The 72089-nt window shown below is 42.7% G+C and overlaps 1 protein-coding gene across 1 annotated transcript; it reads right to left on the bottom strand.

Annotated features, from left to right (window-relative positions):
• Positions 1–30848: 30848 nt before the first annotated feature.
• Positions 30849–59061, bottom strand: LOC130863567 (carboxylesterase 1D-like). The gene is made up of 14 exons (XM_057753678.1): positions 59010–59061; positions 56005–56209; positions 53861–54005; positions 51424–51557; positions 49368–49521; positions 47261–47365; positions 46054–46158; positions 42903–42941; positions 40120–40260; positions 39236–39316; positions 37964–38111; positions 32239–32370; positions 31839–31911; positions 30849–31032 (listed from the first exon to the last, which is right to left on the bottom strand). Exons 1-14 carry the CDS (start codon positions 59059–59061, stop codon positions 30849–30851), a joined length of 1698 nt encoding a protein of 565 aa, XP_057609661.1.
• Between the last annotated feature and the right edge of the window lie 13028 nt (positions 59062–72089).

Here is a 72089-nt window from a genome sequence, read left to right as displayed (position 1 = left end):
GTTGTCTAAGTTCTCTGGGATTGTGGTTTGTAGGCTGGCTTTCTTTGTTTTATGTTTAAAAGCCACCTTTGAGTGAGTACATATGATAATTGTCTTTCTGTGTCTGGGTTACCTCACTCAAAATAATGTTTTCTAGCTCCATCCATTTTCCTGCAAAATTCAAGATATTATTTTTTTCTGCTGTGTAGTAATCCATTGTGTAAATGTACCACATTTTCCTTATCCATTCTTCAGTCGAGGGGCATTTAGGTTGTTTCCAGGTTCTGGCTATGACAAACAAAGCTGCTATGATCATAGTTGAGCACATGTCCTTGTGGCACGATTGAGCATCCTTTGGATATCTACCCAAAAGTGGTATTACTGGGTCTTGAGGAAGATTGTTTCCTCATTTTCTGAGGTATAGCCACCCTGACATCCAATGGGGCTGTACCAGCTTGCATTCACGCCAGCAATGTCTATCACAGTGTTAAATGGAAATTTGGTCAGAGAAAAGGTGGTATTTGTGAACCATTTTTTTTTTTTATAAATTCCATTGAGCAGTAAGTCCTTGCAGGTGGCATGGCCCAATAAGAGCACGAGCTGGAAACACAGGGAGTGGAAGATTGAGTGCATCTCATATCATAGAAGGGGCCTGGTGCTTGATCAAGGATGGTTTGCAGAAGAAGTAAATATATATTAGACTGATTTTAAAATGACTGTGGTAATGCACCTGAATACATTTGAAAGGGTCCAGTTATTGCAGTGGTCCAGGCATCACCCAGGTGCCTTTTCCTTCAGCATAATTGCAGGAAGATTTTCTCTTCCCTGGGAAATTCCTATTTCAGGATCACATAAAAGAGCATCACCTCTGTTTGTCTCTTTGCTTCTGTGTTTACACTAGCAAATTTTGCTATTTGTAATCTGTTCAACTAAGTTTTCATTGTGAAGAGATTATAGTGTGTTCTCTTTGATTCCACTAGGAGGATATGGAAAACTCTCTCTCCAGTTACACAGTAAGTATTTTTCCCCAATTAGCCAACAGTTGTTGACATTAAGATTTAATTACCATTTAGTAACACTTTGATTTCTGTATATTTGTTCTGTATTTGACAATAATATACACTCTGATTCTTTGTGACATGTTCACACATTTACAATATTTTAGGGTTGTAATTAGATATTAATCTATTCATAGTAAAGCGACCTCATCACCATGAGCTGCTGGAGGTTAGGAAACCTGTTTGTAGCCCGGAGCCCTAGAGTAAGAGTTGGTGTGAATCAGAAGTTGAATATTATTGACTTTTGAATGTGACTCAGTGGACAAATGGGTTTCTATAAAGCAGTTCCACAGATCCTATGATATGGAGGACACTAGTAATCTAGAGTTTATTTATAAATGGAAAATAATATGCATTTTGCCTCCCAACCACAGAAGAGAAACACTGATGATGGGGGCCTATAAAATTAATAATCATTTTATATATAAGGTTTAGAAATTTTAAAATACAGCGAGTTCAGTTTAGTCTCAGTCACAGAGAAAGGCCAAATTTTTCAGTTCATGAGTTTCTCAATCTAGATAGCAAAAATATTTTTTACTTCTTGATGATATCATAGTGATTTGTAAATAGATAAGCTCATTAGAAGATATTTCACTTTTAAGTAATAGTTTCTACTTTTCATGTTTCAACACTCTGTGCCTGGTAAGTAATAAAGTAGTTTTGAAATTGTGCACCCCAAAACAAAAGAGTTCATTTCATAATCAAACCAGAAAAGTTAATCCTCTGTCTTTTCATTGCCTTCTTTTGTGTGTTTATTTATTTTACTTCTTTTTCTTTTATTTTTTAAGGCAATCTTTTTAAAATTTTACATACCAATCTCAGTTCCTTCTCTCTCCCTTCCTCCTGCTCCCCCTTCCTTCCCCCATCCCTTCCTCAGAGAGAATGAGGTCTCCTATGGGGAGTCAACAAAGTCTGTCATATCCCTTGAGGCAGGACCAAGGCCATCCTCCATGTATCTAGGCTCCCTCCACAGGGAATGGGCTCCAAACAGCCAGTTCACACACTAGGGATGAATAAATCCTGATCCCACTGCCAGTGGCCCCACAAAGCTGCCCAAGCCACACAACTGTCACCCACATTCAGAGGGCCTAGTTTGGTCCTCCACAGGTTTCCCAGTTGTCAGTGAAGAGTCAGTGAGCTCCCACCACCTTGGGTCAGGTATTTCTGTTTTCTAAAATCAACCAACATATTCGGTGACAAAGCAAATCTCAACAGATAAAAAAACTGAAATAATCCCGTGCCTTGTCGGATCACTTATGGGTTAAAGTTAGAATTCAACAACACCAATTGCAGAAATCCCACAAACTCATGGAAACTGAACAGTTCTCAACAGAAATAAAGGAAGACTTCCTAGAATTCAATGAAAATGAAGGCACAACAGACCCAACCTTTTGTGATACTTTGGAAGCGGTTCTAACAGGAAAGTTCATAGCACTAAGTGCCTACATAAAGAACCTGGAGAAATCTCACACTAGCGTCTGAACAGCACACTTGAAAGCTCTAGAAAAAAAAATGCAAACTCACCAAGGAGGAGTAGATGGCAGGAAATAGTCAAACTGAGGGATTAAATCAATAAAATAGAAAAAAAAAAACAAAAAAAACAAAAAACAAAGAGTCAATGGGACAAAGAGTTGCATTTTTTTTTTTGAGAATATCAACAACACAGAAAAACCATTATTCAAAGTACCCCAAAGAAAGAGAGAGAATATCCAAGTTAACAAAAGCAGAAATGAGAAGGGGCATACCATCAGACACTGAGGAAATCCAGACAGTCATCAGGTCATTCTTTCAGACCTTACTTACACCAATTGCCAGTCTCCATTACAAACGGCTAACAGCTAGCCAATTACCTTAAACATCTCAGTTCAACACTAGGAGAGACAGGGGCAAATTTGACATAATTATTACACCTAATGAAACCATTGGTAACTGTAATTATTGTCAGAACCAAACTCAAATGTTCTTTTAAGTCTAATCTAATTTGGTTTCTAAATTAATATTAGCTATTATATATGATCAAATTGAGTAATTGGACAAGGGAGGGTCTAGTAGGGAGATAGATCTCAAGAGATTTTAATAAGCAGGCATTCACTTGCCAGACGTCTTCCAAGATTTCAGTGAAAATAATTAGCATATAAATGAAAATGATTGATACAGATATAATTTCTAGACTAAAGTAGAGTTTTTAGGCAGATACAGAAAGTAAGTGGTGATGTGATGAGTGTGGTGACCATGGGTGTTCCCCTTGGCACGAAGGGACCAACATCTTGGATATGCAAAGGATTAGGATATAAAACACAGTATCACTAACAGAAATGAGATATTAGCAAATTCTTGAGGCAAATAAAGCAAAAGGCAGTGGTTTCTATCTTTCAAAGATGTGACTGAAATAAAACGAGAGATTACCTTTTTTGATGTTAGATTTGCATAAAACCGTATTAACACTTGAGTTTTCCAGAATCCATTATCTGGTAATTGTATAAAATCACCAACCTGAGCTAGATAATGTCAGTTCCCCATGCTAACAGAATATTAAATAGAAGTCTTCATGAAGAGGTACAGCCAGACATGCTGAGAAATGACACAGGCCCCAAAGGCACAAAGATGATGGTTAGCTTAGGAGAAAGAAAAGGCTCACATTGCAACGACTTTTCTCCATTTTCCTTCAGAACTGCTAAAAACCAATCTCTACCTCTATCTCTGTCTCTCTTCTCTCACTCTCACACACATCTTCTCATTGAAAAGCTAGAACACACACTCACACACAGACACACAGACACACAGACACACAGGCAAGCAGGTCAGAGCATTTACCTTGCAATCCTAATGACCTGAGTTCCATCCCAGACAACACAACAAGCAGCAAGTGTGTCACATACGTAATCCCATCATCCCTAAATCCAGATTGGAGGCTGAGAGTAGAACAGCCCTGAAACCTACAAACCAGCCAGACGAACACACAGAGCTGCAGAAATAGTGAGAGACCCTGTCTCACCCAGTGGAAGTAGAGAGCCACCTCCTGAAGGTTATCCTCTGCGACACACAGACATACACACACAGAGACACACACACAGTGCGCACACACACAGACACACACAGACACACAAACACATACACACAGTGCACACACACACTAGCATAGCACAAACAAGCATAGAAATGCAAGCACATAAGCACACACACCCCAATAATACTATTTAAAATGATACGATGCTCCTGTTATGTGACTAACAGTCCAGGAAAATATCTTTGGGGTATTCTCACTTGTCTTCGGTGTTTTTATTTTCTATGTGGCATGTGTCCTGGAAAACTATATTTGTCCCATGTGTACCTTTTATTCCCATTTTATAAGTGGCTTAAGCATACATAGTAAATGAAGAAATTAGTGAAACATACGGCATGTGAAAATGTGTCTAAGGTTCACAATATCTTGTGCTTTGATGTGTTCAAATTTGTCATTCTCAAGGAAGCCAGTGAACTGACCATTTTCACATGATGCGCTTGAGCAGTCTGGACACATATATACGATGTCTACTTCCCCATCTTTTTCCTTTGACAAACAATGCTTCTTAAGCTCTTTTGTTTAATCATCTCCATGTTACATTGTTTGCTGATGTTGGGTAAGCTTTGGAATGTTTGAGTTTTTCACATAAGCAGCACAAAGTCTCCTCAAACCTGGTACAGAAAGGTAAACCTAGACTGCTAAGTTAGGAGGCTCCCTGAGATGTCATGAATGACAACAACCTAGAGTCATTATTTGTAACTGGAATAAAAGTTGATGAGGCTCCCTTCCTGACAAGCAGCATCAAATGCATTTTCAAAACTGACACTTCCTAAATGTATCTCATTAAATCAGTTGGTGTTCTATGTAACCTTTCTAAGCAAACATTATAGAATTGTCTCAACTCTTTTGGCATAATCCACTATTGAACACCCTTTTAGCACATCAAGTGAAGCCTTCAGGCTTTGTCCATGTTACTCAGAGTGTGATTGGATGATGGTTATATTATTTTCTATTGCTGTAATAAAACACCATTCCCAAGTCAACTTCTAGAAGGAAGGGTTTGTTTGGAGTGGGGCCTGTGGTTCCAATGGATACACACAATTCCATCACCACCATGGTTCAGGCAGCAGTCATGGTGCCCAGCTGAGAGCTACATTTAATTCATACAAGAAACCGAGCGCTCACTGGAAATGGTACCAGTCTTCTGAAACCCAAGGCCACACAACTCCTCCAACAAGGCCACACCTCCTAACCCTCCCCAAGTAGTTCCACTACCTGGAGACCAAGCATTCAAATACATGAGCCCATGAGTCTGCTCTCATTTAAGCTGCCACAGAGATGCTGGAACAGGTGATTAGCAAACATCCGTCAGCCACAGAGAAGCTGGAACAGACCATTACATCCATCAGCCATGATTAAGAACAGTCATGGCTAGGGAGTAAGAATTTAGAAGGCATCTCCCAGAATCCCTACTTCAGCTCCACTGATCCCCTCAACTGTGGGTAGTGGCACACTTTATTCATGCATTTCAAAAGTCACCCTCACTGTTCTGTTATCCCAGGAACCTAATGGGCAATTGTGAAAGCCATGGGAAAGCATTAGTGGGGTGCAGAAGAGAGAGGTTCTTTTGTTCCCAAAGCCCCTGATTGTTGCATTCAACTAATCTGTCTGGAATGTAAAATCCAGGTCATAAAGACAGGAGAGGACACATTGTATCCTTTTCTTTTTACATCTTCCCATTATAGAGAGGATGACAATGTCAGGTAGCAAAGAGCAGTCGAAAAGAAGGCATAGGGCTGAGCAGGTCCCCTTTTAAGATTCTCAAACTCAGGGCTTTGACTCAAACAGAAAGGAAGCAGAAGTTACAGGATATCAGTGGTCAGAGTGACAAAATTACCCAGAGCAAATACACATCTGGAGACTATAAATCACGAGCCTGACATTAACATATAAGTTCTAAAATGAATAAAAATCAGCGAAATTTTTAATGAAAACTAACATGTCAATTTTTTTTAAAGGTTGAAGAAAAGAAGGCAGAAGGTTTTCTTCATGCACCTGATAAGCATGACATTGTGCCCCAGCTTACTGCCCACACTGACTTGACGACATCATGTTCACATGCAAGTGACAGAGGTGACACTCTTCGGGCATCTGAGAAAATGACAAATCACAACACCACTCTGGATCACACATGTTCTTTAGGTACTTACACTGGACATGCAAGGGGGAGACCACATGCTGACCCTGAGCCTGCTTGTGGTAACCACACTGGTGACACCATGGACCCTTTGCAAAATGCTGACCCTGTTCTTAAAACTTGCTTAGAAGAGAACACAAGTGTGGTAGATTCACTGCTGATCAGGAATCTGCTCTTGTTTGTGTCCCAGGTGACGCTTTGGACCCTCCTGAGAATGCTAATGTGCGTGTTCATGCTGCAAATCCAGCTTACTACACCTGCTATACAATGAATACTAACTCCAAGTTTCTTCCACTTTGGGCAGCAACTATGTCAATGTTACTGCTAAAATCTTCAATATGGTTTCTGAAATTCTTGTCATTGGTGATGGCATGGGTATTTAATGTAATTTGGCAAGTGCTGTGCAGTTAAAGATACCATGAGCTTAATTAAGAAGGTAAGTTAGACAGTAGCAATGGTTTAAAATAGATGAAGATTTTTGTACTAGAAATACAGTTCTCTTTGGTACTAATATGTATGATAGATAAACTATGTGCTGTGTATAGGACCCTTTAGGCATTATATAAAACTAGAAAAAATGCTCATGTTTTCCAATCATATTGAAAATACATCACATAAAAGTAACAAAATCAGTTTAGTCCAACCAAACCGATCAAGTAATGTTGGTAGGCTGACAGTTGTCTCCTATGCTGGAATGGGGGAATAATTTTCACTCCTAATGTGAAAATTGTGTCTTCTAAATGACTAAGCAGAGAAATGTAATTGTTAGGCATTAGTTTTTATTTTTCTGTGTCCATACACTGTGACTTATGTGGATAGCATCATTTTAGAACAAAACACCCCCAAAGAAGCAACATCTGAAAATAAAACCAATGAACTAAGACTCCACATTCTCAGCACTTCTCAAAGACAGAGATATTCATTGTGACATGACACTACATAAGATTCTACTGATGATGCCTCTGTTACTGCTCATCCTGACGATGCCAACAAGGATGTCTGGATACTACTGATAATTCTTGCTTTTCTTTTTGGTTGCTGCTGAAGCACCTATGATGAGATACTGACATCAAGTGACAATCTGTCAAGAATATTTTACAAAATATAGAAAATTTAATGTTAAATATTTCTCTGAAAATTGACACAGTATATATTGAATTCTGTATATAAGTTTATAATAGTTTTCCATTAAAATGTGCTATGAAAATATTTTAAACTGTTTCTTGGTATTGTGCAAACTGAAGACATGATCTTTTGGTGATGTGGTTAAAGAGCAAGATTCTATTATAGCTATCAGAGATAGAAAGATAGAGACACATCAAATCACCAGAGTAGAAAGAGATGTTGACTGAACATAGCCAACTGCTCCTGACTATGAAAGAAGCAGAAACAGAACAGAGAGGCAGAGGGAGAGACAGAGGAGAAGACACACAGAGAGGGAGAGGAACATAGAGACAGGAGGAGACAGAGAGCTCAGTTTAGAAAGAGAATGAGAACCTGGGGGAGGGATGCTTCTGAACTAAAGGGAGTTTAGGGTAGGAGAGGAGGGTAGAAGACCTAGAACACCAGCATGGACGTTGACAGGTACAGTATGTACTTGTGCTGCTGAAGAGGTCTAGAGGCGAGTCTAGTCTGTACCTTATTATGGTAAAGCTCAATAGCAAGCACCAATGAATTTTAGTGGAATTTCCAAGTCACAAACCAGCCATGTTGAGATTTTCATACAAACAAACTGCTCTCACATGAGTAAAAACACCACCCAAACTGCCCTATTGGCCTCAACATCCACAGAGTTAAAGTGTGCCTGCCTACCTGCATTTCCTTTTCCTTTCATTTTTATGACGTCCCATGCCCCAGCACACATTAACTGGACAAAGTCCCTCACTGAGGGTGGGGCCTTCTGAGCCCCTTCCTGTGTATGATGATCACTGTGTCCTGGACACCACTTCACAGAAACCATCTACAATCTCCGCCTCTCTCCTCCAGAGTAGTCCCTGAGCCTTGGAGGGTGCTGTGGTTCAGATGTCCTGCTGTGGTCTGAGAACTGCACAGTTATGCATTCTCTAATCTTTGGCCAGGTGTGAGTCTGTGCATTCACCAGAGCCCACTGCCTAAAGAAGCCTCTCTCATTAGGGATCACAGTCGCTTGAATGTATAGGTGTCAGCATGATTACGTAGAAGGCAGTTTTAACAAGACAATAACAGAGGGTCTATTGTGTGCATTCAACAATCAGTGATTAACATAGAGTCACCAATGCTGCATCAGTGTGGCATTAAGGAAAGAAATAAAAGCACTTCCATTGGAAGTCATTTCCAGGTTTGAATTTTCTACATGTTTTCTGTCTTCGCTTCTCTGTCTGTTGCATGAATATAAATCCATGCCTTTCTGAAAAAGTCTGTCCTTGTGTCTGTTTTTGTGTCGGAGTCTGTGTCTGTCCCTATGTCTGTCTGTCTCTACATCTGTCCCTATGTGTGAATTCCTGCCCCTTTTGGTGCTCTCTCTTTTATTGAATTTCTCCATAAGAATCACGTGGAGATGGGAGTGGGATACTTTATAGAAATCATTTATGGAGTCTTACAAGGGATTAAGGTAATGACTGCAACTGACCCCAACTCACCCAGACAACAAAAATATTACAAACACCATGTTTGCCCAGTAACGCTTCTGTGTTCAACTGCTTTGGCGGATATTCATTTAAGAGTGTTTTCAAGCTCTCTATGTTTGCTATTTTATACAAATGATACACATTTCTTCTGGATCAGGGGACACAGAAGAGAACGTAATTTAAGATTACTGTTAAGTATTAGTTCAGTTTGTAGAAGGAGGCTATGTAGGAAGACCAAGGAAAGTAGTGAGAATTGCTACAATGTTCTCTTAAAAGTGAGCTAAACAATCAGTTTGAGTACACAGTAGGACAGCAGCCTTATGTCTTAGTGACCTCAATGTATGTTATAAACTCTGGCTGTGATGTCCAGCAAAGTTTTTAGTCTCTAGAATCAGAGAAATTTCCATATTACATCACCCTGGCCTCAGTCACTGGGCTCTGAACCAGGTTTACAGAACCAGCCAAGAGTTTCCTACTGTGTGGTAGACCTAAAATCAAATCCCAGAGTTCATTGTTCCTATAATAGTCAACACACTATCACATGGAGAATATCTTGCCAGGCAAGTTGTAACATGCAGGGTCTAAGATGGGTAAAATCATTGCCAACTTTCCTCATCCAGTAGCTTGCATAGAAGCTTCTAGGACTGCGAAAGCTAGCTAGCATGGATACAACAGGGCTTCTAAATGTGCTATCTGCCAAGTGTATAGTGTGTTCAGAATAGTTCTACAATCTAATTCTCATGTGTAAATGAGGACATTGGCAGCAGCCTGTAATGTTTGACAGGAGCCCCCCTTGCTTCACAGCTCAGAGGGAACTATCTCACAGCATTGAGACCTTTGTTTAGTCAATTTAGCCTTCTGGGAGGAACGTTTTCCGTGCATGCAGGGCTCCTTCATTCAGTTGCTTTACTTAGGCTTCCAAGGTTGCAACTTCATTCATTAGGTTTGGTGGCAAACCACGGTCCATGTGTGGAGGTCAGAGCATCATTTTCTGGATCATTTTCTTACCTTCCACTATGTGGTTTCCCAACATCAAACTCAACATCATATGGTTGGCATCAAGCACCTTTACATGCCAAACCATTTAACCAGCCCCTCAAATGGTTTTAAATGACTTAAAATGTAATATTTTTTTCCAAAAGGATTTTTCCCTCCATGCTTAGTTTTGGTTAACCCTTTCCCCACCACCGCACTTCTCCTGTACAAGATTAAACCTTTCCATTTGTATTTCCTTACCCCTTCCACAGTGCATTTCTTCTGCCTTCCCACTTCCCTCCATGCCTGTTCTCCTCTTCTCCTCTAATGATCCATTTCATGCTTTCTGGCTTTTACAGGCACTCTAAACTAAAAACATTAATCTGAAAATTCAAAGCTTGGAACCACGTGTAAGACAGAAGGGGCACAGAAACATTCAGTCCATTAAAGAACCAGTTTTTCTTCTGACTCCCAGGCCTTAGCTCATTGGTCCTCCAGGAAGAGCTGCTCATAGTTCCTAGAAAGGAACAGAGGGTCTGATGCTCCAGAGTCTTTGCTGCTGAATAGAGGTTTTATTTTCTTATTATTTATTTATTTTTTTAAAGATTTATTTTGTATGTATACAACATTTGGCCTCCATATATACCTGTAGGCCAGAAGAGGGCACCAGATATCATTACAGATGGTTATGAACCACCATGTGGTTGCTGGGAATTGAACTCAGGACCTCTGGAAGAACAGTCAGTGCTCTTAACCTCTGAGCCATCTCTCCAGCCCTGAATAGAGGTTTTAAACAGAGTTTTTCCTGCTGTGTCCCTCATTGTTTCTTCCTTTTATTATTTTGAGACAAGGTCTACTGATGCCCATGCTGGCCTCAAATTCCCCATGGAGCCAAGGAGAGACCTTGAGCTCTGGATCTTTGTGCCTCCCACTCCTCTAATTCTGGGATGACTGGAATGGACCACCAGTTTAATTTCAAGTCTGTGAACCACAATCTCTCTTCATAATTCTCATGAAAATCCTCCCTCAAGGGAGACAGAACCATCCATATCATGGTCCTGATGGAGCCAAGTACTCACATTAATGACCAAATGAAATGACATACCTAAATATAAAGAATTGTTTGATTGCACCTGGACTTATCTTCAATCATTTTCCCCATGATAGACTCTGTTCAATATAAACCATGAAATCAAACACAAGGCTTCCTAACCTGGCTGCTAAGTGATAAATATGAAAGGCTCGGTTGCTTCTTGACCACTAAGAAGATGGGGCCAATCTTCAAGTGTGTTTGAGCCACACCCTCTACTTATCCTCTCCGAGATACAGTTTCAATTCAAGGAAGCCAGAACCAAACCAAGGCCTTCATGGTGTCTGCACCACAAATGACTGTACCACAACCTGAGCAGCCTTTGGCCTGAAGAATATGTGAGGCACACCCCCTTGTCTTGTGTGATTATGTGCTATTTTTACTTCAAGAGATGTAAGGCAAGATGAAGATCATTACGAGTTAGCCAACCCCAAATCCTCTAACAAAGATGAACTAACCGTACCAACAAAGTTTGGTGATCCGATGAATTAAATCCAATACATTGTTTTCACAATAATATATTGGGGGTTACATATCCCTTTCATCCTACATGGTCAACATTCTCAAATCAGGGGAGTCAAGTTCACATCACAGTCTTCATGTTCCCTGGGTCACAACTAGATATTGAATACCTTGGATCCAGGATGTGTAGGGTGCACCCAGGAACACCCTAGGCCTAGGTATTTTCTGGACTGTCACAGATCAAGAACAGTAACGTAATCTCAAGTGTGACACAGGCCATAGACACAGCTGCAGGATGATGGGACGCACTTTACCTCAGGAGGAGGTGGTCTGATGAGTAACATAAGTGAAAGGCCATAAAGGGACATTATTGGCAGCGTGGCAGCTCCCTGATTACCAAGGAGTCTGGGGCAAGCTTAACTTCAAGGGCGTATGAGCCACACAATCATTTCACTTGATCCAGGAAAATCCTAACCTCAAAGGATCCAGGACCACACTATGGCATGCAGCAAGACAAGGACTCATTTTAATGACCAAACAACATGGCCATGTCTTAATATACAGAATGCATAGACTGCCCCAGACCTTGTCCTGACATCAGATGATTTTTTTTTTTTTCCAAGTCAGATCCTATATTGCTTGAAAAAATTTTGTGGGCATCTAAGCTGTGAAGAACAAAGAAACTTTGGAGCATCACAGAAAACACCGTGAGAGAAGGAGTTACAATGGGCTAGAAGGATAACATCACGTATGAGAGAATTAGAAGGGAAACGAGTAAAGACAGAGTTAGAATGAGAGATGGAGAAAGCAGGTAGGGAGGGTAACAAAGGAGCATCAGGAAAGCACCACGAGAGAATGAAGAAGGAATCATCGGAATAGGTCTGAGTGTTCACGTCCAGATGGTGAAGACATCAAGCTCCACACTGAACTCCAGGAGCACGAAACAAGCAGGCAGCCGCTCCCTTCCTTACCCTTGCCTTGACTTTCATGCTTGGCTTTGATCTCTTGGTGGTTTTTAAACCTGCCAATGGTGGACATTCTCTGGCTGTTCCATGCTTGCTTTCTAAGGGCAAATTTTGTCCTGCAGTCACCAGCAAATCTCCTTGGAGAGGCTGGGATTGACTCTGTCTGGCCCAGAAGGCGGAGGCATTAGCTCCTGGAGGGACCGGAGGACCTGGGGGAATAGATGGGTGGGAGACCGCAAAGGAGTAGAGAGAGAAGCAAAAAGAGAATCAAACGCTTGCCCCGAGATCTGGCTTAAGCTACCTTGGGAGTCTTCAGGCTGCTTCCTCTGCAGCCTTGGGGTGGATGCGGGATCGCGCCAGTGTTGCACACCGCTGTTGAGACACAGGCAGCGATAGCGCCCAGCCAGTATCCAGTGCCTCCCGACCTGCCTGTGCCCTGACTGGGGTCTGCTGCCGCAGCGGCTGAAAGAAGTCCGTTAGCTCTGAAGAATGGCAGTTATCCCACGAGTCCCTTTGGAGAGTCTCGAGTGCATCTGCGGTTGCGCTCTGAAGGGCCTGGTTAGTGTTCTCTAAAGTTAGGCTCCGCGAGGGTCCTCTGCTGCCCTGAGGCGCCTAAGTAAAGAATTTACAGGTCTCCCACTGCCGCTGCTGACCCCTGGCGGCCATGAGGAGAAGCGCACCAGGAGCTTTCTTCCCACCCTGTGGCGATCAGTGCCGGGCATGCGCACAGCCTCTCTGGCGAGTGAAGAACTGCTATAGCCTGCCTGTTAATTAAAAAAAAAATCAAAGGATGAAGCTCTACAATTGCGGCAGGGAGGAAACCTTCTTGCACACCATCAAGCTCTGTATGCCAGACCCAGCTCACGTACGAGGATAACAGGGAAACCATGGTTTATTAGGATTCAGTCACACTAGGATGCTGCTAGCTTTCTCCCAGCTTTTTTAAAATGTTAGGCACCTTTCTTGGATCCTCTCAAATTTCTCAAATGCTGTGGTCCTGATTTATGAAAGTGATGTGGCAAGGCCATATCTGATGCCAAAGTATTTACACTGCAGGAGCTGAAGACTGCAAAGATTTTTAACTCTGAGCATTTAGGCCCATGTCAGGGATAAAAAGTAGTTCTTAGTGCTGATCAAGCACAAGCTGAGAGCAAAGGGAATTTTACACATATGCAGGTGTCATATTATGCAATTAATTGGCGTCTTTTAATTTCTCATTGCATCAATTTAATCTTTAGTGGTGTTCTGTTATATAACTAGATTGAATAAAAGAGGAAGGTTCTTTTATGTTGGACACTGGGTCTCATGTAGACCAGGCTGGCCTTGAACTTCTGTTTATTATTTTATTTTATTTGAGACTGGCCACATATTTGTTATGTGGATGAAGATGACCTTGAACTCCTGATGCCTGTTTCTACCCCTGAATGCTGAGATTATGTGAAGATGCCCAAACAATTGGTTCTCTCCATCCATATCAAGGTTTCATGGAGTACAGATGGAGTGTAGACAAAGGGGATCAAAGGGAAGAAAGATCTAGGGCCCAATAAAAAGACAAACCCAAAGATCATTCCAACAGCACTCTCTCAGAAGACTCCACCCTTCTTGATAGAATGTGTTGGTGCTGCTAAAGATCTGAGTCCTTACATTCTTGCTCTTAGTCATTCAATTCTTTGTTCGCATCTAGGAAGAACCTGGACACCGAGGCAGCTGGGACCAGCACAGATGCTCCTGTTACACGGGGCTGGCTCACGACAGAGCACTTCCTTAGTGTGTATTCTCTAGTCTCCATCTCCAGTAACAAACACAAGAGAACAGGCTCAGAGAGGGTCGGGTAGCACTCAGTGAGTAAGTGGGAATCCAGATCCCAACGTGTGCCCTAGAGAATGAGACTCAAGAAAATAAATGCCTTGAGGGGAAGAGGAGGTGAGAGAGCAAAAGATGCAAAAGACCTAAAACCAGGAAGGTCAGAGAGTGAGTCCTAGAGAGAGACCCTGAGGCAGAGAAACAGGATGCAAAGCAAGAGACACACAGGGTAGAGGCTGGCAGGGTGGGGCCTCCTAACAGCATAGCTCCAGGAAAATCCTGAGGTAACTGTTGTCTGGGAGCACAGAGCTAAGCGGGTGGCACTGTCCAGTTGACAAAAGTCCTTTCAGATGAGTTGGGTGTAAGGAAATTGCTGCAAGCCCACAACATCATGAAGGTCTTGGAACAAAGACCTGGACCTGTGCCTCTGGGACTCCTGCCACAGCCTGGTGCACAGTGTGTCCCCAGGCAGTTCAGAGCTGCAGATAGCTAAAGCTCACTGAGCAGGGACCCCTGGGGTGCCCGAATCCCACTCATCCCCTACTCCACAGCCAGAAAGATGGAGGGCTAGGGCCCGGACACTACACAGTCCTTCAGCAATGCTAAGTTCACCATGGCAGAGTCAGGATGCCCCCAGCCCATGCCAACTGGCACAGACCCTTGATGGTACGGAGTTCCCAGGACCTTGGAGGCTAGCTCCAGATACCAAGATGCTGGGCCTATGGAGCTGCAGAGTCATTGCCGCAGCATGACAACTAACTCACACTCTTTGCTCTTTTCTGATTACAGTTTTCACCCTGATGCCTAGGTTTGCACGGGGCTTCAGTTCTCACTAGTCTCAGACGTGAGTGACAGTCACTGGCACCAATCCATGTATGGACTAAACTAGAAAGCTAATTTTATTCCTAGTGTTTAAGAACAACAACTTAATGTTGCCAGGTGTTTTATGGGACGGCTTCCCTAGGAGAGAGAGCACACCCTCAGATGAGCATTTGCACTTAGCCTTCTATAAAACACAATGGTTTGGTTCTAGGTCTGGATTGGGTTTGTTTCCTCTGCAAAATACCGGACTGAGGGAGGAGAAACCTGCAGCATGGCAGGTCGCGGTGCTATGGGGTCTCCATGAGAGAAGACTGCTAGGCCATGGGTTCAAATCACTAGAAAGTCTTTATCTGCCAGCCAGCAGCTGCACTGGATGTTAGGGATCCCAGCGCAGCACCCAGCCTTTCTCAGGGTGATATTTAAGCATGAAAACCGTATTCTGGGTTGATGTACCTTGATTGAGAAGAACAATCATCCAGAAATGCAACTACAGAAGCCAAAAATCCAGGTTAGTACAATTAGAGACTTTCCAGAACTATGATGGATTAGGCCTTTGTTTTAGTTTTGTGAGTTGGACTGTCTAGGTGCTTGACTTTATAGTCTAAGTGGTACTTCTGTCATGGAGGCAGTTCTGCTAAGGTCTCAGAGCTTATTAAGCCTAGGACCCTATTACATTCACCAGTGATTTTAGTATTAGTGAATGATTCATGGACTCATCCTGCTTTCAAAAGCATACATGCTCCTAGGGACCAACAATTTTATTGAATTCATGCATAATTCTCCATATAGACAAATTTGCAGGACCCTGTCTCTAAACCTATCAGGAGAATTAAAGGCACAGCCGAGGCTGCTAGCCGAGAGCTAGGGGAACAAGACAACAGGAACTGGAATCAATTCTTTGGTCTCTCTCTCTCTCTCTCTCTCTTTCTCTCTCTCTCTCTGTCTCTCTCTCCCTATCCCTCTCTCAGGTTTTTCCCAACCGTGGCAAGATTTTCTCTAATTACTTCTGATTGATTATATAGAGACAACAGGTTTCTCCTAAAGCTATTGCATAGTTTCTTTATCTAATGACAAGTAAGTCAAAGCCGCTCTAATTTTACAGGACCATTGCTGCAAGAAAATTGACCCATCATTTTAATTTAAAAACAAAAACTTGTAATACCTCTAGGTCCGGACCAGCGTGTCTACTTAGTTTGGAAAGCATCTGAAAAGGTATGTTTAGTAAATCCATTAGAACATGCCCACCAAGTAATATTGTTGTTATCAAGATGAGTTAACCCATTAGCCAGAATAGCAAACATCAGCATAAGGGGAGGTGGCTAGGTTAAAGACCTAGAGTAATAGGCAAATGCCTTGGAATTCTCTAATGTTGATTTGGGCTGCCCTGATTCACAGTGAGTTTTGTCACTCCATGGTCTGACAGGTTCTTTAGTTCCTAACCTTGCGTACTTCGGGGGCCTGGTTTCTAAGCATAACAGCAATCATGGCTGATTTCTATCTGGGAATGGTTAACTCTATCCCAAGGGTGTCTTCCTGTGGCATAGAGTCCAGGTTTTCCCTGTCTTCCAAAGGCTAGAATACATTATTAAAAGGATTTCCTAATTTTAATTTTATGACCAATGGATTATATTTTCCTATTGTGTATTTTTGGGAAGGGGGTTTATGTCTATGTATTTTTAATTTTTAGGATGCCTGTTTTACATCCCCATTTTTTACATTGGAAACTCCCTTGTTTCTGGCAGTGCTAGGGAGTGGGCAGCAGCAGCACCTATAAAGAAGTGGAAACTCTGTAAATGCCCACATCTTTCTTTTCTCCCATACAACCAGACATTTAAAGTGGGCATCTGTGTGCGTAGGTTAAGATGAATACGGGTTGCTGGTCTGTAGTCATGCTACATCATCCCTCCCCCGTATCAGTCTTCTTTATTTCTCAGGTCCAGGCCTGAAGGCCGAGGACCACAACCTTGTATTTCTACCAAACACAAATCTCAGAAGGAGGTAGAAGGGCAGGGAGCCTGCCCCTGCCCACTTTGGGGCCTCACTGAAACCGTAATTTTAATGGCTCCATAGTCCAGGACACTCCATTTGGCAGCATGTGTGGCTTTCATTTCCTTGATCCGGGAGTGATGGATCCATGGTGCATTGCCAACAGCCATAGGAGTGGAGAGAATCACCCAGCAGTTGGTTTCTTTTTCTAAGTTTATTTCACTGCTCCTTTGGTTACCTGCTTGACCAGACGGCATCACTGCACTTGAACAAGGGAAAACTCATGGTGGACTCAGAGCTCGGCTGTGTCTCTTGAACAGTCTAGTGAATGGTCTCTTTGGAAGACTGAAGGGTCTCTTATTACTTGAGAAGGGAATGGTTAGAGAATTGTTCCAACTACTGGTCCCTGAGCCTTGAAAGCAGTGGGGAAAGTCTTGGAAACATAATCTCATAGGGAGTAAATCCCTTTCTATATGGGGTGCATCAGGTCCAAAGTAAAATAAAGGAAGGAGGCCTACCCACCCTTCATTGGACTCTAATGAGTTTGGCTAGCGTTTCTTTTAATGTCCTGTTCTATTTTGGTTCCTTTTCTCCCTTCCCAGAACTCTAATATCTATATGCACAATGAAGTTTTCAACCTATGTCTAAAGCACTTCGTTCAGAAATTTTGCCTGTGAAAGGACCAGAATTATGAATGACACTGAGAAACAGGAGTTCCCTCATGATGAGAACAAGAAGATTGAGATTTGGCAGAAATATGGAGTCTTTGCTTCTACTATTTTCCAGGGCAATGCTCAGGGTAGTGGACGGAGTCCAGTGAATAGTGAAGCAGTAAGTACCAATATGGTCTAAGAAAGAAGGGCTTTAGTGGTAATTAAAAAGCTGTGAATTTGAAGTGTTTGAAGGATGCCTAAGACCAAATAAGCATCCTGGTTAATTATGGTTTCAGAAACAATATGACTCAAAAGTGCAAGAAAAATCCTTCAGACTCCTAGGGAAGAAGATGGGAGAGTATACGGTAGAAAATCATGACCCTTCCCTTTTCCTCATAGGCAAACTTTGGGAATTTTAACTCTGCAGAGATTCCCATCAAAGTGGCATCAGTTTCTCCATATCTTGAATGTGTGTTAGTCATTTAGTTTGTTTCAGTGGATGTGAAGAACTGAGCAGAGGTATTGTTGTATCCATTTGGAACCAAGACAACAAAAGTGTTGACCATGTCTTGTTGTCCGGACACCAGCAAATCAGGCCACACTAGTCTTCTGGGATGCTGGAGACTACAGGGCACAGGTATCAGAAATATCATATCTTGGGGGCTGGAGAGATAGCTCAGTGGTTAAGAGCATCGCTTGCTCTTCCAAAGGTCCTGAGTTCAATTCCCAGCAACCACATGGTGGCACAACCATCTGTAATGAGGTCTGGTGCCCTCTTCTGGCCTGCAGACATACACACAGACAGAATATTGTATACATAATAAATAAATATTTTAAAAAAATCATATCTCAATCAACATCTTCCCATGCTAGGGGAGACCAGAGAAACAGTCCAGAATAAATAACTCCCAGCTGCTTGTCTATTTGTACTTAGAAAAAAAATGATGCTCTGAGACAGTAAATTTTAGGACATTTTCATGCAAAATAATCTAACACATCCAAAAAACACAAGGAAGAAGAGAAACCAGAGTAATTAAATGCATGGGGTCTCAAATCAGCCACTCACTGATACTGATTACACAGATCACACCAGGTCGATAAAGTAGCTGCAATGAGTAGATATTTGATTCCACCCCCACAAACTTGTCTCAGACTGTTTGCACTGATATATGGTGTTGTAGGCAGATTAATTCATGATGCAGAGTTTAAGTTGCCTCATTGTCCTGAAGGCTCAAAAGCCTGTATCTTCTGAGGACCATCTTCCTGTGTCATAACATGACCGAAGGCTCCACACAATGAGAGACCCAAGAGAACACGAGAGCTGCAAGGAACTGAGCCCCCTTCATAACAAACTCTTCCACAGCAGTGGACCTTCTCTAACTGCTATGATAATCTACTAAAGAGAACATAACCTTCAGGAAATAGTGCCAGAGAATGGACCACCTCCCAGAACTGCTGCCTTGAGAATTAGGACCCTCAGCCCGAGGACTCTGGGCCATTTCCATTATTACAACTCCTTTTCCTTTCTGGTGCTCTAGGTCACAATATTATGACAACCAATGGCGAGCATATTATTAGATTTGGGGGACTCCAAATACACGTGCCACTACACAGTATTCTGTAAATTTTTAAATATTCTTATAATCTTACTTAAGATTACAGTGAGATATGAAAGAAGATAAATATATTTTATGCAGCAAGAGGCAAGGAGTAGCTTTATACTTCTTTCAGTTCTGACTGCTCTGCAGTCTGGCATCAGGTGCAGGCTGTCTGCTGATAAAAGGTTCTCGCAACTTCCACAGTAGCCTCAGGTGCTGCTTACTTGTGGGAATGAAGACGACTAAGGACTCCCACCCTTCAAAGCCTTCTCAGAAGAGCATTAAGCCTGGCCATGAAGCTTCCTCAACCATGTACCTTCATCTCTACAGCCCATTTCCTCCCAACATCCCTGCCTTCCAGTTACATTTCAGTGCAAGTTTGAAAGGTAGACAAATCTTCAAAACATTGCATTAGGAAGATTAGTGTTTACAGAAATAAATAATAGCAATACTGTATTGCATCTGGCACTCAAAGATCAGACAATAAGAGGGGCATTCTCAAATTATCTCTTTAAATGTTTTTTTTGTACAATATATTCTCATCAAATTTTCTTCTCCTTAATTTGCTCCCAGATCCTCCTCACCTATCCAATACATTCAGGCCATCTCTCTCTGTGTCTCTCTGTGACTCTCTCTCTCTCCTCTGTCTCTCTCCCTGTCTCTCTGTGATTCTCTCTCTCTGTCTCTCTGTCTCTCTCTCTCTGTCTCTCCCTCTGTGACTCTCTCTGTATATGTCTCTCTCTCTTTCTGTCTCTATCTCATAAACAATCAAACGAAAACAGACCAGAATAAAGAAAACAAACATAAAGAAAAAAAAAAAACAACAGCAAAGCAAAAGCACAAGAAACACACACATACACACAGACAGAGAAAATTGGGAAACTATAATGCATAAGGAAAATAATTGTAAGGTTTTTTAAAAAGGCCCAAACCAGGTATTATGAGACAAACCCATCTTCAAACACACCATTGAGTTCATTTTGCATTGGTCATCTAATACTAAGTATGAGGCTTGGCCTGAAGAATTGTTTGTATATCCAGGGAGACTCCTTTGAGAGCAGTTCAACTGGACATAGCTTTTGGGTTAGGAATGGAGGCTGTGTCCACTTCCCACTCCGTGGTAGGACACTATCTAGCTCAGACTGATGCAGGCTCCGTGAGAGGAAAAGTCTCAACTCAGGACACCCTAGGCCAAGTTCTCAACAAAAAAGAAATTTATTTTCCCCAGAGGGAGAAAAGGCAAGGAATATGTGACAAAGATAGAAGATAGAGAACCAAGAAGAAGAGGACGAGAGGAAAAGAAATGGGGTAGGGATATTTGTCCCAGAGGAACAAAGAATCACCTCTGGATAGAGTGGAGACAGATGTGCACAAAGGAAAATGGCAGTTTTTTAGAAGGTAAAATGGGAAAACCCGAGTTAAATAATGTGTTTATTTTTTTTGGATTTGCATCTTTTTTATAAAACATTTTTTTTTAATTTTTTAAATTTTATATACCAATCCCAGATACTTCTCCTTCCCCTCAACATCCCCCACCCCACTCCCCATCCTTTCCTCTGAGTGGGTGAGGCTGCCCATGGGGAGTCAACAAAATCTATCACATCACTTGGGGCAGGGCCAAGGCCCTCCTCTCTGTTTCTAGGCTGAGCAAGGTATCCCTCCACAGGAAATGGGTTCCAAAGAGCCAGTTCATGCACCAGGGAAAATACTGGTTCCATGGCCAGTGGGCTCACAAACTGCCCAAGCCACATAACTGTCACCCATATTCCTAGTTCAGTCCTATGCAGGTTTCCCAGCTGTCAGTGAGCTCCCACTGCCTTGGTCAGCTGTTTTTGTGGGTTTCCCCATCACCGTCTTGGCCTAGTTGCTCATATTATTTTTCCTCCCACTCTCTGACAGGACTCCGGGAGCTAGATTTCTAATTAATTAATTAATTAATTAATTAAATTTTTTGTTGAAAAAGATTTCTGCCTCCTCCCCGCCTCCCATTTCCCTCCCCCTCCTCTCCCCTCCCCCACTCCTCTCCCCTCCCCCCCACTCCTCTCCCCCTCTCCCCACTCCTCTCCCCCTCCCCCTACTCCATTCCCCCTCCCTCTAGAGTCTGAAGAGCAGTCCAGATTCCCTTCCCTGTGGGAAGTCCAAGGTCCTCCCCCCTCCATCCAGGTCCAGGAAGGTGAGCATCCAAACAGGCTAGACTCCCACAAAGCCAGTTCATGCAGTAGGATCGAAACCTAGTGCCATTGTCCTTGGCTTCTCATCAGCCTTCATTGTCCACTATGTTCAGAGAGTCCGGTTTTATCCCCTGCTTATTCAGTCCCAGTCCAGCTGGTCTTGGTGAGCTCCCAATAGATCAGCCCCACTGTCACAGTGGGTGGGTGCACCCCTCGCAGTCCTGACTTCCTTGCTCATGTTCTCCCTCCTTCTGCTCCTCATTTGGACCTTGGGAGCTCAGTCCGGTGTTCCAATGTGGGTCTCTGTCTCTATCTCCATCCATTGCCAGATGAAGGTTCTAAGGTGATATGCAAGATATTTCATAAGGATATTTTATAGACATATTGTACCTGACCTTGTACTCCCAGCACATACATAGTCTCATGCCCTTTATCAGTCCCCTTCACTCTCCTAAACACTTACACTTGATTCCATGTCATGTATGCACACAGGACTTTGTGTCTTCACATAGAATCTACAAATCATGCCCTGAGAGAGAGAGAAGCATGATGTGGGCAACCACAGATGCAGCTACTTCTCCCAGTACTTGACAATTAACCCAAATTTTTCTTTTCAGGATCCCCTAAAGATGCTGTCGCCCACAAACAGCTGGAAGAACATTTCAGAACATGATCCCTCCCTGCCAGATGGTGGTGGAATACATCTTTAATCTCAGCACTCAGGTGGGAGAGGCAGGAGGATCTCTGTGAGTTTGAGGATAGCCTGGTCTACAGAGTGAGTTCCAAGACAGGCTCCAAAGGTATAGAGAAATCGTGTCTTGAAAAAAAAAAAAAAAAACCAGAAAAAATAAGAACATGACGTCACATTCTCAAGAGGTGGGGTGCGTGGTTTTTAGTCTTCATTGGGTTATGGATATTTGTAATTGTTTAAGGGGATTGTTGACAAGTTGTCATTGGCAATGGTCAGGAAAAAGCCAAACAAAGGAGATTAGATGCAGGGTTCTTATTTTGAAAAGAAAAAAGTGGGATACAGTTATGATAGAAAAATGGTAGATTACGGAATCATTTTCTATTTTTGCCCTTTAGGGATAATAACTATTAACAGGAAAAGATAATTATTTATTTATGTTTGAACATCTGTATCAAAAAGAAAATCCTGAAAGTATTGAGGCTGTGTGTTTTGGAAATGGATACAACAGAGTTCTTTTAGTGGGAAGAGGTAATGAAAATGTGAACACTGATGTGGTTCTGGTCAGAGCAGAGGTAGGCAATGTGGGCTTGCAAGCCCCAGAGATCTGGCAGACAACTGACATCTCATTTAGGGGAATTCAGAGAACATTTAACTTTATAATGGCGATTTTTTGCATCTTGATCTTAAAACTTATTGAGTGGTGAATATCTGTCTTTGTGACCATGGACTCTGAATCCTATAGATCTCACCCTCTTTTATTCTAAACACACAGTTGAGATCTATAAATTTAGAGTTTCTCTATTTTCATCAACTTAGAAATAAAATTTATATTTTCTCCCCTGTGTATGTTTGTGTGTATGTGTGTGTGGGGTTACTCAGATTACTTTGGCACGAGTTTAGGGCTTGAATTTTTAAAGTTAAAAGGTCTCATGTCATACATATAAAATATGCAAGAGACTGTGGGTAACCAGTGATGTCAACGTTCTAATGTGTGCAGACATGCATTGTCATGTTTGAGGAAGTAGAAAATATAACCATAGTTTTGTTTTTACTCGCCCAGGGCCAGCAAATGCTACACTTGCTGCAGCTCCTGAAGCAGGTGTGTGCACAGTCGCATGCGCTGTTGATGGGTGCTTGACTCACAACTCAAAACTGTGGTGACCCTTGATTTTCAACTGACGTTTCTAATTTTGAAGTTTCTCTGCTGTGTTTCTTTCATACTTACAATGTTTCCTGTTTAGCAGTAACACAGCCTAACCTGAAATAAAAACATGTTTTGATTTGCTGTTAACACCGGAGGTTCACAGTTTCCACCATGTTATTTCACGTGTTTTCGCACAGATCCCACAACCGTTTTGATATTTCAAAAGAAAAGAAACAATTTTTTTTTGTTCTAGGAATACATTAAACTCTCTGGTCTCTGATTCTTCAGAGTGTTCCTTGAAAAACAGAAGAATTGGTAAGCTGATGGTGGCAAATGGATCAATTAATTTACTAGTAGGCTTTGTGGCTGATTTATTTTGATACTAACATTTAATAACGGTATTATTTTAGAAAAGATGTTCTCTATAGATCCCAGATCTAATCACAGCGGTCGCACAACAATTAGTATAGAAATTCTAGAAGGGTCTAAGGTTCTTTTCTCTTTTTCTCTTTCTATACCCAGACACTGTTTTTTGCACGTATTAATTCATTTCATCCCCATTTGCTCACATAATGAAACTGAAGACTATATTATCACATGTCGCATAGGGGAAAAGTAGTAGAAGTGGAATTGAATCTCCTTCTCAGGTATTAACCACATCGATCCCATAGTGTACATGTTCCCTCGCTGCACAAACATGTAAACATGGAAAGGTACTTCAGTGATATGGTTCTAATATAATAAAGCTTAACACGAATCAGAAATTCTGATTGTTCTCTCCTTCCTCTTTATGTTCCCTGCTCTTGGTTAAAGATTTACAGTATTTGCTTACTATGTTTATTATGTATGCATATAAAGGTGACTTTTGACTTTGGAATAAACTCAGTGTTGCCTATTATTAAAAATACATTAAGCATTTTATGTTTTAATTCAATTGAACTTTTTTCTTTCTCTAACCAGAAAAAATGTATTGTTCTGTTTTTTATTATATTGTTTCCACAAAATACCTTTGTAATAGAAATTTTCATGTTTGTTCATTCTGCATAATAGTAGTTTGCTTTCTTGTGTAAAAGTAAAGTATTTTGATATTCCAAGAAAAGTATTTACTTCTTAATGTAGTTAAAGTAATTCTGAGCTTTTACTTCATGAAGATAAAGTTTAAAGGTAGTAGTCTGTGACTTGACTATCATAACATTGTGAATCATTATTTTACCAAGTGCATTGCTGTATTTGCAATCAGGATTTCTTTTTTTCTTTTTTTTTTCTTTTCAGAGGACAGATATTTAATTTTGCCTTCACCAACAGTGTCAACAACAATAACAAAAGCAACGAATAACTCCATAATATAGCCAGAGTTCTTTGTACGGCAATCAGGATTTCTGCAGGAGATAGAAAAGCTAATAAAGGAAAAACAACAAGGACAATGCCAAGAGGAAAAAGTACACAGTGAACTCTGGAAGCAAGTTAAAATTCTCGAAATAGATATTGGAGAAAAGATCAGTAAGTTAATAAATATGACAACCACAGGGAGAGAGGGAATTCAAAAGCTATCCCGCCAAGGAAGATCTCTATTGTACTTTCATCTCATGGTCTTTTATTTTTATTTTGTTTTTCACGTCTTCTTTCTTTCTCTCTCTCTTTCTCTTTTCCTCCTTTCACTTCTTTTTCTCTTCTTTTGTTCTGCTTGCTCTTGTTCTTCTTTTTCTTGTTCCTCTTCCTCCTTCTCCTCTTCCTCCGCCTCTATCTACCTCCTTCTCCTTCTCCTCTTTCTTCTACAGTTTCCACTGCGTTCCTGGCCGGCCTAACACTCACTATGCTGACCAGGCTAGCCTTAAACTCAGCCTGCCTCAACCTCCTGAATCCTGGAATTAAATGCTCTTTGCTAACACAGCTCTAGGGTCAGGGCCCCTCTCACATGGATCAACCAACACTGAGAACATAATGCACTAAGCAGAGCGTGAGCCCTAGTCTAAGGACCTTTCCTGGGCCTGTCGCTAACGGGAGGACCTCCTTCTGGAAGACATTGTAATAGACCCCAAATTCATTGGGGTTTCAGTTGCTTGTTGTTGAACACTGGATCCAGATGAAGGGGGTCCAGGTTGGTCAACGTAAGGTCACTTGACCTTGTCATTCCCCAGTGCCTGACCTTATAAAGCCCTATTGGGGTGGAGTTTCTTTCATCAGAGCCTCCTATTTGCTGCACAGAGTTGTCTCTAGACACCCTCCTTAACCAGGCCAAAGGGTCCAAAAGCTTCTTTTTAGCCTGTAAGATCACTTTGTTGAGATTTCCTCTGGAAGAAGGGTCTCCCTGGACCTTCTCTCGAAATTGCTTCCACGGGTTTGCACTTGCTGTGAGGACTGGCTCTCTGCTTGAGGACCTGGTTTTGTGCCTGCTGCTGCCCTTCACCATGTCCACTGGATTAGTTCACTGGGTCAACAGCCCCAAGTCCTTACAGCCTGCAAGACAGGACCACATGCGTTGACTTGGTTTTGCTGACTAGCCCAGGGTTAAGTGGGGGTAGCCTCTAGTTGGTTCCACTCCCAAAACCCTTCAAAGACAGTCACCCTCAACTGGTCTAGTAAGCATTTATCTAAGGCAATATGAAATTCCATAAAATTTCAATAATTTTACTGCTCATCTCATAACTATCAATACAAAACCAGGTGGAAACAAATTTTATAAGGTGATTTCTTTCCTTTGTTTCTTTTTTTCTTTTTTCTTTCTTTTTTTTTGCTTAGTAAAAGAATTTCTTTCTTTCTTTCTTTCTTTCTTTCTTTCTTTCTTTCTTTCTTTCTTTCTTTCTTTCTTTTTTTGGTTTTTCGAGACAGGGTGTTTCTCTGTAGCTTTGGTGCCTGTCCTGGAACTAGCTCTTGTAGACCAGGCTGGCCTCGAACTCACAGAGATCTGCCTGCCTCTGCCTCCCGAGTGCTGGGATTAAAGGTGTGCGCCACCACCACCCGGCTAGTAGAAGAATTTCTATTGTGGTTCAGATATTTACAGTCAAATAAATTGTTGTGAAAGAATCTTCAGCTGTGTGAATATCAAGATAGCAACTGTGTCTCAATAATAGTTTGATAGGAGTCACAGAATGTGAAGGACTGGACAAGAGCCGAAGTGCGTGCTCTTTCCTAGACTTTGTTTTTGGAAATGGAGGTTGGACATTTATTGGACATTCCCCTTTGTAGTTCATATTCACTGCGTACTGAACTCTATCTATCTGGGAAAGTTACTGACCTCCTGTTTAGAGAGAGTACCACAGTCTGAACATAGTCTACACAGGGCAGCCATCTGATCATCTTGTCCTTCAGTGGCTGGTGGTGTTCAAAGATGGTGGTAATCCCATGGGTACCATGCACATGTCCCTGCACATGTAAATCCTGCTGGGAGGATTTACACTTCTGTCCTTGTGGACTTGGATTGTCCCAGGGTGGCTTTGGACAACTCCACCACCTAGGATGCAATCTTTCCTTCTTCTTGTCAAGTAGTCATCTTGTCCACTCAACTATTTAAGGGAAATCCTTGATGGCCCAGTTGACATGGCCACAGAGGGGTCAATGTGGGTAATAGCTTTGGGAATGTTGCTCTTGTAGCTATTGGCAGGTTCATAAGGTCCGGTCGGGTGGTGTCTCTCCTTTCACAACCCTTCCAGATTTATTCTACCAGGATGCTGAGTCGTAGCCATTCAGTTAAAAGAGTTGATTGGAATGTTCATCACTTACCCTTTTATACCCACCGCATGGTGAAAGATAAACCACTAACAGTTCATCTCACTGGGTATCAATGGCAGCAGTATAAATGAAGTTGCTCTAGAATTTTCCTGCTTCCTGGAAGTTTTCCCTTGTTTCCAGGTCATACAACCTGCCCTACCATGGACTCTCCAGAAGGAGAGAAGTCACCTCTTCAACCATTTTCTCACTTGCTCTCTTGGCCTGGCCCCCTTATGTAGAGAGCTGCGAGGAGCCACACCTGATGGCAATGTATAGAGAGCTGTGTGGAGCCGCACCTGATGGTGCTGGCTTCCGCCCTCCGCGATCCCGAAAGTGAGTGCTCTCTATAATAATCAACTTCTTATGGTTAAGGCCTGACTTACGCTATTATCATGCAATGATCGTCAGCTGCTTGCATATGCGTGGACCTATGGGCAGTGCCCACCTGGCAATCCGGGGTTGGCGGCCTGTGCCTTTTTAAGGGCTGGGAGAGGTTTGCCCAGGGAGAGAGAGAGAGAGAGAGGGAGAGAGATGGGGGGGGAGAAGAGGGAAAGAGAGGGAGAGAGAGGGAGGGGGGGAGAAGAGGGAAAGAGAGGGAGAGAGAGGGAGAGAGAAGGAGAAAGATGGTTGTGAATAAAGTCCTGAATAAACTGCATAGCAAGAAGAGCTCTGGTGTTGCGTCCTTCTTGCTGGACGGGGTGGATGCGACAAGTGGATCGCGGAGGGCGGAAGCCAGCACCATCAGGTGCAGCTCCACGCAGCTCTCTACACATTGCCATCAGGTGTGGCTCCACGCAGCTCTTTACACCCTTAGAATTCAAACTGAAAATATGGGAAATAATATACACATCACATATATGCAGTGTTTTCCCCATATATAAGAATAAAAGTATGTGTTTTCCAAAAAATGGAATCAAAGAAGGGAATATAAGGCAGACGCAGAAAGACAAGTTTCAAAGGTTGAAGCGTTAATACTTATCTTGAGCGTTGAAGGCCCATCTTCAAAGTCACACTATAACTCAATATCTGTTGTACTGTAACTGCTATATCACAAGAAGTTTTACAAACTTGAGATAAAATAGCATACTCTATGCCTCACGCCTTTGGTGCTTTTCTGTCTTCCTAGCTTTCCCACCTCCAGAGGGTCTTTCCCCACTGGCACTCCCACCAGCTGACTGACTTCTGGTAATCCGCACAGGGTATGTACTGACTCCACACCAGTGCCGAGTGGGTTCTCTGGTCATTGTCTTGTCTCAGCCTTAGAACCCTGGGAGGGTCGGTCTTAGAGACTAAGCCTTTTAAGTGACCCTGTTTCTCAGCAGCAGCAAAGGCTCTCTGATGACTTGGTTCACCACTGTGTCCTGTCCACATGCTGGGTCACAAAACTTTGTTTTTCTTCGGTCTTCATGTGGTTCCTTCATGGAAGTGGGACAGTGCTGCATTTTGCATCTGAATGCCAGAGACACATTTTATTGCAGTCCTGTTTCATATCCCCAGACATATGCTGAACACCTAGACATCTGTGGAAAAGGCTGTGCTGGGTGCAAGCTCCTCCTTGGAACTGTGGTTCCCAACAATTTTGCATTTTTATTTAGAGCACACACTGCCTTTAGCACTTAGAAAACTCTGTAGTCATTTTCTTTGTATTTATGAAAATATCTCCATGGTGGGAAGAGGTTAGACATGTTCACATCTGCTATGAAAACCTGTCCCCTGAGCACAAGAGCCCTAACTCTCTTGATCAGAGTGCCTAAGAAGTCTGCAAAAGACTCTTATTATACCCTTTAAGAGAACGTTTTCTTATAGAAGCAGTGGCTGGGGAAGGTCATTAGACCCTTACCCACAATTCCAGCCACTGTCTCTGTCCTCCTACAATCTCTCTGTAATTCTGGCAGTTAGCACCAGGTCTTTAGAGGTGCTAGATTATGCACAGGATGGACAGTTAAGCAAAGGGATTACATCTATGCAGCGAGGAGAAGTCTTCATCCATGACTTGGGAGGGCATTTTGGTAACACAGCTGCTTTCTAAGTAACTTTGTTAGTAACCTCTCACCTCTACTCCTGTAAATGAGCCAGATACACTCACTGGTCTGTCAACGTGGACTCCGTAGAATCATTTCTCTTTTCTTTCATTCCTTCCGTTTGTGGGGTGTGTAGATGTTTGTTCATGTCTCACATAGAAAATTGAACACAACATTCCATGTGTCCTTTATGATTGTCTTCTTCAGTTTTTAGGCTGATTTCTCCATTCATCTCCTGTAGAGAATCTCTTTTCACCTTTCCTTCTCTGAGGCACATGGATTAATCATGAGCCAAATACAATATGTTAGCTTCTATTGGTGCAATAAAGGCCATGAGCAAAAATAATTCGAGGAGGAAAAGGTTTGTTTGGGTTACGTATCCTGAGTCACAGTTCATTGGGGAAGTGAAGGCAAGAACTCATGGTAGGAACCCTAAAGCAGGAACTGAAGCGGAAGCCATAGATGAGTGCCGCTTCCTCTCTTGTTCCCCATGGGGTGCTCAGCTTGCTTTCTTATACAACCCAGGATGATCAGCCCAGGGGTAGCCCCACCAATAGTGGGCTGGTCCCTCCTACATCCATCATTAATTAAGAAAATATCCTGATGGAGGTGGGTCATCTTTTTATCTGTTGTTTTATTGGTTAAATAATAAAGAAACTGCCTAGGCCCATTTATAGGCCAGCCCTTAGGTGGGTGGAGTAAACAGACAGGATGCTGGGAGAAAGAAGCCGAGTCAGGGAGTCGCCATGATTCTCCCACTCCAGACAGACGCAGATTAAGACCTTTCCTGGTAAGCCAGCTCATGGTGCTACACAAAATATTAAAAATGGGTTAGATCAATATGTAAGAGCTAGCCAATAAGAGGCTGGAGCTAATGGGCCAGGCAGTGATTAAAAGAATACAGTTTCCGTGTAATTATTTCGGGGCATAAACTAGTCGTGCGGGCAGCCGGGTGGCGGAACACAGCCCCGCCGCTCTTATTACAACAATATCCTATACAGATATGAAAGCAAGGAAAGAGATATCTTGATTGAGGTAGCCATTATGGGGTTAGCAAGAAACCTGGCTCCAGAAAAATTCCCAGGAATCCACAAGGATGACCACAGCTAAGACCCTAAGCAATAGAGGAGAGGGTGCCTGAACTGGCCTTGCCCTGTAGTCAGACTGATGATTATCTTAAACATCAGTATAGAACCTTTGTCCAACAACAGATGGAAACAGAGGCAGCGACCCACATCAGAGCACCAGACTGAGCTTCTAGTTGAAGAGGAGAAGGAATGAGAATATGAGCAAAGAGGACAAGACCATGAAGGGTTCATCCACTGAAACAGTCTACCTGAGCTAATTGAAGCTCACCAACTCCAGCTGGACTGGGAAGGAACAAGCATAGGACCAAACTAGTCCCTCTGAATGTTGTATGGCTGACAGTTATATGGCTGGGGCAGACTGAGGGGCCACTGGCAATGGCACTGGGATTTATCTCTAATGCATGTACTGACTTTTTTGGATCCTATTCTCTTTGGATGTATACCTTGCTCAGCATAGATGTAGCAGGGAGGACCTTGGACTCTTCACAAAGCAAAGTGCCTTACCCTCTCTTAGGATTAGAAGGTGTGGGGTGGGAGGGTGTGTGAAGGGAATGGGAGGAGGGGAGGGAGTGGGAATATATATATAAAAAAAAGAAAATGTGCTATAAACTTGCCTAGAGGCAATCTCAACCAGGTTGGACACTGACCCAATTTTGATTTTCAAATTGTTTTATTTTTACAAGATGAAGCAGCAAGGATCCTCTTTAATGCATTTGTACAAAATAACATATAGTTGTGTAGCCTCAAAGATAAGAAGCCTTGCTGCTCTGCAGAATCACCCGTGGCATACCCCTTTCTCAGCTCTCAAACACGGCTGGAAACCCTGATCAGAGCTCAGCGTGCTCTCTCTGTGCTGCCCTCTCTGCTGCCTCCTCCGCCCTGAGTTCAGTCCAAAAAACCACTTCCTTCTCTTTCAGTCTGTGGGCTGCCTGGATGGAGGCGCCAAGCTTCATGTAGCCTTCCTTCTGGCCATATTCTGGCCAATGGGGTAGTCCTCCCCCATTAGGGTTTCTGTGAACAGAATTTGAAAAAGAAAGAAATTCAACAAAGCAACTGTGTGTGTGTGTGTGTGTGTGTGTGTGTGTAAAGTTTAAACCGCTGCTGAGGACGATAAAAGCATGAGGCTTCACACTGTGAGAGTGATGCTGATGTTGCCATGGAGAGTATTAGTTAGCAGTGCCAGAACCTGGACCTCTTCCCTAGGATCTGTTTAGGACATGAGCACAACCTCCACGTGGGAGGCCCTTGGGGCTGAAGGAAGGGAGACTTTGGGGAAAGGACTTCCTAGGCTTTTCAGAACCTAAACCAACCAACAGATTTCTGGATGCTTACTTGGAGCCTTTGGGATAAAGCCTATTGTGCTTGATCAACAGGTGAAAGTGCCCCTGGGGCATGGTGGGAACTCAAGAAGGGAAAAGTAGTCGGAGGAAGTTGATCCTGAGGGACATGCCCCCATGAGTTCTGCGACCTAGTTTTTTCCTCTCTTTCCTGCCTGACTGCCAGCGAGATGGAGAAAGGAAGGGATTTAGCCATCACCTTATCCCACCATGTTCCAGGCTGACGACCAACCAGAACAAGTAGGTCAAATGACCAACAATTGAACCCTCTGAATCTGTGAGTCAACACGTATACCACCTCCATTACGCTGAACCATCTCAGAAGCTCCCTCCCAGCTACAAACCCGATTACTCTAGCTGTCTTTGTTAAGAGAGCTATGGTCACAGGGACTGGAGGTTGACCACACAAACACTAGAAAACATTCCTCCCAACTAATATAGCAACATCACACCCAGACCCGTCTTTGCCACCAGCCTCACCCATTGCGAGCAAAGTTGGCCCAGAATTTCATCACCGTCTTGCTGAGATTGATCTCCTCTTCTGAAGCACCATCTGTGGGGAGAAAGAATAAGCTTCAGCTACTCACGAGTGGCTTCTGAGTTTAGCTGCTGCACCACAGGAGTGATGCTGACCATCATTAACTTGGGAACGTATTAGAAATTCAAAGTCTTGACCCTTACCAAGTTAAAAATCTATCCTTTAAGAATAAGATGGTTAATAATCTACACTGCAAGTTAGTAATCGCTTTCCATACGCTGGCTTCCTTTGTCACCCATGCTCATATGCCTGATCCAAACACAACTCTGCACAAGGCTATAAAGCTAGGGCCCAAATCCGGGCCTCCGATTGCCGAGGCCACAGGCAGCAAAGAGACATTACCTTTTAAAAACGGAGATCCAAACACTGAGAAGAGTTCATCACCGTGGTCCCCTATCACTGACTTCGGTCTCATGTTTGATACAAAGCTTGGGCGATACTCAAACTTATACATGTAGGTGGGAGCCCCGGCATCTGCGGAGACATGGATTCAGATAGAGATCACTCTGATAGAGATATACTCTACTGTGTGGTGCTAAGGCTTCAAACTGCATGGAGGTCCCTGTAAGGGGAGAAACAGTTCAGGGAAGGGCTTGCTCGGGGCTGCACAACTAGCCGACTTGGAATAAAGACAGTAAAAACCACAGACACGCACAGAAATGAACAAGGATCTCTTTTATTTCAAGTTTGTGTTTCATACCCCGCTTCCTCCTTGCTCAGAGAGTATTAAGTTCTTAAGATGGCGAGGTGGCACCAAAAAGAGATGAGTTAAGGGAGAAAGAACTTGTCTCCAGCCCACCCTCCTCTCCTCTGCTTTCTTTCTCGCCACCAGCATGTCCTGTCTGTGTGCCAAGATGCCAGTTCTTTTGCTGACAGAACCATGTGGCTGCCAACTACTGCTTCTTATGGTCCGTCCCGTTCTGTGCCCCCAACCTTGGAAATGCCACCCTCTGCAGCATTCACAAGGAGGGGGGGAGACAGTTCCTACAGCAGAGTAACTCAGAGGCAAAAGTGCCAGGTCCCATAGCAGGAAACGGGAGATTTTGGAGCCTCGACTCTATGTATATAGTAAGAAATTTGAAAAAAAAATATGAAAAAAGAAAAACTGCTTAGCTATAAGAAAGTGTCTTCTATATCCCAGCATAACCCTTTGCATCTCCACACGCCTGTGATCATTGTATGTACATTTCACACAGTACTACCGTTGTTTCACAGATTAAGCTACGGATTCACAAGTTAAAACATTATTTATATTGTTGTGTGTATGTGTGTTGGTTGTATTGGGTGTACATGTGCACCTCATATGCGAAGGTCAGTGGATGAGTCTGATTTGAATTAACGGGAGCCGTAGAATTCAAACTCACTTGTGCAACAAATGTTTTGCCCACTGAGTCCCTGCAAAGGCTTAAAGTGATTTACAGCATAGAATGTAGAACAATCTGTCTCATTTCCTCTCGCAGAGTTCGTCCCTGCAACCACAGAGGCGGGTCACCTGAGCAGTGGAAATCACAGAGGGAAAAGTACATCACTTTGGTCTGTGCTCCAATCTTGTGAGCAACACAAGGAAACAAATGGGATGTCAGCAAACCTAAGAGCTTTTCATGCCAAGGAAAATCACGAGCAATGCATACAGACAATCCACGGGCTGGGAAAAATGTTTGTAAGCTGTACATGTGATGAGTGTCTATTTAAATGTATATGTAAGGACTGACAAGATGGTTCAGCAGTTAATGCTGGTTGCTGTCAAGCCCCACGACCTGTATTCAGTCCCTAGAGGCCATATGGTGATAGGGGAGCACCCGCTCCCACAATTGTCCTCTGACCTCCACAGGCGTGCTATGGCATGTGTGCACCTACACACGCACACGTAGAAAAAAAAGTGAAGAATGGGTATAAGGAGCTCAAACACTGTCTAGTAATAAACAGACAAACAAATGCAAAATAATCAATAAAATGAGAAAGGGGAAGAGGTCTCAGGAGACATTTCTTAAAAGAAGACTTACAGGCTCAGATTGAAGAAGGCGCAGGGAACACGTGACACTGTCACATAGACCAGCTCAGGGGCGAGTCAGTGGAACAGCCTAGGCCCTGTGAGGTGGAGACAGCCTGGACCAGTGCTGAGCTACAAGGGAACCCAACGCTGCCGGACTCAGAGCTCCTGTCAGCACACAGGATTGGTTACACAGACCTATGAAGCCTACCAGGTTTCTGTCCTACCTGAGAAAGCTGATATAAGGAACATTCCTATTAGTGGGATGAATCACGCTCTTCCCCCAGTGAGGGTAAATTGGACCAGTCTTCAGGTTATTTGTGCATGGTGTGTGTGCGTGTGTGCGTGCATGCACGCGTGTGTGTGCACACAAGCCCAGGTGTGTGTGTGTTTGCTTGTTTTTTACTTTTTTGGTTGGATTTGATTAGTTTTATTTCACTTTTTATACTTGCCATTTTTTACGTTCATTGTTAAGCACTACGTTAGGCCTTCTGTCTCACCAGAGTAGATCTTCTTGCCTGTCCCTCAGTTTATACCCACAAACCCTTCCATCCTTCACTTCTGTATCCAGTACAGTCTCCCCCCACCTCCAATATTTCTATCTCGTATACTCCCGTCTGACTCTTGTTTTCCTCCATTTCCCATTCAGCATTCCTTCTTTATTTCAACAGTTAATAATGGTATCCTTTACATAATTTGTAAGCCACACCTTTCCTCAATCAGTCCCCAGCCCATGGCCCCTGAATCTAAGTGGGGATAAAAGTGCTAGGTATTGGGGTCTCCAATGGCTCGGCTGACGTGGTATTGGAAATGACAATTCAATGCCCCAAGTTAAAGCTCGTGGGAAGCCTCATGAATAAGCCAGATTATGAGGAAGACAGAGTATCAGGGTTTGAAGACAAGCTAGAGGAATCAAACACTCAGTTAAGATCAATAATAAGTTTTCAAAAAATTCCATGAATAGATCTGGGGCATGGATAGATGGAGACCCCTGAGAGTTTTGGGGCTTCAAGAGAAGACAAGATCTGTGAATTATGAACACATAAGGAGAAGATTTCCATGCACAGAGCACAGAAAATATTTTCAACAAAAACATAGAAGGAAATATCCGAAATCTAGAGAAAGATATGCCTGTCTATGTACAGGAGTCCTCGAGGACACCAAATGGAGGGAACGCTAAAAGAGCCCTTCATGCCCTATTCTAGTTAAAACACTGAAACACAAATAAAAGGTAGTGGAAGATGCCAGAGAGAAGCCAGGTAACACATAAAGGAAGGCCAGGGGGTCTTATAGCTGATTATTTAACAGAATCTTTTCAATTCAAAAGGGTTTGGAAAGATGCTTGTTCAGTTCTGAAAGACCCCAGTTGCAAAAGAGGAACATGGGATGTACTCACTCATATTTGGTTTCTAGCCATAAATAAAGGACATTGAGACTATAATTCGTGATTCTAGAGAAGCTAAATAAGAAGGTGAACCCAAAGAAAAACATATAGGCTTCCTCCTGAATATTAACCTTCATCAGGCGATGAAAGAAGACAGAGACAGAGACCCACATTGGAGCACTGGACTGAAGTCTCAGGATCCGAAGGAGGAGCAGAAGGAGAGAGAGCACGAGCAAGGAACTCAGGACCGCGAGGGGTGCACCCACACACTGAGGCAATGGGGATGTTCTATCGGGAACTCACCAAGGCCAGCTGGCCGGGGTCTGAAAAAGCATGGGACAAAACCGGTCTCGCTGAACATAACGGACAATGAGGACTACTGAGAACTGAAGAACAATGGCAATGGGTTCTTGATCCTATTGCACGTAATGGCTTTGTGGGAGCCCAGGTAGTTTGGATGCTCACCTTACTAGACCTGGATGGAGGTGGGTGGTCCTTGGACCTCCCACAGGGCAGAGAAACCTGCTTGCTCTTTGGGCTGAGGAGGGAGGAAGACTTGATTGGGGGAGGGGGAGGGAATGGGAGGTGGTGGCGGGGAAGAGGCAGAAATCTTTAATAATTAAATAAATTAATTAATAAAAAAAATTCAACTATCATCTGTTAAAGGGGAACCAGAACCTTTCCATTACAAAAGCAGGCTAAAGGAGTAAACGAGCACGGAACTGCTTCTGCAAAGGGCCCTGAAAATGTTAATAAATTAATAATTAATTAAAAAAGACCTAAGAGAAAGATAAACACATCGACGAGGCCATTAATTAAAAAAGGACTAAGAGAAAGATAAACACATTGATGAGACCCCCGGGAAAAATGATAGCCGCACAATCAACAAATGCAGAACAAAGCAGCATCACAGATCCAGCGGTGAGCAGCGATACACACCGTGAATGGTAACATTGTTGCTCCTTGTTATCAAAATAAGAAAACTACACTAGCAGATGGTTTAGGAAAACAAGATCCCCATGGGAGAAGGTAGAAGGGGGGGAGCAGAGAAAAATGTATAGCTCAATAAAATCAATTAAAAAAAAAAGCAAGGAGCCGGGCGGTGGTGGCGCACGCCTTTAATCCCAGCATTCGGGAGGCAGAGGCAGGAGGATCTCTGTGAGTTCGAGACCAGCCTGGTCTACAAGAGCTAGTTCCAGGACAGGAACCAAAAGCTACGGAGAAACCCTGTCTCGAAAAATCCAAAAAAAAAAAAAAAAAAAAAAAAAGCAAGATCCACTTTTTTGCTGCCTTAAGGCAAACACACCTCCTGTCAAGATAGACAGGAGTAAAAGCATGGGGAGAAAAACGTTTTCAGCAACTGGAACCAGGAAAACAAAAGGTATAACTATTCTGCTATCAGACAAAATAGACTTCAAACCGAAGTGAACCAAAGAAAGAAAAAACAGCTCATACTGATGAGGGACAGTCTACCAGGAGGTCATTTCAGTTCTAAGCATTTGTGTCCAAAACAAGTGTACCCAATTCCTAAAACAAATTCTATTAGATCCAAGCTAATAGGCAACTTTAATACCCCACTCTCACTGATGGACAGGTGGGCTCTGATCTACTAAATGATTTAATCAATTGACCAATTCAAAGTTCTGACACAGTCCTGGGAGGTGGCAGAATTATGGAAGGTGGAGCCTGGTTTTTTTTTGTTTTTTTTTTTTTTTGTTTTGTTTTGTTTTGTTTTGTTTTTCGAGACAGGGTTTCTCTGTAGCTTTGGTGGCTGTCCTGGAACTAGCTCTTGTAGACCAGGCTGGCCTCGAACTCACAGAGATCCGCCTGCCTCTGCCTCCCGAGTGCTGGGATTAAAGGCGTGCGCCACCACCGCCCGGCATGGAGCCTGTTTTTGAAAGGCGTTTCCAGGTGACAAGGAACTGGTGGCTATGACATACCCTGGACAATTTCTGTTGCTACTCTACATGGTTTTATTGCTTCCTTGTCCCTATGATGTCACATGCCCCTTTATACTCTCCTGACACCACAGATTGAAACCTCAGAGACTCTATGCCAAAGCAGACCTTTGTTTCTTAGGTGGTGTGCATCAGGTTCTCTGTTACAGCACTGAGCAAAGTTACTCTGAGAGTTACTTAACTGTAGCCCTTGTTCTAGGGCAGGCTAGCCTGGCAGCCACATGCAGCACCATTAGCTCTTGCCCCCCTTTCCCATCTTGGTTGTGAGACACAGCTCTGTTCATGCTCGCAGTAGATAAAGGCGCCACAAAGCTAACAATGTCTTAGAGAAGTGTTCAGTTAATTTGATGTGGCTCCTGGTGGGTTAATGCACAGCTCCCTTGCCCCTCAGAAAAGAAAGCCCTAAGACGTTCCTTGTTCCCTAGAGTTCTGCAGTTGTAGCTACGATGGACACATGCTAGGCAGCTCTCCAGATTAGCGTCCATCTTTTCTCTTTGTCACTTTCTTACCTCCCAATGGTGTTTTCTCGGATTCTTTTCTAAATCAAACTGCATGTGCACCCTTTTCTCATAGATCTTTACTAGTAGAAAAAGCAAAACAACCTTGCAGGTCACATGGTATCAACTTTGAGTCTTGGTCTCAACAGATTTCATTGCTATAGATATCAAGAGGTGGACAGGCCAGAGACCTAGCAGGTGAACTTGCATCCATCCCCATCCAACACCTGGAACTCACCTCTGTGGCCACGAGACACCATCACTGATGGGATGTTGAATACCACATCTGCAAATATGTCTAGGAACATGTTTTTCTTTTTGGCAGGGTCATCTGTCCATTCTAAATACTTATCAGCAGCCACTTGAATCAGATTCTCAGGAATTTTCTGAAATGGATCAGAAAGTGACCATCCAAGCAGGTGAGAATTAGGGCTTCTGCAGTCAGTTAAGAAGGCTTCTCTGACTCTAAACTACTTTACTACTCGCCGAACCCTCCTCGTGTTGCTCACAGAAGACTGGAATAAACAAACTATCTAGATTCGCTTTCTCTTTAAAAATGTTGTTGATTAACCTTTAAAAATTATTTTAATTAATTATTCTGTGGGTTCAGGTATCCAAGTCATATATTATTACTGTCCCACTGGCTTTGGTGGAAGAGACCCATGTGTATTAAGAGACCTCATAGATTAAAATTTGTTCTCTAGTGAACGTTATCTTCAGTTGTCCCTATGGAAAAAAGTGACTTCTTTTTCTTGCTCCTGATCCTCCAGAGCAAAGTAATTTCTTGGTGTTTTCCCCTGTTCTCTGGGGAAAAGACATTTATATCCTCACAGTGAAGTTCAGAATTAACATGTCTTTAAAAATGAAATGAAAAACAATATGGGTCATATGATTTGCTAGCTAGTAATTTTTCTTTAAATTTACAGAGTTTACAATATCTATTAATCTACAAACATCAGCATCCCATGTGTCTTGAAAAACAAAGGCCAAAAAATTCCCTTTTATGGTGTTTTAAAACAGGTTTTCTATATATAACAGTTCTGGTTGTCCTGGAAGTTGCTTTGAGACAAGGCTTGAATTGAACTCACAGAGATCTACCTGCCTCTGCCTCCTGAGTGCTGGAATTAAGGGTACCACATCCAGCCATAAACCCCTCCAAATTTTTTAACTGACTTGATGTCCACCTATCTGATTTGTATCCTAAGAACTCCATGAGGAAGTCTTGTGCCTCCAGGCCGGAGCTACAATGGTCTTTGTTTCTGATGGTCTCCATGGTCTTGGTGTTGCTGGCTTTAAAGAAATATTTTCCTCTAAAACTTATTCTGAACTCAATGGGATTTTGAAGGGGAGTCACAAGTATGGCTTCAGCACACTGGGATGTTAAAGTGGGAAAATCAAAACCATAGAAGCTTAAACTTGGGTTTTCCACCATCAACTTAGTCTGCGATTAGAGAAGGTCACCAACCTTCTTTCTTTCTCAACCAATTCCCATGATTCCCTAGAGCCTTACAAGTATTGGGTAGGACTGCCACAAGAGGGATTTGGCCGTCTTCTGGTCCAGTTTGTTTTCAGAGAGTTGATGGCCCATAAGCTGTTAAACAGATGATTAAGCATTAATAATCATGGAGAAGTAACAAAAGCAAAAAAAAGGGGCCAACGAAGCAAACCTAAATGGAATAAGGTAGAATACGGGGGAACTTGGCAGACATGGGAGTTTAAGTGTTTGAGGAATAAATTTAACAAAACCCATGGGCACATATGAATAAATACAAGCAACACAGAAAGGACACTTGAAGGTATTGATCACATCAGGATCACATGTTTCTTTAGGCAGTGAGGGAACATTTAGACTGTGGCCACATAGAAATCAAGGGCTCAGGGATGCTGGGCATAGGCCAGACACTCCCAGACTCGGGTGACAGGGGAAATAAATCCAAGCATTATGTCTGTGTGTCCGCATTCCTGGGATGCTCTGTGAAGTCTGCACAAAAGCTGAAGAACCCTGGGATGTGCTTACCCCATCCAAGTTTGTACTCGGAGCTTTGGTCTGGTTTTAGCGTGTCTTCCAGTACTGAAAGCCACATCCCCGGCTGATACCAGGGCCCTAAAATGTCTGCTTGAGAGAGCTCCACACTGCTCCTGTATGTGGTGGGCATACAGGAGCCTGAGCCCCTCTTGAGTAGTTTCTTTAGAAAGCCTGCAATCACCGATTGCTTCTCTGCCCCACGTGATGTAAATTGGCACTCTAAATGGCTTCATCCGGGACTCTCAGTGCAAATTTACTTGGAAAGTTTTAAGCTTCTTTGAAATCTGGATGCATAATCCTTGATCAGAGCAGGGAGGAAGATGCTTGATCCCCTATGGAGTGCATGTAAGCGATCTATACATTCTCACCATTGGAATGATCCAGCCAAACTCTTGCTTGTTGATGCCCACCATGTAGGGGACAGTGTTGAAGCTCTTCTCAGCCAGGATCTCTTCTGGAGTCTTTGGCAGGAACACTCCATCGACCACAGTAGGGAGGAAGGGATAGGTCTAGAGAAGACAGAAATGTAGCCTCTGTTGTCTTCCTGCCCTGTTACATCCAATGCCCTCTCTGACTGTCTAACGGCTTGGCCAGCACAAAGACTCCTGTGTCTATGGCCACAGAAAACCAGTGCCTTAACAGGACTAAGTCTAGGACTCTCTAAGGGGTTGGCACTGGCCAGATGATGGTGGTAGGGAGATAAGGAGGCCAATTTTCATTCAAAGCAAAATACATACTGCACAAAAATGTGTGTCAAAGTTCAGGCTAGATATTGAATCTAAAACACCTATTTATATGCTAGCTTGAGTTAATTACTACAGATAAGTTTATAAAGTTGCTGAAAGCATTGAACTAGCAAATGTCGAGGCATTTCTCCAAGGGGAGTTTGAGAGTTAGTTCTTGGGAGCCTCTGGTCACAATTCTTTTTTTTTTTTTTTTTTTTTTTATCATTCATCTTTTATGAGTCAGTTTCTATTTAGTTAAACCTTATGTAATCTCCTGTCTTATAATTATTAGGTAAAAATTGAATGCAATTATTAAAAAGCACTATTTGGGGGAAAGGTTTAAAGTGTGTCTGATCCTAGTTCAGGTGAGTATGCATTTGCTTTCTGTCTCACAATCCTGCTTTCTACTATGCCCTTCTTTTCCTTTCCCATCCTCCCCAATCTGAATCACACACAAGACCGCTCTCCAGAAGGACGTCCCTTCTCCCCCATCTCCTGAAAGGGATGCAAGTCTCTGTTTTCTCTTTTGGATGCACTGTGATGTTGCCTCGTCAATACTGAATTCAAGACCAAAAACACAACAAACTAAAGCTGAAGAGAGCTCATTGGCCACATGTGTTTTCTCTGGAATGTTCCTCATGTCCACCCGTGCTTGGGGACACGGGACAGTTCTTCATCAGCATGCTGGAAGAGCAGCTTAAATAGAGAAATTAATGCAAACAGTAAATAACTGTCAAAATGTCACATTTCACACATCATGAAGAGGTCACTTCTGAATATGGGAGAGGAGTCAAGAAGATCAAGTATTGCCTCGATTTGACTTGAGATGGGAATCTGGGCATGATGTGACTTGAGCTTCTTGCTGCCCAGAACATGTGGTGCAAAAGACCCAGCTGTGTCAAAAGGGTTGAATTGAGATTGCAAGTACATTTTAGCAAGTGACTTCACAAGCAGAGAATCTATGACTAATGAAGGTAGACTGCATGTGTAAAACCTAAACCAATCTAAACCTCAGTGCTATGGGATACAAAGTCAGTGTTTAGAAGTCATTAGCTCTTTTCTCAAGATGTCTAACCTGAGACCTCATTCACTATTCAAAGACAAAAATCACAAGTATGGAGCCATAATCAAATAGGCTGACAAAATAGAATCTGTCCTGGGCATAATTACTGCTGCCTTAGAAAAGTCGGGCGGTGCAGAAGGCTCCGTGGAGAACTGCTCATCTGAAGGAAGATACACTGGGCCACACAGAGCTTGTCGTTTTCCATCTGAAGCAGGATCGGAACAAGAACACTCTATATATAAATAAAGAAAAGGCAGCATTTCCACAGGGGGAAAGGGTTCAAGACAAGAGAGCAGAGTCAGTGCTCTGAGCTAAGTCATGATGGTCACAGAGGCCTGGGCTTGGAGCCTGCTCTGGGGCAGGGTTAGAGGTCAGAGGGCAGAAAACTTTTTCTCTCTAATATATGGCCAATCTCTGATATTCAAAAATGTCTTCAAGTACTAGTTCCATGAAGGAAAGGTATTTGTCTTTACTCAGCATCTTTAATTCAAAACACCAAGGTCCTTATCTCTTTGGGGTCTCTAAGCAAAGTCAAGATTTTATCAGAAGGAAGATGATACATTCTAATATGTGTTCACAGGAATAGGTCTGGTAACCTCACAAAGAATCAGAGTGAATAGAGCCCCTCAACATCCTCCCCTCCAAGCACTCTGGCTTCCTGCAGCAGGTTTTGCAGCGGCTCTTCCCCTGTCTGCAACACTGTCTCCAAATTTCCTAACATCTGGCTTTCTTCCTAATCAAGACATCTTGTGTTGTCTGGATATATCAAACTAACAGCCAACTCTGTCCCCATCTCCAAAGTTATCCTCTAACTCTTTGTCTGACTACAATCTGGCACACCCCATATTTTATTTGACCTTCTGTTGTTCTCTCCCAGACTCCCAGATCCTGGAATGGAAGAATCAAAAAAAAAAAAAAAAAAAAAAAAAAAAAGGCACAGCGCATCGTCCATACCACTGCTATGCCCCAGCTGGTAAATCATCTCTTGCCAAAATGGTAAAATTTGGATGGGTGGCTAAATCTCATTTGATCCTTACAGGTCTTTCAGGAAATCCAGGGGAAAGCCCAGAACAAGACTGTAGAGATCACACAGTTAATACCACTAAATGCTAACCCCTGCTGAGAGGTAGGAAGGAGGGAGGAGAGGGAGCACACTGCTGGAGTTTCCTTGATACTAGAAGGAGACTGCACTGGGAGTCAGACCTCTGGTCTTCTTCCCTGTACTGCAACAGGTGACTTCCACTCTCAGGACACACAAGGAATGACTATAATATCACAATGGAGATTTTGCATTCACAGTTAATTGGAGCCAAATACTGTTAAGACTCAATGTTTGTTATTGCAGGGAAGAAAAGTTCCTTACCTCATTTGGGTTTCCAAGTAAGTCCAGTTTTAAAAGTTTCTATGAAGATAAAGGCAGAAGATGTGTTAAAAGCCTCCCTTGTACAGAAGTTGGTCATTTGGACTATGCCTCCAAGGTACCAGGGTTCTCTCATCTGCAGATCTTCCCTGCCTGTGCTATCTGGGAATGAGCATAGTATGGAACATGGTGAGGGATATCAGAAGCAAGTAGGAAACGCCATAGGACCCTGAATCAGGACTGGTGGAGCCCTGGAGAAAATGTCTTCTGCCAGTGCCTATGTTACTCTTCCCCCTCTTCCCCTACTTGTTCATTCTGGTAACATTGCCTCAAGTTTCCTCAAGAAAACAGTGGAATGATGGGAAAGTCATGGTAGGTACTGGATAATCTCAAGAGAGCTGGGGTTGGATGTGAGATGGATGAGAATGACAGGTTGTTTCTCTCTCTTGCATTTCCCAACTCAAGATTTCGGATATTTGTGTGTAAGTCCATGTCCCTGAATGTAGAGAGCCATTCAAGAATGGCTATAGGGTGGTGTCCATCCAAGAGAGTCCTGCACATCCTTTGCGACATTTGGGAAAGAGATGGTTTCTAAGCAAATAAAATATAAGGTTAGAATTTTATTATCTTTTCCTTCACTAAGAGACATGATTATCTGGATAGAAGATAATAAAGAATGGAGAACTGAGACATATAGACAGGCAGATTCTCAACGATAGCTTTGTAACATCTGGATCCAGCCATGTCTTGAATTCTCTCTTCAGAACAGCTCAGTTACCTGAAGATTCTGTTACAACCATTCTTCTTTTCTAATATAGAATCCTTGCACCAGAAAATCCTGATGTCCACAAGCCCGATGGCGTTCCTCCAGCCCACTCTTTTCTCTGCCATGGTCACCAAGATTGTTGTGGTCATAATCCCGAGGCAGAGAAGCATAGGAAATAGTTTAACAACCTGTGACTTTGCCTGGCTTGGGCCATGGATGCATGCCTCTTCTTACTACGTGCACATGGCAACCTAGGGCTCTTACTTTCAGGTACTTGGTGCGTACACTCCTCATCTAACAATATACCTGCAATTGATTGGCAGCCTAGGACCCCCACCTGCATCAAACTGGCTGCAGACATATACCACTCAGAACAACAGAATACATCTTTTCTATCCCTGACCACCATAAAATCTGCCCTCTGAACATATCTAGGTATAGAAAGTAGGGGTTGATCAGGCCTGAACTAGTTTTTGGTGCATATGCTATAAGATGAACTGTGCCCTTTGAGTTAACTTTTAGTCGAGACTTTCCGTGTGTCATCTTATGCTCAAACATTCTTGGGCATGCATAGAATAAAAATCACATGCTTCATGGGATGGGACATGCACTGTAAGAAAAGGCATAGATAGTCTAAGCCTACCAATCAAAACAGGGAAGCACCCACACTATGTCTCTTAGCAACTGACCTCTTTCTTTTGGTTCTCATGAAAGGAAGCCCCAAACATCCTGTGGAACCCTTAAGTACACTCACTGATGGGGTTCATTGTCACTCTTGACAATGTATTTCTTTCTGATCTTCGTTACTATTTCACCTTTGAAAAATTCCCTTCCTTGCTACTATGAAATCTGTGAGGGCCCCCATTTCAATTCTTTGAATAAGAGTCTAATAACTTGGACACACCCGTACAGATCCCAACAACTGGTAAGATTACTACGCTGTGGCTACTATGCATCCCCTCCATGGAGCAGTATCTGGGAAGACTGCTACACTGTATGACATGGCTCTGTTAGTGAGGGGAACACTGTGTATGTGTTTGAGCATGTGTGCATATATGCTGGAGCAATGGATAATCATGGGAGCCCTTGCTTAAGATCTCAGATCACCTTGAGGTGTCCTTGAATTTTAGGTCCTCTGGGTTTTCCTAAGTCACCAGCTATTTCTGAATAGTCTGGTCCTCTTGTATCACACAGAAAATGCTTGAAATATTTTCTTTCTTCCAGTATTAGAATAGAGCTATCTAAAATTTTTGAACATCTTTTCCTCTTTTTATGAACTTCATGACCAAAGTAACCAAGGCCATCTTTATTCAGATCGTGGAGAAACAGGGAGAGACCTGCCAGGGTTTGCCCAGGAGTATCCTGGAAGGTCCATTGTCCGGACAGAGAGGCCAAGAGCTCAGGTGATTCCTGTGCTTATTTATATTAACATTTCCCAACTGGGGTGGTAGTTCTTATGACCTTGCATGCTCTTTTTCCCTAGACGTTTGTTCTGCTATGTTTCATTATGATGATAATTATATCATGATAATTATATTGAATTATTATCTCTCTTTACTGTCACTTTTATCTCACTTAGTACATATCTTTGAATTTCTATGAATAGTTCTGTGTAAGATGGAACAATATCTCATTTTTGTCTGCATTATTTCCACATATGTTGGATGAATGGATGGATGATGGCTTGGCAGATGATAGGTAGTTTAATTGGTGGATGTGTAGGCTAGTTGATACAAGTAGGACTGGAAAATATTGGGAAAGAAATACAGATATAAGCTGGCTGAATAGTTCATAGATTATAAAACATTGAAAAGTCAATTAATGAAAAATTAGAGATATATTACTAACTTTTGATGAAAGAATATTAACATATAGGATGAGCAAAAAGATAAATTGATTGAAAATCGATGAACAAATGGAAAGATAGATGACTATCTTAATATCCTATTGAGGAAGAATAAGAAATTCTAGCAAATTGGACTAGAAAATTATAACTTAGTTTCTGTATTAAATAATATTGTGATATGGCACACTTCCAAAAAAAAAACATGCTTAATACTCTAAGCCCCATGAATTCAAGATGGTGTTTACTTGCAGATCCTAAGATATACCCGAAAGCAAAAATGTTCAAAAAGTGAGCTTCCCTATGTTTAGAGGGCTGTCATACAATTTTTCATCATGTTATTATTGGAATACCTTTAGCATATGAGTTATTTAATAATAAGAAAGGGAAAATGAAACTCACAACTAGGATCTGAGAACAGCAGATTTGAAAGGCAAGAAACTGTTCCATGCAGTTTGTCTATGACAAAGGACAGCTGAGCAGATGAAGACTGGAGTCAAGCACATAGAGTGCTGGCGACCAGACTGTAGAATGGATATACTTACCATTCTTTGTGAGGTCTCTATGAGTTCTTCCTCTGTCTTCTGGCGCAGGCAATGAACCATGACAGCTGATGTGGTTGTTTTACATCCAGAAAGATTAGCAACCAGCTGCCAAAGATCACAGGCATCAGTAGAGGTCAAAGGCAATGATTATACCCTCCACTAATATACATAATGGACTCTATCTCATATTCATTTCTATCTATGTCTCCCTCTTTGTATCTATCTATCTATCTATCTATCTATCTATCTATCTATCTATCTATCATCTATCTATCTATCTATCTATCTATCTTCTATCTATCTATCTATCTATCTATCTATCTATCTATCTATCTAGAACATCATGCAGTTCTGGTTGGTCTTGAGTTTGCTAAATAGATTAGGTTTGTCTAAAAGTGACAGTAATTCTCTTGCCTCTGTTCTTCAAAGTAATGGTATTATATGCATGAGTCACCATGTTCATGTTCCACAAACAAATTCTAAAGACAAGTTTTAAAAATGTACTTGTGGTCATTTGAATAAAAATGTGCCCTACAGGACCATAGACAGTGGCACTATTAGGAGGCATGGCCTTGTTGGAGTTATGTGTGGCCCTTTTTGTGGAAATGTGGGTTTTGAGGTCTCAGATGTTCAAGCTATGCCCACTGTGGGACACACAGTCTCCTTTTGCTGCCTGTGGTCAAGATATAGAACTCTCAGCTACCTTTCCAGCACCATGTCTGCCTGAATGCCATCATGCTTCTGGCCATGATGATAATGGACTAAACCTCTGAACTCTAAGCCATCCCCAATGAAATGTTTCCTTTATAAGAGTTGTCACGAGCATGGTGTCTCTTCACAACAATAGAAGCTCTACCAAGGTAGTACTCTAGTCCAATAAGTCTGGTTGGTGATCCTGCAGCCTCTGATACTAACTGGAATAATGAAATTTGGATACAGAAGCACTATCTCCATTACTGTCAATTATCACCATTAATATATTTATCTCTAACACCACAAAATATACACAATCCTCCAGGATTTCAGGGCTTCTGAGGAGATCATTTGTTATGGAGGTTTCAAATATCATTTCCTTCTCTTCCCAAATAGTTGACTGTAGGTATGTCATAGCATCCATTGAGCATTTAAGATGAACCCCATGGAAAGAAAAATACCCGAGGACCCCAGGAGAGCAAAGGGCACAGATGCTGTTCAGAGTGGTACATACCTCAGCAACAGGCTTGACATTTTCTGTAAACAGAGCAGCAATGAGGACCACACCACTCTGAGAAATGGCCCTGTGGAAGAGGTTCTTGGCCAGAGGAGAAAGCACCTGGAAGGGGAGAGAAGAAGAGGAGGATATATGCTTACCAAGGTGGTCAGTTACTCTTTAAGGTTTCCTCCGGCTGCTCCTCTGCCCTGGCCATTCCTCTGTGGACATGGCAGACGTCATGTCTCCTGGTCTGCTTCCCTGACATCTCTTTGATTTGACATCCCCAAAAGGACATCAGTGGGATGGAAACAGAGACCAGAGTAAGAGACGGAGAAAGAATCGTGTGGCAGGTGCTCAAAAGAACAACTGGAAAGATGGTTTGTTAGATCTGTGCCACAGAGCCTGTCCTATCATTCCTATTTGTGAATATATCTTGAGAATAAGATCATGGAGGCTTGCAAAAATGTTAAAGTGCTTATTTTTTGTCATAGTAAAACTTGGAAACAACTCAAGATCCTAATAATACAATATTTGGCAGTAAGGATTTATTTATTTATTTTTTTATAGGGGTTGGAGAAATAGCTCAGTGGTTTAGAGCACTTATTGTTCTTTTTTTAAGGATTTATTTTTACCACGAAATACAATGCAATTATAAAAGATATTACTGAAGAAACATTTTACAGGTAGGAAAATGTTTATGTTGTATTACATATTAAAATTTATTTAGGGTAAAATAAAGAAAGACCAAGTGTAGATATATATTTGAAAGGAAAAGAAAAAAGGAGAGCGATTATATATGAAATCAAAAAAAAAGAGAGATTATGCATGTATGGAAGAAGTCAGATAGATGATATAGACAGCTAAATAAAATTCTGGGTCAAGATAAAGAAATAAAGATAAAAATAGTACAGTAATCATCCCTAGGTGACAGGGAGATCAACAACATTCTTCTTTGCATTAATCTGTATTCTCTCTTTTCTTTGCTTATGCATTTCCCCTTCTGAGTATGGAAACAATATATGTTTGAAAAATAAAGAAAATACATTAATATTAATTTTCTACTCAGCTCCAAGGCAGTTTCTTACAGCTCACAGAACCTTCTGTATATTCTCTAGATATCACTCTGGCCCAGTCTCACACACCAGGATGCTTCACATCCCCGTCTGTACCTGTGACCCTTGTCTCTGCTCCATCCTTCCCCATTCTACCTATCCCTCCCCTCTCACACCTACTTCCCCAGGACATCCAGGTTTTTTAGAGCTGGCTGCCTCCCTCTTGAACATGCAAAGATGTCAGACCTCAAGGGAAGCTCCACTCTGTTTGTGGACCTTAAGTTTTCTTTGTGAGTAGATCTGACTGGAAGCCAAACAAGGACACCTGATCTAACTCATACTGGAACTCACACTCCTGTTTGTACTTTTTACCATCACTACATTCCAGAAAAAGTTATGTGTGTGAGTGTGTAGAAACTAAAAGTTCTTGAGTTCCTGTATATGAAACTAAGCAATTGTGTGTGTTGGGGGGGGGGTGGGCGGGGAGATGGGATTCCCCTTTGTATGCTGTGAATACCATTGGTTAATAAAGAAACTTCCTTGAGCTTATAGCAGAGAAGGGCAGAGCTAGGTAGGGAAAACTAAACTGAGTGCTGGGAGAAAGAAGGTGGAGTCAGAGAGAAGCTGTGTAGCCCCACCAGAAACAGACCCCAGAACTTTACCCAGTAAGCCACAGCCTCATGGTGATACACAGATTAATAGAAATGGGTTAAATTAAGATGTAAGAGTTCACTAATAAGAAGCTGGAGCTAATGGGCCAAGCAGTGATTTAATTAATACAGTTTCTATGTGGTTATTTTGGGAGTCTGGGCAGTCAGGAAACAAACAAGTGGTCTCTAATAACGTGTGTGTGTGTGTGTGTGTGTGTGTGTGTGTAGAAATTGAAAGTTCTTCAGTCCCTGTATGAGAAATGAAGCTTGCACTTTCCCAGGTAAAGGGCCATTGATCTTAGGTCTCTGCCATCTGATGATGTGGTGTGAGTACAATTTTGTAAGCCAAGATGTTCATGGCTGAATTGGACAGTGGATGGATTTTAGGAGGTGCAGACACATAAACTCAGGGACACTTACAAGAGCAGAGACACTGAAAGCTCCTGCTGACCCTCCAAAGATGGTTACAGAGCCTGGGTTGCCCCCAAACTTGGCAATGTTGTCCTGGACCCAGCGCAGTGCAGCCACCTGGTCCAAGTGACCCCAGTTGCCCTGGCTGTGTTCATCTCCTGTGCTGCAAGAGAACAGATTAGTGTTTAGGCAGAGATGTTATGGCAAAGCTCGCAAGGATTCCAATACCTCAAAATGGGCTGGGTACTGCCCACTTCAGTCCTGACACAGAAGTCTAACTGGATCTCACTTTACAACACTGCTCTATGTGGGGCTCTATGCTTATCTTCCAGCAGCTCTGTACCAAGGAACCAGCATGCATCCAACACTGCTCTGAGCTAGAGCACAGCTGGAAAGAAACCTCAAATCTCTGACTGCAGTCAGCTCACACTGCAGACCACGAACCTGCAGCTGAAAAGAGAATGATTCCAGATAGAAAAAGAAAATCAGGCAAACACCATGGCAGATGTGGGCCTGAGGGGTTAATGTTTTATTTCTTTTCACTGGGAAAGGCCTCTTTGAGACACTGGGCTGGGTAGAGACCTGAATAAAATGAGGACAGAAGCCTTGGCACTGTCCAAGGAGTGGAGATAGACTTAGAAGAAGCAGCAGGAGCAAAGATTGCAGGGTAAGGGACAATAGTGTAGACATGGCTGCTGTGAGCCTTGGAAAGTGCCTTTGTGTCATTATAAGGGACATGGACACATTGCTAAGGGACAGCACAGGCCTTCCCGTCTCAGAGAACTCTCCAAGTGAAACGACTGTCATATTAAAATGGCAGGAATATAATAATAAATTATTCTAATCATTATTCCTGACACAGACCCAGAACTTTGATTAGATTGCAACAGAGGGTCGCAATGGCTTCAGAGACCCAGAACTTTGGTTAGAGTTGCAGCAGAGGGTCAGTCACTGTACAGACTCAGAGCTTTGATTAGAGTTGCAGGAGAGGGACATGGTGGTTGCACAGACCCAGAGTTTGATTAGAGTTGCAGGAGGGGGTCACAGTGGCTGCACAGACCCAGAGTTTGATTAGAGTTGCAGGAGGGGGTCACAGTGGCTGCACAGACCCAGAGTTTGATTAGAGTTGCAGGAGGGGGTCACAGTGGCTGCACAGACCCAGAGCTCTGATTAGAGTTGCAGCAGAGGTCACAGAGGTTGCTATGGCATGGATAATGGCTGTTTGCCAGTAGTTCACTGCTAGGATTCTGGTCTCTACTGTGGTATGGAATTATTTATCTGTGAAAGAGCAGGTAACTGATGAGATCAAAGACAAGGTGATTATGTCACATAGGGCACAACCTTAAGAGGGGTCTGTAGAGAACTCATGGGACCTAGTTCATCAAAGGAATTTTGTGATAAAAATAGCAAGATCTGGACTGGAGCAATGGCTCAGTGCATAACAGCAACTACTACTTCTGTCCAGTATCCAGCTTCAATTCCCAGCACCCAGGGGCATCTCATAATTAACCATAACTCCAGTTCCAGGGATCTGAAGCCCTCTTCTGGCCTCTGTAGGCATAACTTACTTGTTTTATAAACATACATGTAGGCAAAACACGCATATGCATGAAATAAAAATGAGCACATCTTTAAAATTGTTTTTGAAATAACCAGATCTCCCCTACCCCTAGCTTTCCACCTCGTCATGTGGTCTTTTCATGTATATTCTGTTCTTCTACAAAGTTTTATTTTTCATCTAAGGGCCGTCAACAGTAGCCTGGCTGATGAAGATAGCCAATCTTCCACTTTCAGCCCCTCAAAACTTGTGTTAAATAAAACTTTTCTAGAGGCAGGCGGATCTCTGTGAGTTAGAGGCCAGCCTGGTCTACAAGAGCTAGTTCCAGGACAGGAACCAAAAAGCTACAGAGAAACCCTGTCTCAAAAATCAATCAATCAATAAATAAATAAATAAAAATAAAAATAAAACTTCTCTGTAATTAACTCGCTTTGAGTATTTGTTTTATTAACAGGAAATAGTCCAATGCAATGGCTAATGTGAAGACTAGAAAGCACAGTATCTTACCTGAAGAATCCCCAAATGCCAAGGCGGTACTGAATGGCCACCACCACAACATTTTCGTGGACAGAGAGGGCCAGTCCATCATAGGTGGATGCCCCACCCACTACCAGTGCGCCTCCGTGGATCCACACCATCACCTGGACAAGAGTATAACCAAGTTTGCAGTCCATAGCTTCAGTGCAGAGAGCCCGCTTTCAGTGCTGCTGGGGAGTCGGTAGCAGACTTGGGAACACCGTGAATGTTGTTTGGTTTGATCATCAACCTCTGTTTTGCTCGCTGTGGCTGTCATGCCAATGACACCAATGCCCAGCAAGGCTATACCATGTATCTCTCTATTTCAAACTCTCTCAGCTCCTGCCCAGAATGTAATGTAACTCAGCACTCCCTGTATTTCTCATTTCTCAAATGCTCACAAGATTCTCCAACTGAGAGCATCATTATGGGAACAGCTCAAAGGTAAATACTGATTACCTCACCCCCAGTGAGGTCTTATCACTCTATGCCTCATGAAAGTGTCAGCTCTTGTATTTCTGCTTCATCTCATCCCAGGTAACTCCTCAGTGCTCTACTAGACTTTCCCACAGGTAAGTGATTTTTCTGGTGACACGTACTATCCTGATGGCGCTCCTTCCTAATGTGCCTCTGACGCACACCCAAGTCCTCCTACCCTGTCAATCCCATCCCATCCTTGCTTTCTCCAGAAAGTCTTCAGTCTTCATTATCTCTGTATCGACTATATACCCGTCCCTCTAATAGACTTGAGGCTAAGAGGAGGTGTAATTCATGTTTTTTTTTTATTTAAAGAGCACATCAATAAGGGAAGAAATGAGAGCATGAAAATAATATCCAGATAACAGCAATGAACACCAAAATTAGCACACAGGTTCAGAATTGTTCTACGCACTAGAAATAACCTAGTCACACGGCAGGGAAAGTATTTTTCTATGTGACAGGTAAGAAGTGTTCCTCTTTGCCAAGAGATCACAGAAAACAGAGGTAGAGGCAAAGCTTCTGTTCAGCCCCTGCTCATGGCTGCAGTGCAGTGAGCTCACGGTGAGACCAGGACCCAGACTGTCCTGCAGTGCTGCCTAGTGTGTCAGCACGGCTGTGAGCACTCAGGAGAACTGAGATGCAGCTTTCGAGTCATTGAGCTCTCACAGGACAGTTCCCACGTGAGGAAACAGACAAACAGGTTAAGAAACAGACCCTGTGGCTCTAAAACCCATGTCCACAGCAGGAGGATCTCCCAGGATGTCTCCTGTCATGGTGCCCTCAAGCCTGTCTCTTCCCCTGGGCATCCCTGCAGCCTCAGGAGAGACTGAGTCAATGCCGTCTAAGAGTGAAGGCTGAGCCAAAGGACGGTGGACAATGATGTGCTGAAGAGGGTACGATGTAACTGTAGACCCGAGGGCAAGGTCCTGGAAGGCAGGGCTTGAGTTTCTCCTTTCTCTAACCCCACATCCGACCATCGTGTTTGGGGTTACTCAGTGCACTGTAGAAGGTGGGGATGTGTGAGACTAAGGTTTATTCTCGTCTCCCTGTGACTGCTGAGCACATGTAGTACTTAATTTTAACACACAAATCTATAAATTATCCCCCACGCCAGGACTCCACATCAAAGGGATTCTGGGAAATTTGTTGGTTGTTGCCCTTTTACAACCAAAGCACCACCTTCCTTTCCATCTCCAGACATCAGATGCCCACCCACCCCAACCCTGTGATCTGTGCCTGGCAGATCCCATTTCTGGCACTGTGTTTCCATGTAAATGACCCACTTGGGCATCAGACCATGCCAAAGATGGCTAGACAAGGAAATGAGCTACACAGGTGCTGCCTATGCGAGAGAAAGGGCTGATGGGATTGTCTCAGTGGTCTCAATTCTCATTCCCTCATGGGACGGTGGAAGCCGTTACCTGGCAATGGAAGTTTTTACATTTGTCACACGTGGCCTGAAAATAAACGTGACACACGCCCTCCCTCCCAGACACTGTCTAGAAGCACAGGTATGATGGGCAGATCACACATGGCCCGAGAATAAAGGTGGCATACTCCCTTCTCTCCCACAGCCTCAGTTTCTCTAACCACATAGAGATTTAGGTTGCTGAATTTCCTCTGAGAGTCCTTTTCAATTCCCCCTTTTAAAGAATGATCTCTTAGTCTTTCTGGGGATCCGAGTCTAACCTAATAATGAAAACAAACATTCTTTTCCTTCTATTTGTGTGAGAAAATTTGGAAATTTAAGATGTATATTCCAAATGCGCCGTGATCTCCACTGAAATCTGATATCACTGGTAAAATCTGAGGTCACATCGTGAAAAAGAAAACTTTGGTTCTGAAATAGCCCTGGCCTGTGAAGCACTCTATCAGCTGGCGCCATCCCTTTCTGGTTGCCTAGAAAAGCTGGAACTCAGCTCTCTGGTCCAGTGGTCCCCACACTTACTGGCAGACGGCTGTTCTTTGTCAAGTCGGCAGGAGTGTATATATTCAGGTAGAGACAGTCTTCAGAGAACTGTAGAGGGATGTTCTCCTTTCTGTTGGTGAAAAGTTCTGAGAGCATCCGTCCTCCAACTGCATCTTGGGAGCACCTGGGAGGGGAGAAACAATGTCTGAGGTTCCACTAGGTTGAAGTTTGGACATATTACCCTGGAGCTGATCTTGTACTTGGAGTTTTGAGCATATAACTGAAGTTATTCACGTGGGACTGGAGTCAGTGTCAGGGATAAGAGAATCTTTAATAGGTTCCTGGTGGGACTTCTGAGATGCTAGAGTCTCCCAAGACTGCAGAAATGGGACTTTGTATCTCTCCCTTCCTGGAGCCTTCGAGATGGACCATGAAGAGAGACACTCAGATGCCGACTGCCCTAGACAGTGACACTCTCTGCACTGTCTGGACAAGGTTTGCTCACTGGGTTGTGAGATGGCAATGTAGGTAAACATGCTCTTTCTTGGAAAATCTTTCATGAAACAGGAAAATGACCTGCAGTGACAGACAGCTTGTTACAAGTCAGAGATGCTATCTTTAGGGGACACCACAGGAAGACATCCTTCTGGTTCTGTCTCTACCACTGATATACTGGGCAATCTTGGCTAAATTGCTTGCTCTGGCTTTAGCCTGCCATGGCCAGGTGAAGTGAGTGCTGTCTCTAAGCACCTCACCATCTGGCCTGCTAAAGGTTCTTTCATCTTCCTTTCCCAGCAATAATCATTGTAGACTGCCCTGATTGAGGGTCCTACAAGTCCAGTGTAGAGTGGAGTTGGTAGCAATAATTGAGTTCTATGGAGTTCCAGGCCCTGATAAACATCGCCTTGAGCAGGAAGTCATTCAAGACGCTCAACAGCCCCAAGTGTCCATTATCCTGTTTCCCAGATGGTGTCTGGCTTCCGGTTTGTCAAATAGAAACTGGAGGTGCTCAGATCACATGCCTCCATAGCTGTCCCATGATAGACATGGAAAAGGAAAGGTGGTTTACAAAATGTCTCTAGCTTAAATAATTTTCCCACCCAGTGGGAGAAAGAAGCACAATTCACGGAAACAGAAAATGAATATCCAATGAGGGATGACAGGTTCAACTTCATTAGTGTTTAGAACCCAAAAATGAAGACCAACATTGCATTATTTTATTTTTACAATGTCTTGCTGCTTATCCAATATATACATATTTTTTTTGAGCAAGACAATACCTGGAGAAAGTTCCACTGAATGGAAGTTTTCTTGTTTCCACGGGAAAAGTGTGTGCAGCTTAGATATTTCTGGAGACAAACTAATCAAATTCCTATGCTTGATTTAGAAATGTTACTTTTTGAAGTTATTCCCAATTCCCATGTGTGTGCAATGATTTGGTTACAGCAAACATATCACAGTGTTGTTAAACTGTCAAGAATATTAAAAGAACTTAACCCAAATAAAATATTAGGGGTATAAAGTCTAGTTTCATATCTAGTAAATATAACCTCTAAACTTTGATTGCTACATTTATAGTGTAGAATAATGTCGATGTTATAAATGTTATCCAAATTTTCTGTCTTTTTAATCCCTGTATAAAGAAGGACAAACACAAACAAAGAACTGGAAATACAACCTCAAATGCTAGCAGTAATTCTGTGTAGCTGACTTGTACATGATATTTAACTTTCTTTACATTTATTTCTTTGTTCTCCCCTGACTTCAGTTTTCAGTATTTATGTCTTATATTTGCAATCAGAACGGGAAAAATAGCAAATAATATTTTTAGAAGAAATGAATGCAATGATAAGGAGGTAGCCAGGAGTGGAATCTTGGAAAACCTCAAAATAACTTGCTGAGGGCACAAATATTGTCTGCACTGACATATTTAGGAAGCTGTCTGGTCTCCGTGGGCTTTTCCACTTGGTTCCTACGTTGGTTGAGGGACACTAACTACTGCACAGCTGTGACTAGGTGGCTGTGCAGACCTGGGTGTGAGAATTTGCCGTCAGTCTCACTGTTCTCTTCACCCATAAAGCTCCGCCCACACACTCTCAAGCAACACCAAGTTTCAAAATAGGAGAATAAGGTACCTTACTTCATCCCCTCTACTTTGAAAGAAGCCTACCCCAGCGGCTTACATAGGAGGGTAGGAGGTGGTGTTCTTCACGAAGCTCCAGGGCTCTGCAGGCTGTGGTGGAGCAAACCTCAGGGAGCCAAGAGGGGGCTTGGCAAAGGGGACTCCCAGGAAGACGGACACAGGCTGTGCGAATCCTTTTAAACTGACATACTTCCCCAGGACTTTGCCATGAACAGTGTTCACCACGGGTGGTGAGGACGGGTGCCCTGCTGGACAAGAGAAAATGGGAACACGCCAGTAAGGAAAAGGCAGACCTGTATTCCTGGTGAGTTTGTCACTTTAGGACTGATGGCATTGATAAAATCATCTGAACCCTTCTGGAACATGCCTTTAATCCCAGCACTTGGGAGGCAGAGGCAGACGGATCTCTGTGAATTCAAGGTCGGCTTGGTCTACAGAGAGAGAGTTTCAGGACAGCCAGAGCTACACTAAGAAACCAAGTCTTAAAAAAAACATCATTCAGCCGAAGTCACTGCAGCAAGAGAGAAAGAGAGGGCATGAATATGAGCTTTGGCTTCCACTAGAAACGTCCATCTATTGGGATCCCGGTGCAGAGCTGCAGACTGGGTGCTATGATGGACTACGGTGGTCCCTGCCCAAGGAGGGCTCACCTTGTAGGAGGGCAGCAGACACTGTACCTACTGCTGAGATGATGGACCATGGTGATCCCTGCCCACAGGAGGGCTCACCTTGTAGGAGGGCAGCAGACACTGTACTTACTACTGAGTACATGAGGTTGTGTCCTGAGATGGCAGAGAGTGAGGCCTCCTGATTGGTCACAGAAGAGCTGTGACTTAGAGCATGAGGGGGAGGGGGGGGGATGAGTGAAAAGGGGAAGGTGGTGGGGGTGGGGCTGATAGAACAGGAAGGAGAAAGGGGTGGGGCTGATAGAACAGGAAGGAGAAAGTCCTGTGGCTCACAGGAAGCATAGTACCTGGCTGGGAAGGGCGGGTGCCCTATGCCTGCTCTCAGGAGGGGCCCATGGGAGGGAAAGGTAATCCTGCATGAGAAAGAGGGGAGAGACTGGGCATCAAGTCATCTGTCCCATTGTCTCCGTTCTTGTAGAAAAGACAGTTTTGGCAGCTTCCTCACCTCTCCTATTTCTACCCATTGTGGGACCTGAACAAGCCAGGCTGGTCTTTTCTTATATGACTGGTGGACTTAGAGACACTTGATCATGGCCACTCTGATTCTTCTCTCGTCTGACCTCAGGGTCCTCAGTTTGTCAGAACATCCCTTATTAGACAGGTCTTCTTTCATTCTTAATCTGTTTTCCTTTGAATAGATATGTATAAACAGCCTCTACCTTAGGATATTCTGGAAGACCATGGAGAATGGGTGAGAGGCTGACAAGCATCTCCAGCAGTTCAAAGAGGTAAAGGAGGGTAAAGTCTGAACAGAAAGAGCCTGGGGCCTGTGTTACTTGGCAATGTTCTTCTACCCTGGAGTGGTTAGAAACAGATTAGCCAGGGTCGAATGCCTCGTGTCAAGTGGGAACACAACAGTGACACCAACATCATGTAGTTATGTATTTAAAAATTATGTGACACACAACATGCATTACTGAACACTTGCTGTGTGCTCAAGCACCGTCAGTCTCCTTAAATAGTTCCTCAAAGAAATCTTGCCAGCTGCCTACTCAACAGGTGAGCAGGGAAGATTTCAACAAGTACCCATTACCTAGAGATGACAATGGGGTGGTTTTGCAGGGTGGCCAGCAGCGAGGGAAATTTCTGCTCGGAATTTCTGTCTGTTCTTATTCTTCCTTGCCTTTTGGTTCAAACCTTGCACTGTTACAAGGAAGGAAGATTGAGACATAGCTTTCAGAGTTCTGGTGGCTGAGCACCGGGCTAGACTCCAGAGTCAAAAATAGACTTGGGCATCTTTGACATTAGGGAGCTGAGTTCCCAGGTTGCCTCAGTCTTTCCTCCATGTAGGGACACAGGCATATGCCAAGACCCCTCATTCACCTCAGTACTGACGGTGGATTTTACTTTCTATATCTGTTGCTTTGATGCATGAGGCTCTGCATATCCTGAGGGACCTGTGACCCCCAGGGTCTAAGTAATACAGGTCCCACCCCCAGTTTCCTCCTTTATCTGAGTGTCTCGCCTCGGTCACCCCACCTGTCCTGGTCTCCAAGATCTAAGCACCAAAAACCTGAGGGCAGTCATATAATTCCCAGACCCCTGAAGAGCTCCAGGTCGCCATCTCTGGGCCAGCTAACTAACTCCTCCTCTCTTCTTTCAAGTGAAACTATAGTGATTGTTCTTGCCCTTGTCCCTCCACTGCCCTGGTTCTGACTGACCCACTGTTTCCCCTTCTACACCATCCCTGTGATCTGTCCCTGTCTCTTGGGAGCTTGAGGACAAAATCTTCATTTCAATAGTCTGATACTAACCGAGGCAAAATTTCTGCTAATGCATTAAGTTTTTACTCAATCTTTTTGCCTATCTCTTGACCTAACCTCTTGCCTATCTCTAGAACTAGGGCATCCTAAATGATGTAGAATCAACCACAAACAACCTCCTATTTTGTCCTCAGTGAAGAGGAGGCCCTGGCATCTCTACTGTGTGTGTAGGGGGGTCATCTGGACACTGCACCATCTAGGCACCTCCAAGTTAAGGATATAGACATGGAGTTGGATATAGACATGGAGTTGTTGACTGGGAGTCAGTCTTGTGTCTGGCTCCTGAATTTGTATTTCCAACATTTTGCTCAGCCTCTCTATGACCTGCGTGCAGACTGACTAAGAACCCCAGGGAAACAGACTTTCTCCAGTCTTCCTGTGCCAGCTGCCTGCAGCTGGATATTCAGTAGCTGTCCTCGCCTAGGTCTCTGAAAGACTAAGGTTCTTTGGACTTCACAGCACCACTTCAGGAAAGCAAAAATATCACCAAGCAACCAGGACTATTTTGTCCTTGCTGGGCAAATGTCATCATCCACTTGTGCCCAGAACAAAGACTGTGAATGTACACGCAGACATTGTAATCTGGAAGAACTTACCCCAAGCTGTGCAAGCAACAAGAGAAAGCCAGGCCAGAGGGTAGAGCTGCATTGTGGACGGACAGGACTCCGCGGGTCTGTGAGGTATCTGCTGCTCTGGCAATGCTTCTGCTGTGGACCCTGGGACATGCCTCCTTAAGTTTTCATCAACCAGGCCAGTTATGTAACCTAAGGTGACACAAAAGCTCTCCTCTTCCAAAGAGCTCCCTGGGTGTCAGCTGGGACCTCTAAGCCACACCCACTAGGAGTTTAACCTCTTTTATCTGGTCCATATCCAATACCCAGATTACAAACAGCCGCACTCCCACCCAACAGCTTATGTGCATGGTTCTCCCTGAATGCTCTCACTCTCACCTCTGTGAACCTTGGACTCCTAGGAGGCAGCAGCAGGCAGGTGCCTGCAGGTAGGGGGAGGTTCTGGTCTGGGCTCCTTATACAATGTAGGAAATTGTTAGAACATACTCACACTGCTCATCTGGGACGTGAGGACACATTACTCAGTCTCCCTGGATTGGCATTTCTTAGATCCATGCTCTCAAGTTTGGAAGGAATCTCACTTTCCATCAACCTTCAGCATCTTTGCAGTATTCATGCCAAGTGACCTGGCCCACCACATGGCACCTTCAGGGTCAAGGAAATCTATCGTTCAGAACAAGGCCTTTGAACACAATGTTCTTACAGTAAAGCCCCACTGATAGCAATCATTGCCTCTAAGAGTACATGAATATATGGTTTCTTCAAACATCTGCCAAGTTGCTTGGCCTCTCCTTTCATAGGAACGCACAACAGCAGGTGGTGGTAGGTGGTGCATCTCTAGAGTTGCTGGCTCTGGCCTGTTTCAAGAACGTCCATCGCTTTTCATGCTTTCATGTCTGGGTACGTCTTTTCATCTTATCGTTGTGCATTTGGTGTATTTTACTTAGCCATTTATTTTTAAGTCTTTGAGATACATCGCTAGGTTGTTTGTGTTTCCATTTTCATTTGATTTTAAGAATCTTTAATTACTTAAAAATTAGAAAATTTCAACTCATTCATTTTGGAAAAAGTTTATGAACTGATAAAATAATAGATACTCTCTAGATCCGTGGGGGAGTATTCTGTAAACTTAAATCCATTGATGCATATCCATGTCCTTCTAAAATACAGGCGGTCATGACAGAACTCCTTTGTTCTGAGTCCCGTAAGTTGTGTTTCCATTTTCATTTCATGTAAGGAATTTTGTAATCTGCTCCCTCTTCCCTCTGTTTCTTTAATGAATCATTGTCCATTGCAAATTATATTGTGCAGTCTTCATTATTCATACTTGTATGATTTCTTTACAGTTTCACTCTCTATGATCTGACACAGTGAAAGAAGTTATTGCAACTTCCATATTCCTATTTGTACATGTTTTATGGTTTGCTAAGACTTTATTGTCTAAAATGGGACATGTTTGGAAATCATTCCATAAGATGATGAAATGATTGTGGATTTTGCATCTGTTATGAAATATTCTGTAAATTTCTGTGGGGTTTGTATGATGTGCTGGGTAATTTAATTCTAATATTTATTGCCTTTTTTATTTTGATGATCTCCCTATTGGTAAGAGGAGGGTATTGAAATCACCTATTGTGTTTGTGCTAGAGTCCTGATATTACTGCTATTATGTTGGTTCCCTAACATTTTATGAATTTGCAATCATTGTATTTTGGAATGGGTTTGTGTATTTACCAATATGTCTTTTCTGACTCATTTTGTTATAAAGTCTGTTGAGTCAGGTATGATTCTAGCTTCTCTTGCTTGCTTTCAGATTCTATTTGAATGTCCTTTCCCCTCTGTTTGTGGAAGTTTTTTTTTTTTTATTGTGAGGTGAGTCTCTTGCAAGTAACAAACTGTGAGTGCACCTTTACCAATCTAATCAGCTAGTCTGTGTCTTTTATTTGGAGAAATAGTCTTGTTTACATTCTTTGATTTTTAGCAGTCTGCACTAGTTCTGCTGTTTATTGTTTTCTTCTAGTTGTTTTGAGTGGGTTATGACTGCTTCTTTCTCTTCTGTTTTCCAGATCTTTGGCTTCTCACTGATTTAACAATGCTCAATTTTTCATGATCCTTATTTTGAATGGGTTATGCCTGCCTTTTTCTCTTCGTTTTCCAGAGCTTTGGCTTCTCACTGATTTAACAATGCTTGATTTTTTCATGATCCTTATTTGCTTATTTTCTCTTTCCTTGTGACTTAGTCTTTCTTCTCTTGCCATGGCTGATTTTTATCTTACTTCTCTAATGCTGGTTTAGCACTTACAAATTCCTTAGTTATGTGTTTTGAATGCTTTTTTTTTCTACTTCAATTTTGAAGAATAACTTTGTTGGTATAAGTAATCTAGATGGGTTGTTATTTTTATTTGACAATTGAAAACAGAGGAAAATAACATAATATACTAAAATAGTAAAAATCAATAAATGTTTACAAATAACTAACTGTAATAAAAACAGAATATATTCAAAAGAGAGAACTATGAAAGAAGGGAGGGAAAAATAAAATTAAACAGCAAAATAAGGGCTTGTGGGATGGCTTAGTATATACAGTCCCTTGTTGCCTGACAACCTTCATTCTATCTTAGAACCCACACCCTGGAAGGAGAGGACAGATTCCTATAGATTATATTTGTACTGTTCATCCTGACCAGCAAGGTATTTTGTGAGTGGAGTCAATTGTAACTCTTCAGATCCTCTGATCACCAGAATGAGGGGGGTGGACAGCGCTGATGTTATCTTCACAGCTAAGTCTGGATGGAACTGATGCTGTCATGTGCCATGGTTGCTAGCATACATTTCTTTTGCCTGCTGGGTTAAGTGGAGTGAGGGTGGTGATATGCTATGGTGTTACAACATTCACACTGAAAGTTTGGAATGAAGTGAGAGACTGAAACATTCCCCCCCAGTCACATGACCACTTTCTCACAGAAAAACAAGCTCTCAAGGCTGAATTGTCAATCTGCCAACAGAAATTTGTTGGGGGCTCATGGAGACATGAAAATGCTGGAAGTATTTCTTCCAGAGTAACAGTCTTAGACTCTGCTTCTTTCTTATGATGACCACATCTCCGCTGAAAGTACCCTGATGATCATGCGTGTCTCCCAAATGGTTATTTATAACCCCAGTCTGCTCGGTTTAACCCCTGCTGTGTTACTCAGTCTAGATCGCTGCTCATTTATTTGTCTCTTGTTAGCTGGGTCATCTCTTCTGTGCCTGTCACTTTTGCGTTTAATATTTAATAAAGTATCTACAAAAAAGAAATAAACTGAAGTAGATGGTATTTGTGAGTAAGCATGAGCATGCTAGTTTTGCGGTTACTCTGATGAAACCCCCATTCTTTGCTTGTGTGTGTGTGTATGTGTGTTAATGGGCTTGAATTTTTCTAGTATAGGATATAAATGAGGCTTCATATTCTTTTTGTTCTCAGCTGAATCCTAAGACATACTTATCCTTACAAAGGGAGTAGTTACCACATCCCTATATCCTCTAGTTTTTAAATATGTGTCCTGTGAGGTTCCATGTGACAATAAACTACTAAAAGCTCAATCAGTCCTCAAATGTCACCTTTTCTGAATATGCTGACTCTCATTAATACGTCTCCTTTCTGTATTCCAACACTCATAACCCATTTGCTATGTGATTGTTTTTGTCTTTGGATTGTTCTTTTGAACAGAGAGAATGTTTAGTTTATTCTTGCATCTCCTCCCAGATACCATATTTCCAAAGTTATCATGTAGGGATGGATGGAGCTGGCCAATATATGAACTATTGGTGAGTTGTAAAGATTCACCAATTACTACTTAAATGATTGGGTGAAAAGTCACAGATGCTGACTGAATGGCTCTTAGATTATGATCAAATTGGAAGTTATTGACAAGTTCTGGTGGCTCTATACTAGACCAAGAGAATGGTTTCAGTGAATTGGATGGGGGGATGGATAGACGGAAGGCAATAAATGGATAGGTAGTTATCTTTGACTCTTCACAGAAGCTGTCTCTGAAAACAGAAAAGTAGGTAGTAACTGTGATAATTTAGATAGCCTGTAATCAGCCAAGGTAAGTTATGATACTGTTCATAAAATCTTTGTACAGACTGTCTCCGTCCTTAGTGTTCAGAATAGTAATGTGGGAATGTAGAATTTTAAATTCTTCAAATACATTTGGAAATAAGACTATAACATATTAATTTTTGAAAGAACTATGGCATTGTTAAATAACTTTTATTATACTTTTATTGTGTGTTTTGTGACATTTGGTATTTTTATTATAAAAGAGAGATAAAAACCAATCTCAATAATATTAGAAGGATAATACTGTTTCCAAGAGTCAAGAAAATGGCCCAGATATCTTCTTCAAAACTACAGGAGACTTAAAGTTCTTGTCAAATAGATCTTTCACTTCCTTGGTCAGAGTTACCCCAAGATATTTTATGCTATTTGTGGCTATCGTGAAAGGTGATGCTTCTCTGATTTCACTCTCTGCTTCCTTATCCTTAGTGTATAGGAAGGCAACTGATTTTTTGGAGTTGATCTTGTATCCTGCCACATTACTAAAGGTGTTTATCAGCTGTAGGAGTTTTTTGGTAGAGTTTTTGGGGTCGCTTATGTATACTATCATATCATCTGCAAATAACGAAAGCTTAACTTCTTCCTTTCCAATATGAATCCCCTTAATCCCCTTATGTTGTCTTATTGCTATTGCTAGAACTTCAAGCACTATATTGAAGAGGTATGGAGAGAGTGGACATCCTTGTCGTGTTCCTGATTTTAGTGGGATGGCTTTGAGTTTCTTTCCGTTTAATTTGATGTTAGCTGTTGGCTTGCTGTAAATAGCTTTTATTATATTAGGTATGATACTTGTATCCCTAATCTCTCCAAGAACTTTATCATAAAGGGGTGTTGAATTTTGTCGAATGCTTTTGCAGCATCTAATGAAATGATCACATGGTTTTTTCTTTCAGTTTATTTATATGGTGGTTTACATTGATAGATTTTCATATGTTGAACCAGCCCTGCATCTCTGGTCGTCTACTTGATCATAATGGATAATTTTTCTAATGTGTTCGTGGATTTGATTTGCCAGTATTTTATTGAGAATTTTTGCGTCAATGTTCATGAGTGAGATAGGCCTGTAATTTTCTGTCTTGGTTGGGTCTTTGTGTGGTTTTGGTATCAGGGTAACTATAGAAGAGAAAGTGGGAAGTATTCTACAACACATGGGCACAGGAGACCACTTCCTACGTATAACCCCAGCAGCACAGACATTAAGGGCAACACTGAATAAATGGAACCTCCTGAAGAAGCTTCTGGAAAGCAAAGGACACTGTCACTAAGACAAAAAGGCAACCCACTGACTGGGAGAAGATCTCCACCAACCCTGCAACTGACAAAGGTTTGATCTCCAAAATATATAAAGAACTCAAGAAACTAGACTGTAAAAGGCTAATCAACCCAATTATAAAATGGGGCACTGAGCTGAACAGAGAATTCTCAACAGAAGAAGTTCAAATGGCCAAAAGACACTTAAGATCATGCTCAACTTCCTTAGTGATCAGGGAAATGCAAATCAAGACAACTTTAAGATACCATCTTACACCTGTCAGAATGGCTAAAATAAAAAATACCAATGATAGCCTTTGCTGGAGAGGTTGTGGAGAAAGGGGTACACTCATCCATTGCTGGTGGGAATGCAAACTTGTGCAACCACTTTGGAAAGCAGTGTGGCAGTTTCTCAGGAAATTCGGGATCAATCTACCCCTGGATCCAGCAATATCATGCTTGGGAATATACCCAAGAAATGCCCTATCATACAACAAAAGTATATGCTCAACTATGTTCATAGCAGCATTGTTTGTAATAGCCAGAACCTGGAAACAATCTAGATGCCCTTCAATGGAAGAATGGATGAAGAAAGTGTGGAATATATACATATTAGAGTACTACTCAGCAGTAAAAAACAATGACTTCTCGAATTTTGCATGCAAATGGATGGAAATAGAAAACACTATCCTGAGTGAGGTAAGCCAGACCCAAAAAGAGGAACATGGGATGTACTCACTCATATTTGGTTTCTAGCCATAAATAAAGGACATTGAGCCTATATTTCGTGATCCTAGAGAAACTAAATAAGAAGGTGAACCCAAAGAAAAGCATATAGGCATCTTCCTGAATATTAACCTTCATCAGGCGATGAAAGGAGACAGAGACAGAGACCCACATTGGAGCACCAGACTGAAATCTCAAGGTCCAAATCAGGAGTAGAAGGAGAGAGAGCACGAGCAAGGAACTCAGGACCGCGAGGGGTGCACCCACACACTGAGACAATGGGGATGTTCTATCAGGAACTCACCAAGGCCAGCTGGCCTGGGTCTGAAAAAGCATGGGATAAAACCGGACTTGCTGAACATAGCGGACAATGAGGACTGCTGAGAAGTCAAGAACAATGGCAATGGGTTTTTGATCCTACTGCACGTACTGGCTTTGTGGGAGCCTAGGCAGTTTGGATGCTCACCTTACTAGACCTGGATGGAGGTGGGTGGTCCTTGGACTTCCCACAGGGCAGGGAACCCTGATTGCTCTTCGAGCTGATGAGGGAGGGGGACTTGATCCGGGAAGGGTGAGGGAAATGGGATGCGGGGGAGGCAGAAATCTTTAATAAATAAATAAATTTAAAAAAATTTAAAAAAAGAAAACAGAAAAAAAGAACTGAAAAAAAAACTACAGAAGAGAGGAAAGCTAGGGTAAAAGGTTGGGGACCACTAGAACAGGTACATCTGCCGATTCTAGTAGTCTCCCAGAGTTCTTCTGTCTTCCGGTGAAGGCAGTGAACCATGGCAGCTGATGTGCTTTTACAACCAGCCATAACAGCAATTCTCTTCAGTACTTCATAAGCCACAGTAAATGTCAAAAATAATGTTCATACCTCTGTCAATATAGCTCAGAGTTCTACCAATACCCACTTTCTAATGATGGTACATGTTTGCCCAAAACATGCAATACCAGCAAGTGTGGGTTCTGGGTCCCTCAGAGTTTGCACCTACTTCTAATTGGAATTTGGTGCAGACTATTTAAATATTGGAGCCTGTGTCAACTTTATAATTTGTTAAATGGAGCAGGGCATGGTGGCATACACTTTAATCCCAGAACATGGGAGGCAGGGGCAGGCGGATCTCTGTGAGCTTTATGCCAGTTGGGTCTACAGAGTGAGCTGCAGGACAGTCAGGGTTACATAATGAGACCCTGTCTTAAAAACAGAAACAAATCATTTGGTAAGTGAGCACAGTATTGTGAATGTGGATGGGTTAAAAGAGGTCATGTGCAGTGTGGTAAAGAAAAAAACCCGAGAATTCTACCGTTTGTTGCAGAGCCACTTCCCCCATGCTCTGGCCAGGTGGCTTTACCACCGACATATGGACTGTATCCATCCTATGAAGAGAAGTTATACATGTGATGTGCTCAGGAAGGTGACCCTTGATGTCACACCAAAGCTTACACAGAGTGCAGTGTGTCTACGGAACACGATTCATATGAGATCGCTCCAGAACTTCCAGAGCTTGGCCTAGATGTGAGCCCCAAATAAACTCTATCCATTGACCTTGTCTACTGCTTCCTCATGGCAAGAAAGATCCATGAGGAGAGGAGACAAAAGGGCACAGAAACTGCCCAGCATGGATTTTACCTCAGCCAAGGACCTGGTATTCTTTTCGAAGAGGCCTTTAGTGAGGGCCACTCCACTTTCAGAAATAGCCCTGTGGAAGAGATTCTTGGCCAAGGGAGACATCACCTGGTAGAGGAAAGTAGAGGAGACTTTATACTCATAGTGACTCATAGACTTCTGTGGGATCGGGGTTTGATCTTCATGCGATCACCAGATGACAAGCATGAAGCTTCAAGCTTGGTTCTGCTGGCTCCTAGCCAACATGGCATGACCTCAGTGGTCCCACGTGGCAGTCAGCACCAAATTTTATTTGCCTTATAGCTGAACTTCATTTGGACATCCTTCTGGAAAGATTCACAGAAAACATTCAAATATTCAGAAGAAGGCAGAACTGAAAGACAAGTCCATTCCAACAGACAGGTGTTCACACACTGTGTGCCAAAGCCGAGAAAAGAGACTACTAAGCAAACGGAAACTGTAAGCAAGCACGCATAGCCGTCCTTACAGCTGATGGAGTATACTTCAACTAAAACTAATTAGAAGAGATAGCAGAACAATGCATATTAATAAAGGGAGCAGTTAATCTAGAAGATACAGCAATTATGAAGCAAATATTTGTAGCCCCATAATCTCTTTTTTGTTAAATCAATTTATTTTTTAAAACTATCTTTTCTCATGTTACATACCTATCTTACTCCCACTCCCTCCCCTCCTCCTGCTCCCTCCATCCTCACACCTTTCTTCCCGCCATTTACTCCTCAGAGAGGGTAAGGCTTCTCATGGGGTCAACAAAGTCTGACACATCACTTTGAGGTGGGACAGACACCCTTCTCTCTACATTTAGGTTGAGCAAGATATCCCTCCAAAAAGAATGAGCTCCAAAAAGTCAGTTCAGGCAGTAGGAATAAATCCTGGTCCCACTGCCAGTGGCCACAAAGATTGTCACCCACATTCAGAGGGTCCATTTTGTTCCTATGCAGGTTCCCACACTGTCAGTCCAGAGTCAGTGAGCTCCCACTAACTCATGTCAGCTGTTTCTATGAGCATCCCCATCATGATCTTTCCCACTTTGCTCATATTATCGCTCCTCCCTCTCTCGAACTGGTCTCTGGAATCTCAGCCCAGTACTTAGCTATGGATCTCTGCATCTGCTTCCACTATTTGATGGATGAAGGTTCTATGATGACAATTAAGATAACGTGAAAAGAAATATCTCAATTGTGGGAGCCATTATGGGGCTAGCGTAAAACATGGCACCCGAAAAATTTGCAGGAATCCACCTGGATGACCGCAGCTAAGACTTTAAGCAATAGTGAAGAAGGTGCTTGAAATGGCCTTCACCAGTAGTGATGACTACATTAGTTGTCATGATGAAGCCTCATAATTTCATGAAACAATTGCTAAAAGGCATAAAATGCTATCTTGGCCATAACACAATAATACCGGAGGGCTTCAACTTCCAACTCTCATACTTATAAATACCTTCCAAACTAAACCTAAGTAAAGAAATTTCAGAGCTAAAATACAGGATGGATCAATATGGACTTAGCAAATTTATACAGAATATAACAACAAATACCTTTTTTGCTGCAATGGGAACCTTCTCCAAAACCAATCGCACCATAGCACACAAATAAAACCTTAAAAAGTACAAAGAAATTGAAATTATCCCCAAAATCTAATGAGAGCTCAATAAAATAGTAGTATAAATCAATGATAAGTATTTAAAGTTATTATCTTAAGGAGCACAGAAATATTACAGAATCAATATGCATGCAAATATAGTAAGGTTAATTAAATTTGTCCATAGACACTTTCATTTTATTATCAGGTTGTAACTAATATATGGATGAAACTGAAGTTGTTGATGTAAGCATGAAAGAAATGTACCACATGAAAAACATTGGAACCAAGAAACTAATGGAAGAAAATGAATTGCAATGACTTTTTGTATAAATGAGAGGGTTATCTGTATTATTTAGTTGTTTCATCAAGAAGCTGGCATGAAAGAGGCCTTGGGCTTTTTTCTTAGAGGCAAAACATTTCAGTTAATGAACAAAATAACCCTACATGCAGAAGTATCCAAAACTAGCCTGTGTGAAGAAGTCTCCAAATGAGCCTAATTACAGAAGTATCCAAAATGACTCTGTGTGCAGAAGTATTCAAAATAACCCTATGTACTAACATATCCAAAATGAGCTATGTGCAGAAGTATCCAACTAGAGAATGGATAAGCTCAAAGCAATTTTAGCCTTGCTGTAGAGTTACAATAGAAGAAAGAAGTTATAAATCTACAGTTGTTACATATGAAAAATCATAGTAGAATTAAACTAAATTAGAAAGATGAAAAGTGTTATATGACACAAATTAGCAAAAGAGAAACAAGAACACATAGCGGGTGGAAGGAAAGATGATGGATAGCAGGGAGACAGAAGCCAGTTGATAGATGCATGCAGAGACTAATAAAAAATTGTGGGGTACTACAGAAATACATGTCACAATGTCCTCCTTGGATTTATCTGCACTTTTCCTTATCTCTAAGAAAGAAAAATCCCTCAAATAATTCAGCTAATGAGCCAACACATTTGAAAATATGGTGATGAGGTGAGGCTCTGACCAATTTCAGGGAGCTGGAAGACCACTTGTGATGCTTAGAAGTTTCCATAGACTCCCTCGGTGCCTTCTGCTCCTCATCTCCACACAAAGCAGACTCCCCAGGCCATCAGAATGTGTCTGTGACCTACATTCTCTGTCCTGCCTCTCCCTGTTGCAATGTCTGTCCATCCTTCCTCACAGCCATCTCTCCTTTCCCAACTAGACCCTCAGACCCAGAGACTGTTGACCTTCTTATTGGGTTTTCAGAGCCATGAAATCATCTCAGAAGACCCCCTGACAGCTCCCACTGCTCCAGTTCCCTCTATGAAGGTCTAGCCTGGAGCCAAACAGTGAACCTTCTCTGCCGCATGCACACCCTTCTTCCCCTTACCGCCTGTGGTTTACTCCCAAAGCTCCCTGCCAACAGTGGATTCTACCCTAGTGTGAAAGAGAAAGAGAATTCAATTAAGTGAGAAGAGAGATAATACACAGCAGGAACTTTTTATGGTGGGGAATACAAGCACCTCCCAGGAGCCAAGGAGGGTTTGGCTTTAGTGTTCCACTGTCTAATGCTGAGAAATAAAAGAATCAACCTGAATCTAGATACTGAAAGCTAAGTTCCCATGGCTATCCTGACTGATCTCCAAGGGACCTTAGCAGCTGCTATCATGCCTGGATAAGGCCTGGTGCCGGGACACTTACAAGAACAGAGACATTTTCACCTTCCGCTGACTCTCCGAAGATTGTCACAGAGCCTGGATCTCCTCCAAAGTTGGCAATGTTGTCCTGGACCCAGTGTGGTGGAGCCACCTGGTCCTAGTGATTCCAGTTCCCAGGCTGTGTTCATCTGCTGTGCTGCAAGGAAACAGGGTGAAGTCAGATACATCCTGGCTGAACTCTCAGAGCTAGAGAGAGGCTGGGGCTCTTAGCAAAACAAGCTGAGCCCTGAATTCCTGACGCATGTCTTCACCACCTCACATCTCTCTAGAAATGTTCTGTTAGGGACTCTACGCTCATCTTCCAGAAACTGTGTAGCCTAAGAGTTAGAGAGGAAACGTGTCAGACAAACCCTTCAACTCTGAGTGCTTTCAGTTCACACTGCAGAGCACAGGAAACAGGAGCGAAGAAATTTTAGTATCAAGTGATGAAAGGGATTTGAAGACTAAACCAGCTTACAAAAGATGCAGGGATGGGGACCACGGGTGATATTTTCCTATTGCAGGACCAAGAGAGGCCTCTTGGAAGAAGGGGGCGTTAATAGAGATCTAAGCAAAATGAGCATGGAGGTTTATGAATATCATAAAATATTATTCCTGTTAAAAGAAGCAGCAGGTGTAAAGACCTCTGGGAACAGAAGTGTGAGGGTAGCTAGTAGCAGCCACAGGCAGAGCAGGTGCTGTGAGTCTTGTTAAGTTCTTTATCATTAAAAGTAAGTGGGAGCTGTCTGCAGAAACAAGATATGATTCAGCCCGTGTCTCTCACAGCGCTCTGGCTGCTCTGTAGAAAATACATGTCTTAAAAGTAACAGGTTTACTAAAAACAAAGCAGAACAGTGGCTATAACAATAATCCAGTCCAAACTGTAAGACTCTGGTTAGAGTGGAGCAGGGAGTAGATGAAGAGAGGACAGAGTTTGTTTGGAAGGTGGAGTCAAAAGGACTGGCAGGTTGATTAGATGTTGAGTGTAACAAAAAAAAAAAAAAAAAAAAGAAAAAGAAAAAGAGTCTCAAACGCTCCCACGGCTTTTTATTTATTTATTTTATTCTTTTTTTATTCTTTATTAATTAATATTTCCACCTGCTCCCCGTTTCCCATTTCCCTCCCCTCCTCCCAAATATCGCCCCCTCCCCCGAATCCCCTCCCCCTATCCCCACTCCTCTTCTCCACCCCCCACACCATTCCCCCTCCCTTTCGATACTGAAGAGCAGTCCAAATTCTCTGCCCTGCGGGAAGACGAAGGTATTCTATCTATGTCCAGGAAGGTGAGCATCTAAACAGGCTAAGCTCCCACAAAGCCAGTTCATGTATTAGGATCGAAACCTAGTGCCATTGTCCTTGGCTTCTCATCAGCCTTCATTGTCCGCCATGCTCAGAGAGTCCAGTTTCAATCCATGCTTATTCAGTCCCAGACCAGCTGGCCTTGGTGGGCTCCCAATAAATCAGATCCACTGTCACAGTGGGTGGGTGCATCCCTCGTGGTCCTGATTTCCTTGCTCATGTTCTCCCTCCTTCTGCTCCTCATTTGGACCTTAAGAGCTCAGACCGTTGCTCCAAATTGAGTCTCTGTCTCTACCTCAATCCATCGCCAGATGGAGGTTCTAAGGTGATATGTAAGACATTCATCAGTATAGGATAGGGTCATTTCAGGTTCCCTCTCCTCAGTTGCCCAAGGTACCAGCTGGGGACATCTCCCTGGACACCTGCGAACCCCTCTAGAGTCAAGTCTCTTGCCAACCCTAAGATGGCTCCCTTAGTTAGGATATATACTTCGCTGCTCCTGTATCCACCCTTCCTATATCCCAACCATCCCAATCCCCCGAGCTCCTCCCATCCTCCCCTTCTCATGTTTCTCATCCCATTTCCCCTTTGCCCCATGCCACTTCACCCACAAGTTCCCAGTTTTTGCCCTGCAATCTTGTCTACTTCCCCTCTCCAGGCGGATGACTATACGTTTTTCTTTGGGTTTACTTTCTTATTTAGCTTCTCTAGGATCACAAATTATATGCTCAATGTCCTTTATTTATGGCTAGAAACCGATTATGAGTGAGTACATCCCATGTTCCTCTTTTTGGGTCTGGGATACCTCACTCAGGATAGTG

The sequence above is a fragment of the Chionomys nivalis genome, chromosome 21 (genome assembly GCF_950005125.1).
Source record: "Chionomys nivalis chromosome 21, mChiNiv1.1, whole genome shotgun sequence".
In the NCBI taxonomy this organism is placed as follows: domain Eukaryota; kingdom Metazoa; phylum Chordata; class Mammalia; order Rodentia; family Cricetidae; genus Chionomys; species Chionomys nivalis.
This window is presented reverse-complemented; position numbering and strand designations above follow the sequence as displayed.

What these genes read in the sequence shown, in the direction of transcription:
- LOC130863567 (XM_057753678.1), bottom strand. Translation starts at nt 59,061, where the DNA reads ATGCAGCTCTACCCTCTGGCCTGGCTTTCTCTTGTTGCTTGCACAGCT. An exon ending in GGCATTTGGGGATTCTTCAG is followed by an intron (nt 49,522 to 51,423) that starts GTAAGATACTGT and finishes GTTCTCTTGCAG; the next exon opens with CACAGGAGATGAACACAGCC. An exon ending in GCCAACTTTGCTCGCAATGG is followed by an intron (nt 31,033 to 31,838) that starts GTGAGGCTGGTG and finishes TTCTGTTCACAG; the next exon opens with AAACCCTAATGGGGGAGGAC.